The sequence below is a fragment of the Chelonoidis abingdonii genome, chromosome 2 (genome assembly GCF_003597395.2).
Source record: "Chelonoidis abingdonii isolate Lonesome George chromosome 2, CheloAbing_2.0, whole genome shotgun sequence".
Lineage (NCBI taxonomy): Eukaryota > Metazoa > Chordata > Testudines > Testudinidae > Chelonoidis > Chelonoidis abingdonii.
In genome coordinates, this window is record NC_133770.1 from 186,982,732 (window position 1) to 187,054,820 (window position 72,089).

Sequence of the window (72,089 nt, forward strand, 5' to 3'; positions counted from 1 at the left end):
CTGACACATACCGAGCTTCGTACACAGCAGACACTGCGGCAGTGGCTCAAGGCAGGCTTTGGTCTTGTCATGTCTACATTCCTTTGTGAATCTAGCCCATAGAGCTGTGAGTTCAAGACAAATCCTCAAAGGTGTGCCAAACCAGAGTAACGTTGATGGTAATGTTGCATGAACAGGCCAAAGGGTTGTTGCAGACAAATGGAACAGACATTTTTGTATTCTGAAATTGCTCATACCACCTTAGATATCTGTGCAACTCTCATCCTTTGGCCAGAATACTAGCATTGTGCCCCAACTCCTTTAAAAATGCCATTGGATGTTTACCTTTTACCTGGACCACCAATAGACGAGGGCAAAAAGGACATTTAGTTTTATATCAAAGAGACAGCCCATGTATCAGAGCAATGCTTCCTTAGACACCGTGGTTCCTTACATTACAGTATCAGCAATGTGTACATGCTCAGTCCTTGGAAGTTAAGCCCATTACTTTCTACTCCACAGGCGAGTGATACCTATTGACATATAGAGACACCTCTGCTACGTAGAAGCCTAGAAAAGTAGATAAACAATAACAGTGCCATTGAAATGTTTTGTAAGGCAACAACCCAGTTCCCGAGCATAGGAGCCATAAGACCAAGTAGTTTCTCCCAGTGTGGGACAACGATCATTGACTTATATACAGTGTGATGGCTCTTTTTGCATTGTTGCACTTCAAGTATTTTTTAAAAATATCCACTTAAAGACAAGTTTCTCACTCTGAGTGCAAGATGGCAGTACAAAACAAGACTGTACGGGTGCAATGGGCTCACCCTGTGTGACCTTGAGCAAGTCACTTTGGGGCAGATCCTCAAAGGGGGTTAGGTGCCTAACTCTCATTGAAATCAATGCCCTAAATACATTTGAGGCTCTGGACCTTTGTCCCCAGGCTCTTCAGTATAAAGTGCTTTTAGATCTATGCATGGACAAAGCTACATATGTGCAAAACATTTCCTTTATTAAACAGCGTGATAAAAGTATTTCAGAAACATGAAAACGAGTGTTTCAGTCCATGGACTCCTACTTCAAAGACATATTTGGCAACAAACAGAAATGCTATAGATCAGGAAAAGCTAGGAGAGATAGCTGTGATGTTGTCACTGCTGTATGAATCATCTGGCTAAGAGGTCAGTCCAATAGGCAGGGAATAGTCATGTTTGCTCTAAATTAGATTGTATTTATTGAGCTGGTTAATGATCTTCTCTTAGCAATGGACAAGGATTAAGTGTCCAGATTGATTTAGTTAGATCTGTCATCTGTCTTTGATGCCATTGACCACAAGATTTTTGTCACGATATATTTGTTCATTACTGGCTGAGGGCGGATGGCTCTCGAGTGGCTCTATTCATTCTTAGGTGAGAAGTCTCAAAAGGTGGTTTTGAGCAATTGTTCTTCCATCATGAAGTCAGTTATGCCACTCTTATGTTCAATATACATCTAAAGCCACCAGGAGAGTTAGTGAGCAGCAGCGTATTCAGCAGGCTGATGACATACAGATTCATGTGGTGCAGTAGAATGAATACAAGTAACGTGGTGTCATTATGAAGACATTAAGGAGACTAAATGACTGTGAATTGGCTGAGTCGTCATCAGAGAAGACTAAAGTAGTGAAGGGAAGTGGGCAGAAGCAACCAGAAGAATTGACAAGGGCAATTTCTGAATTTACATCTGGCTAGAAGAGTGTCACTTTTTCTCTCCTATATGGACCTTGCGACTGAAATCCATACATTTGTCACGTAGAAACTAGGCTACTGTCATGTGCTCTACGTCGGACTGGGCATGGGCGCTGCCCTGACGGCTTGGGAAACTGAAACTAATGCAGCTCCCTAGTTGCTGAGTGGTGCGTCCTGCAGAAAGTAACTAACACTAATGCTCAGACAGATGCTGGCTTCCAGTTTCCTGGCTGAGTCAAAGGTGCTAGTCTGAACCTTTGAAGCTCTAAATGGGGCTTACCTGAAAGACTGTCTCTCTCTCCCCATGTTCAGGGTCATCCTTAGGATTTATGGGGCCCTACGCAGTATTATTAAACTGATGCACCTATAATCCACTGAAGGCAGTCCTCAGCCAGCGCTGCTGACTCCAGTGTGTTGATGGGGCACAGCCACCACCCCCACTCGGGGAGCCCCAATACCTCCCCATTGCTGACACACACCGAGCTTCGTACACAGCAGACACTGCAGCAGTGGCTTAAGTCGGGCTTCACGCTGTCACATGGGGGCTGCATCTTGCCAGAGCCCACAGCCCTCCTGCAGCCCCTAGCCACTCTTGGCTCACCACGAGCATTTTGACAGGAAGTACCAAGCCGTAGTAACAACAATAATACAAGTATGCACGTGTGTGTGTGTGAGAGAGAGAGCGAGCCAGTGTGTGTGTGATTGTGTGTTGGGAGACTGTGTGACAGAGTATGCGTTGGGGAGTGTGAGACTGTGTGTGTGCGACAATCTGTACTGGGGGAATGTGACTTGTGAGAGGCAGAGTGTATGTGGGTATGAGAAACAATCTCTGTGTGTGAGAGAGAGAGAGAGAGAGAGCGTGTGTCTGTGTGTGTTAGGGAAGTGTGAGAGACAGTGAGCACACTGTCACTTTAAATCCCCCTCATTCCCTCCCTTGCTCAGCCTGGCTCCACACACACACACCCCAGCTGACACTGGAAGTTTCTCTCCTCCTGTCGTGGCCCTGGCCCGGCCCCCACCAGAGACCAAACAGTGCAGGCAGGCAGGTCCAGGGAGGGACTCCGCTCCGGGTGGCAGTGGGCCGGGCCACCAGTGACCGGCTGCACCGCTCTAGGCTCCCCAAGGCTGGGGCAGCAGAGCCGGAGGCTGGAGCCCTTGGTGGGCTGAGGAGCAAGTGAGTGGGTGGGGCCGGCCCAGCGCGGGGGAGGGGTCAGAGAAGAGAGGATTCCGGTCACGGCCAGCTAGGGGAATGGTGCCCGACATTTTTGGGTGCCCTACACAGCTGCGTATGCTGCATATGCCTGAGGACGGCCCTACCCATGCTGTAATGCCACTATTACAATCAGCAGAGGCACTTGAGCTGGAGCTCCCTTGCTAGAATGAGGGGTATTCCTTGACAGTGCTTCCAAAATCTTGATGTCTTAACCTTGCAGTCATTCTGTACCGCTCATCTTACCTTGAAAACCCTTAGGGAAGTTGGGGCTCATAATTGGAAGGGGATATGGCTGGGTAGATAGTCTTGAAATTTTCTTCTATGAGAGAGTATTTGTGTAATTGGAAATCTGAATGAAAACTTTGTGTTGATAAATTCTAGATTCACGCAAACACACACACACCAGGCATCTACATTTTTGGAGTTGGCCGGAGCTGTGGATAGAAGCTAGACAATTTGAAATAATCATAATTAAATATAACCATTACTGATTAGTCAAGATTTGCAATATAATAAATGCATGGATAATTCATCCATTGCAAAATATTCATCTTTTCCAGTAAAGGGTGGAAAGACTTCATGTCCACACAAATGAGGTGTAGACATACTACTACTAATAATGCCTAGATTTTAAATACCACTAAAGGTGCCACTACTTGCATGGATCCACGCAAACCCCACCACGCTCATTCTCTTGATGATTCTCTCAGGATTTCCATAATAACCCTAGAGAATCAGCTGCACTGTACACTCTGCTTTACACGCAAGTAATACCAACTGTAGTCAGCAAGAAGGGAGAATCATGAACCCTACTTGGCAACTAAGTAAAGGAGGAACTGATCGTCAAATATTTTGTTTTATAATGTATTTGTCTGTAACTCTTTAAACCTGCACACATACTCTGTTAACGACTAGGGATCTTGCATAGCTTATTGTATTTACTTTAAAAAAATGTACTTCCATGCATACTGGAATAAGTAGCAGCTCACAGCATCTGTAACATAGTGTAAAGGTGTAGTCTTCACGTACAGAGGTAAGGAAAATCAATTTCAACCCCCAAAGGACAGACTTATTGGTGCAGAAGGTCACTACATGCTAGTGATGGGCTTGGAACAAGATCCTGTCTCTACTTCACCACTGCTCTCCTGTAGGAGGGGATATAAGAGAATTTGTACACTAGTGAAAGAATGATGTTTCTCTCACTGTCCGTAGTGCTCATATATTGTAAAAGATAGGGGAAGGAAGACAGCCCATGTACGTATAGCAGCCAAATTCTTCTCCAGAATCAGCCGTAGTTACACCAGGGCTGAATTTGGTTCATGATATTGAATATAAGCACGCTTTTGGCTATTACTCAGGAGAAATTGGTCAAAAATAGTTCAGCCTTTACTGAAAATATTAATGTTGCAATACTGCCAAGGGTCATTGTCAGCCTGGGTTATCTGCTGTGTAAGTGCTGGTCACACAAATCAGGCTTAGCTAAGGGCTGTAATTCATGCACTCAGCATTTAAGAAATTATTTCTTGTAGCTTCTTCTACTTGCCATTTTGCATATTCGTTTAGTTTCATTGAGTGTATGACTATTGTAATCTCTTGCTGGAGCCATTTCTGTGTGTGGTACAGTGTTTCCCTGTACACCAGTTTTGATCACTTTGTATGTGAAATGGAAAAAAAATTAAAACTGCCATCTTTGGATGCATTCCGTTCACCCTCACATAACCCAGTGGCAAATACAGACCACCTTTTACAGAAAAAATATTAACAAGGATGTGCTTGTGGTTAAGGTAGACTTTGGAGAGGCAGGAAATATGGGTTATCTTCCTGGTTCTGACACAGATTCCTTAAGTAACCACGCGCAAGTTACTTAATCTCCATGTGCTTCAGTTTCCTATCTGTAGAGTGGGGACTATATCATTTCCCTACTTCACATGGGTGTTGAGATTAAATGCATTAATGTTTGTAAAACACTTTGAGATCTTCTGGTGGAAGGCATAATAAGTACAGTGTAGCTATATGCATACAGTACTCTACCTCCAGTGTTACTTCATAGGACTAAAGTCATCCATACCAGGAAGCGTGGTGGGCAAGGCGTTAAAAAAATATGCCCAACAGCTTAATTATTCCAACAAAACCTGAACAGCCTTGTGATTATGCAATGCACAAACACACTACCTTCAAGACTGTAAATATTAATCTTACATACACACACACACTGGATGGTTTGCTTTAGTGATCTAGTCACTGGGTTTGAAATAGTTGCCCCTCCTCAAACCATAGATGCAAATTGCAGCAGAGTGATCTCAGTCCTTTAACCTTCTGAAATTCATACACCGATACTATGCAGATTACTATGAAAGGGACTTTCAAATCGGACCTTAAAATCTCTTTCCTTTCTGAGTCTTATTACCATCTTTGGGCATACATTTTGGTTGTGATTCTGCCTGGCCCTCCGTTTTAATAGCTTAGCAAATTTTAGGCACCTAGACTGATCTTCTGCTTTATTGTTATTCTTTCAGATACATGTGCCCATGTATGAACATCTCAGATGCACAGGTACATTCATTCAGTTTCTAACTGTTACCAATGTGTTACTAGTTTTGTGGGTCAATCGGACAACCAAATATCTTAGCATAAGGCTTTCTCACCTCTTGCCTCTTCTAAACTCTGCAACACATGATAGTGCTTTCGGAAAATAATGTCTCCTAAACTCTAGCAGGGCCTGAACCAAAACTCCAGAATCAACCAGACTTGAACTTGTTTGAAATCTGACTCACATCAAATACTGTCTCAGACCCAAACTTTTCTATTCCAAACAAGCTGCTCCAGAAAATGAAGAAAATGGGCTAAGTTGTTTTTACAAATCATTTTGGGGTAGAAGCTGCAGTCATGGACCAGAACTCCATCATCCTTGGCACTGTACAAACACAGAACACAAAGACAGTCCCTGCCCCAAAGAGTTTTCAATCTAAATATAGGACAAGAGACAACAAGGAAACAGTTGGTCACCATGATGGGCAGTGGTCTCTGCACACCAACAGACTAACTGCTGTCAAGTTTTTGTAGGCATTATTGCAGTGGTCCCCGACCTTTTCATATGGCGGGCGCCAGACAAAGGACCATGGTGGCGGTCGAGCATCCACCGAAATGCCACCAAATTTCGGCGGCATTTCGGCGGCGCCGCATCTCAATGATGTCGCTTGTCGGCGGCAAGCGGCTTCATTGAGAGGCATCGCCACCGAAATTCAGCAGATGCTCGACCACTGGCCAGGACACAGGCGCATTTAGATGCCCCCACGGGCACCATGGCGCCCACAGGCACTGTGTTGGAGACCCCTGCATTATTGGAAAGGAGAGTTTTGAGGGATTTGAGGGTGGAGTATGAAGTAGCTTTGCAGATGTTTATGGAGCACACCTCCCAAGTATCAGGAGCAGCATGAGAGAAAGTACAAAGATGCTTGTTTGAAAATGTAATGAGTGGACAATGCAGGCTGGCATCACGGGCTGATTGGTGGCAGGAGTCGATAGTGAAGGAGAGATGAAGATCAGGTGGGGACTGACTGTGAAGGACCTTTGAAGTGAACATAAGCAGCTTATTTTGTTACAGTGGAGGGATTGATTCAAAGCTAGTGGAGGGTTCAAAGAGACAGGTGACATGGCCAGAGCAACAGCCTCAGAAAATGAGCTTTGCAGCGGCATTCTGAATGGCTATGAGCAGAACAAGATGACATTTGTCGAGGCCAGAGAGGATGTGGCAGTATCGAAAGGTGAGATGTTGAGAGCCCGAGAGTTTTAGCTCTGTGGATAGCTAGGAATGGCTGTTTCTTAGCAGTGTTATGTACAAAGAATCAGCATGATTAGCTATAACCTGGATGTGAGGATCAAGAGAGAGGTCTGGGTGGAAGATGATGTGCAGGTTACAAGCTGAGTGGCAGGCAGGATAGCAGCATAGTCAACAGTGCTCAAGAAAGGAAGTAGCGGAGAGGACTTGGCAGGGGAAAGATTAGAAGGTCTGTTTTAGCCATGTTTAGCTTGAACTGATGGAGGCAGAGGCAGAGAGATAAATCTGTGAGCCATCAGCATGGAGGTGGTAGGTATTATTAGTTCTTAAAGTACTGCTGAACTTGTGTTTGTGGATGAGATTACCCAGAAATAAAGTGTAAAGGGAGAAAAGGACGAGACCAAGCATATAGAGCCTTGTTGAACTCCTACAGAAAGTTGGAGGGTGAATGAGGAGGATCCTCCAAAAGACACTGAAGGAACAATTAGAGAGGTAGGAGGAGAACCAAGAGGGGACAGAGTCACGGAAGCCAAAGGTGGACAAGATTTCAGGAAGAAGAGCATGATCTACTTGGTTGGTTTATTATTGATTCTTGAAGAGGGATGGTGATCAGTTGTCCATACTGATTCTTTTAGATCTACCATATCCCTTTGATATATGGAGTTTTGTTGACGTGTGCTAGCCCTCACAGGGAGAGAGAGAGTAGCTTTTCCTTTCTTTCTCAGAGGTCCAGCGGGTCAGTTGCTGGTCCACCCTAAGGTCTATCTCATTGGGTCTCTTCCTGTCACCTTTCTTGTTCAACATGTATGGAACCTGAGGCCATTAGGAGGGTCAGTAAAGAGGCTTGGTGTTATTTGATATCATGGTGTGCATGCAACTAAACCTAATTAGAATGGTAACAGAGTGAAATTTTAAATACTTGCTTTTATCTGTATGTATTTATGTCCAATCCACTCTATCGTTTACTAAACATTCACATCACTTTTACTGGTGCCCTGTGTTTAAAAGTGGGCATTGATGGAATAAAATTAGGGGTGATGCATTTCTCTATTAGCAACAGAACAGGTTTATTTTACCTAAAATTGAATTCTAAGGAGTAAATAAATAATTGTAACCACTTGGAAATACACAAAATAATCAGTTACACGCACACACACACACACACGGTCAGGCATCTTAATCTGTTAACTGTATCAGATGTAAAATAAACCACAATTTCTATGGAGCAGTTTATTTACAATACATGGCACACAGGAATACAGGTAGGTAGGTTACCTCTGAATTTAATTTCACTTACAGGACATGTATTTATATGTAAAATTGATTACATAAAAGCAAATGCATGGCAGTAATCTAGCATGCACCAAATAAATAACATAGTCAGTCCTGCACCCCCACAGTCCTTCCAGCCAACAACTGGACAGAATTCCCCTGAAACTCAATTGGTGCAGAACTTTAATTGGCCAAAAGGGGCATTGTTGAGTGATGCAATGTGCTTTCCTCCCATCAAACCTTCAATACAGTCAAAGGAAAGTCTTTACACAATTTAGAATTACAATCCCTTTTTAAATTTTACTACATCAATTAGCTTTTATAATTATTTAATCCAATTTTTATACAATTATTTTAATGGTATTATTAAATGATTGCAAATCTACCCTGTTATGCTCCTCATTTCACAGATTCGAACCTCAAGCACAAACTTCTAGAATCCCTCTAAACTGTATTCTTACCTGAACGTGCATGCAGGCAAGCTAGTGAGGGAAGTTCTGACCTCTCAGATTCCATCAACTTAGGTCTGGAACATCCCTTGTTCTCTTTGGTTCAAGGTGACCGGTCTCCTTTCCGTAGAGATACCTGAACTTAGCTTTCCTCACATCCTCATTTTATATACTCAGTATACACCATGAGCAGCCAAAGTAGCTGCTCAGTTATTCCATCTCCTCTCCTATCTCTTGGCTTTCTCAGTATATTCCAAGGGCAGGTTAAACCCCTCCCACCCCCCACAAATGACTGCTTTTACAAGCCACAGGCCCTATTTGTGCTAGTGTAATTCCACTGATTTAAACCAGAGAGAAATTCAGTCTCGTGTATTTTATAAAACCAAAGAAGAATCCGTCTGTTTATAAGTCTTTTGAATAGCACATGCTTCTTCACTGATGTAGGTTTAAAAAGCATAATAAATTTGTAGCGGTGTATATATATAAATGTTCCCTGAAGTAAAGGTGCTCTTGGGAAATCATTGACGGGTCTCTTATTTATCTTCACTCCTTGCCCTAATGGAAGGGTCTGCATACTAGGGAAAGATTTCCAGGATGTTGTCTATCTCTCTTTCCATCAATCACTCTGAGATTAACCAATAAAATAAAAATAAATCTGGTTGGATTTAGTGAATCTCCAGGCTATTACGTGTCCATACTTCTCAATCATGGTAGTGAATGCCGTCAAAAACAAGAGCTCACCGTCTGGAGGAGAGTGAAGCCTATATGCTTAGCTTTCTGAAAAACTGTACTGCAGCAGCAGTAGTGCATGACTGTTAAAAGAGCTGAGATATTAGTTCAGTCGATAACTTAATCCCCTAAATCAGCACCATCAAATCCTCTCTGTAACCTACTTTTCAGATGGTAGAAATAGCCTCTCTCAGAACAAGATGGGTATAATGGATTGAAATGAAGCACGTGCTAACATTATTGTAGCCTTGTAACAAAGCTGTAGGGCAGCACTGGTATTTGTTAGTCACCTTAAATTCAACAGTTATTGTACTGTGTGAAGATACTCTTTGAAGACTTGTCCAGCAGAAGCAGGTATCTGACAGATTACCCAAACTATCAGGCTACCCTGAAGAGGCAGTATGTTAGCTTTTATTTCCTCTCTATGTTGCCCAACCATCCATCTTCATGACGTGTTTATTAATGAGCCCACAGTTTCTTAAACTATGTCAGCTTGGCCAGAACTCATAGGTCCATTTTTGCCAGTGCCATTGCTGCCTAAACACTGGATAATATTCTTTTCTTGCGCACTGACAAGGATAAGTGTGTGTTTCTGTTCTCTTCTGTGTTTATGATGACCTGGCAGCATGTTCTCTTTTTTTAGGCATGTCTAAAAAAGCAAAGAAAAGGATCATTTGATGTTAATTTGCTCTTTTTTAAATACATTTTCGAAGTAAGGAATATACATTAAAATTACTGTTAAGAGTTTGCTCAGTGCTACCACAATTAATTGGAAGACCTTTTCCATTAATTTCTCACCAAACTTGCTCTCCAATAAAAGGAAAATTTTCAACTGTCTTGCTTACCCACTCATCTGAAGTATCACATAGTAAGAAGACCTAGTTACCACAGGGAAACTGAGACCCTTATTGTAAACTTACAGGCTTTGGTTAAAATGGGCCTCAGTTTGGTAATCTTTTTGAAAAGTGACAATCAAGTGTTGGATCACAAATCTGTTTTCATCTGACTTGTATGCCCGTTAAAGTCTGAAATAACTTCATCAAATTGTGAAGTGTAAATCTTATTAAAGTCCCAATCCTGCCATTGAGTTCAATGGCTGTTAAGCGCTCAGGAATAATGAGGCTTATAAGAATTTAACAGGCGTATTAAATAGTAAAGTTCGTTGCTGAGGTTAAGGCAATATTAAACATTGATGAAAGCTGATTTAGTGTCACTGAGATTGGGCTCCCATACTTGTAGAATGTTGCAAGTAATTTTTTATCAGGATGGTCACCTCCAGCATAAAGTTCATTTTTTTTAAATCACAAAACTTCAACTGCAAATAAAATTTACAGTTGTTATATGTGGAAGGAGAGATTCTTTACAACCAGCATGAGCCCCATTAGCGACATTGAACAAAATGGGAGCATCTTTTTTTAATGAGTGATATACTTGCTTTCATACTTTCATCTTAGCAAATTTCTACAAGATTTAGCTTGTCAAACTTTATTCTGAACAGCACAAATTACTGGCAGAAATTGTCAATCTAAAAAACAGGCAGACATGAGTTTAATTGCTCCCTGAAGATATATGAAAAGCTACTTTTAGCTGCAGCTAATTCTCCAATCAGATAGCATTTATGATTTGTGGCACCGAACATGACGACAATACCAATAAAATTTAGCCAAGAAAACTTTAAAAGTGAATGGTGGAGGGCTTGGGGTTTTTAGTAAAACACACCAAACTCTCATGTAAGATTCCCAAAGGGGTAGGGGGAATAGAACCATTATTGAAAAATCTAATTAGCGCTTAAAACTTGAGGGACTTGCCACCTCAGGGTAATGAACTATAGACTTCCTGTTTTTTCTGCCATAGGGAATGGTTTCACTAATACCATAAATAATGTTTCATCCCATTCCTGTCTAGTCAGCTTCTAACATGCCTACCCTCTCCACATTCCCATAACCATCTGACAGTTAAGTGTGCAGAGAAAAATATATTTCACTCTCACTCTTTCCTCCTGATAGGAAGGACCAAAGTTTACACTGCATAGTACTCTTGTGCTTTTCAGGTTTGGGCTCTTTTTGGTGTGGTGTTTTTGTTTTTTGTCTGGGGTGGTACAACATGTAGTAGTGCTGTGTGCAGCCCGGTCAAGAAGTGGGTTTTCTATTTTGCTTTCAAAGAGCTGTAATTCACGGTCAATTGCAAACTACTGATTTCATTACCTTTGGTATATAATATTACTTTCTTCTATATTGCTTCACATCCAGTGATCTCAAAATGCTTTATAGACATATAATGGCAAATACTAAGATTCACAGCATCCCTCTGAAGTAATCATCCCCATTTTATAGATAAGGAAACTGAGGCCAAAATCTCAAGGATTTCAGTGATCTCAGGATCTCAGTGTGCAGGTTGGACAATATGCAGTCCATCATACTGGGGAACATAATAAATGGAGCAGATATCCTGTAGGTCTGTACCTCATTCTTGGACAAATTCTATTTCCAGTTGCCACATTGTGTTTTGTGAGAACATCCATTGAAGTTAATGGCCTATCTCTGAATGTATACGTGGCATAACTTGGAGCAGAAATGAATGCTTTGGTGCTCCAGAAGGACAGTATGTAGTAAGTCAAATGGGTGTATGGAGTGAATAAATACTTTAAGTTTTGAGGACTCAATCATCCATTCTTTGTGCACCCAAATCTCTGTGACTTTCATAGAAGTTTTGGGCGTACAAGGAATTCAGAATTTGGCCATAAACTAGATATGGAAACCAGCTTCCATTGGTAAACTAAATATTTTGAGACAGCAAAGGCAAACATGTAGAAAATATTACTTACACAGGTAAAAAAGATGAGCAGCAAGTAAAAAATCCCAAGGCAGGACAGCAATAAAAGTTCTGCTCTGTAGTTTTTAAATTTTTCATCTAATCGTTCACTACAACCTGAAATATAAAATAAATGAGGTGTTTTAGAGATGTATTGGTACCTCTGTTCACCTTGAAGTAAAGCATATCTTGAAATGGTCTTTAATGAGTTCACTATTTTGCCATATCAAACATGAAGAAGTCAAATGACTCTACCATACCTGTTACTTTTAATATGATTGTGCCACTTTGGTTGTGTTTTCCAGCTGGTGCCCACAAGATGCACCCATATGTCCCACTGCTGTGGCTAGTAGTGTTTGTGATTCTCAAGGAATATGAGGTGTCACTGGAGAGCTGCAAGGATCCATTAAGTTCTGTTGGATAGTAATATTCCACACCATTCTCAAGGTTCTTCTGTACCATCTCTGCCAGTTCTTCACCATTTCCAACAATCTGGAAAACACCAACATATTTTATTGATAAAGCTACAGTGAGCATAGTCTGCTGGCTTTCGTCAGTTTCAGGGGAATGATATTTTATACAAACACAAGCTTTGTTTAAAAAAGAAAATGCACAATATAGTTGAAGGGAAAAAATTCAAGGATGATGGTGTAATATTTTCTGCCTGCAAATGAAGTGATCCTGCCCATCATGAGTTTTATCTGCATTTCTAGTGGTTAAGAATATGTGTTCGTGCATACACACAAACAGGCAACATGGTTTCTTAATCTACCTAATATGGATATATATCTAGTGGAACTACAGTACAATAGAAGGCTGTGGGATAAATTCACTCCCTAGGAAGCTAAGAGAGACTCTAGTAGAGTTCCATAGAGGAGGAGGAGAGGGCTGTTGCAGCCAGTCTTCCTTGTGCTAGGGAGTTGTAAGAGCTCCATAATAGGGGTATGGCACTGAAGGAGGCATGGCCACTGCATAAAACTCCAAATCTCAGTCCTTTTAAGTCCCCTTCTTCAGGATTTATTATCCACAAAAGAAAGAGCAAATCAACTGAAAAACAGCATGCAATAATTCCCAGGGGCCTTCCCGATTTGAACCAGCAGAAGGGAAGAAGGCACTCCCTTCCCTTAATTCGCCTTCGACTCAACTTCCCCTTCCTGTTACACTCCACCCAAGCAGCTATGTGGCAAGGAGGGCCTGTTAACCTTTTACAGGTTGCAGGGCCTTGACCTTGTCACATGGGCTTAAGCACTTTAAGGCCTTTTATTACTACTAGAGCGATGTGTCTGGAAATCGGGATCTATACTTCTAGTACAGGAATAAATGCAGATCTTGTGGGACTGGATCAACTTCAGTGAAATGAATGGAATTGACATGCTTCCATCAAGTGTGCATTTAGTCCTAGCTCCCTAATGAAATGCAAAATTGCCCATAATGCAATACAGAAAGCCATTCTGGCTGTCAATCCCTTTGCCCTAAAATACAGGTCCTACTATCACAGTATCTCGGCTACCCAATCAGGACACTCCTTTTAAAATTTTACATATAAGTTTCAGATAATTATCTAAGTTCTTATATGTCATGTACAATTTCCCTGACAGCAAATAATGAGTGAAAAGATTGGATGGTCTTGTTATTAAGGCACAGGACTGGGAATCAGGAGATAGGATGCTTTATTCTTTTCTCATGCTGTTGTAAATTAGGAGTACCACCACTGAAGTCAATGGCATTACGCTAACTGAAAGCTGATGCAAATGAGAACTAAACAAGGCTCATGAGTTCTGGTCTTGGCCTGACACTAACTTCCTGTATGACTGTAGGCAAATGACTTTACCATTCCATGTCTCATTTCTTCCATCTGTAAAATGGAGACAATCATTTTTCCCTACTTCACAGGGGTGTTGTGAGGTGGGATTCTCTTTTAGTTCTAAAATTCTTTGAGATGGTCTGGTGTAAAGCATGACTATAAAACTCCAAAATAGTAGAAATATCACTCTAGAAAGACAGATGAGTAAGATGATTTCAGTTTACATTCACCAAAGCACCCTGAGTATGTCTACACTGCACACACTAAACCCAGACCCTGACTTAGATCTGAGCCCAAACCTCCCTTCTGTCCATGCACAAATCAGACTGACTTGGGTGAGCAAACATTCAGCAGGGTTCTAGGACCCATGTCCTAGCGGGGTGGATCAGTGTACATGTCCTGCTGAGACTTGCATCCAACCCTCGTTATTTTGCAGCATGGATGTAGGTCAAGCCACAAACCCGTGTCAGCAGGTCTGCATAATGCGGTATGTGAAACCTGGTCCAGCACCTGTAAGCTCAGATTTATGCCATATGGATGGTCAAGCGCAGGTTTGGAAATACTGAATCTACAAACCTGGTCTCACGGACGCAGGTTTAGTGTGAAGTGTAAATATACCCTCTGTGTGGTCTGTACATACATAATATACTTTTTTAAAAAAAACAGGTAGCTTCACCACCTACAGTTCCTCCCTCATTTATTGAAACTCTGATAGTGATTTGGATCCAGGTCTTGTTTTATCCAAATCTCGAAATGTTGGGAGAAAGGAATATTCATGTAAATGACTCCAGTCTTGGCCCATCTCTACTTTATAATTATTATTTTTGTACTTCCTTTATTTTCATGAGGTCTCCTTTTCAACACAGGAAAATACAGTTTTCAGCATCACTCACACTTGAGGGTACAGCATACCAGCCCTACCACGTGTTTTAGGCTACAGGGACATCTGGTGGTAGTTTTAGAACCTTTGCGTAAAAAGACATCACATTCATCAGTGGATTTCATCAGCGATTCTTTTTTTTCTTCAGCTGCTTTAACTAAATAATTTCTCTTTGCAGTCTTCATTTTATATATAGGGTAAAATCCTCTTTAATTGTAAAAAACATCTGAAGGAATTTAAGGATTTGAATAGTCTCTGCACAGCCCATAGTCATTAAAAATAAAATCAACAAAATATTCAGTCAGGCAGCACTCATGTTGTCTCTTAAACATGTCTACATGTTACCACTACCTTATTTTTCTCAAACCTAATTAAAGTCATCAAAATGCTATGTCATCATTTTGCCTCCTCCCATGATACTTAGCAAACTTTTGCTAGACAGAACATTTAACAGATCAGGTTCCCATGATAATCCAATGCAATTCATGCCAAATTTTATCCAGGTGATGCCACAACTGCACAGCATAAGGTGTATGACATGGGGTATATCTAATTAATTCTACACATGGTCAGTGGATGTTGATTCAGGACACTGTCAGTGGCTGCGATCCACACTCGTACAAACCATCCTGTCCTTTCCTCTTTAATCAGCACAAAATGTTTTTTGCCTAGATTTGTGTTTCAGTTCAACCCCATGTTGTAGAGCTCCCACCGTTGATAGAGCTACATAGTGTTGAATGTTCTTGATAAGCACTTAGGATCATGAAAGAGAGTTGGGTTTTACCTATACCACTTTTTCTTGTGATTCCTTTACCAGATTTCAGAACCAAAAGGCACGTTATGAATCATACTGGAACCCGTAGAAATATATAATGTTGAACTTATTTACATAAAAATTGACTCATTAGCAGCTGGCTGCTGAGAATTACTGAAGCAAGAATTTTGCTGGGAAACAGGGACCTGCAGGCAATGTTCTGCCTGTCTGCTTAAAATAACCCATTAAAAAATTAAACAACAAAATAATTTTAAGTTTATTTTTATTGTCATATTTACTTTGGCCTGGGGGCAACTTTTCTGACAGGCTTCCGACTTTTCAGACCCACTCAGGCAGCTTGCTCTTTGTTGTTGTTCATTACCTTGATGGCAATGAGGAAAAACACACTACTTTAAATGCTGGGGTAAGAGGCAATCAACACATGGGGATTCACCCATGAAGCTGTGTGCATTTTTTTCCAAATTCTAGTCCTAACAAAATATAATTTAATGCCCACTTTTCTTTTTTACAAATGGGGAAATAGTATGAAAGACAAAAACTGCTGAATCAACCCAATTACAACTTGAAACGAAACATGAATACAAATCAGTGGCTCATGAAAAGGAAAGGTGGTCTTTTTCTCCACATCAAACTTGATTGACTCTAGTTTTGTTTCTGCAAATCATTCTAAATCATTGGTTCCCCAGTACATTAGATCTGGACCTGATTTCTGTACTGGGTTTCTTAGGCTCTACCTACTCTCTTAAAACCATCTTTAGATGTTCTAGACTAGATCCATTTTTTTTTCCAAATGGTTTTTCATGCAGCTTGGCACCATTTATACCATGTTTAAGCACTGTTCAGTAAGAACTGTACTTAAACACTGTTCATAAACATGACTGGGGAGCCAGTGTAGACAGGGCCTAAGAGCTGCAAGACTTCTTACCACTTTAAAATAATTCTCTAGGGCAAATTTTTACTCTTTTACTGATGTAAATCCTTACTAATTCCATTATTTTGATGGAATTATTCAGGAGTTATACCAGTTTAACTGATAGCAAAATTTGAGGCCTCTTGTCTTCTCTGGAAATAGGCGAGAACAGAAACCACAATGTAAGGAGTACTTTGCTCCAAAAAATTAGTTCCTTACAGTAATTTGTAGTTAATAGAGCTGGGTAAGTAATTTGTAATGAATAATTTACTAAATAAATGTTGTATTTTTTCTGTCTGTGAATTATCCATACAGATTGCCATGTTCTCAAATGTATAAACTATTCAAATATATTTGATGAATAATTTGTACAAATAGCTCTTGATCTGTAGTTTGTTTACAAGGTGGTGTTTGTGAATATTTGATATCCAAAATTTGTCAGTCTTGATTGAACATATAGGGTACGTAATGTGTTTCTGTTCTCTGACTGAATGAATGTAATTCTTAGAATCAGGGAGAATAATTGTGATTCTAAATTTAAAATTCACTTTCAGCAAATTTTCTGTAATAGACTCTCTTTCAGCAAACCAAACAAGGTGCAGTATGGGACAAGAATTGTTCTCTAGATCACAGATAGAAAATGGGTTTTTTAGCTGTTCTTTAGAAAACAAACTATAACGTCATCTAACTTAGCGGACATTAACCATGAGTGAAATTCACCCCGTGCAGAAGGCCTACACACAACTCCCTGCGCTTTGACAAAAACAATCAACTAAACTTAATTTTATCAAATATGTTTGAAAGAAAATGGCTATTCAGTTAACATACACCTTCCAGTCTCATCAAATGGCTTTCTTTAGTAGTACTCTCCTTAAGCAAGATGGTACCTTGGCTCCTGGCTACATTAAATTGACAATATCATTTCTCTTCATCATAAAAACAGCTTTTTATTACATGCAAAATGGCATTGCTCCAAGACTGATGTCATAATGAAGGTGGGTGTATTACTATTAACGTATTGTTTTTCTGAGTGTAGGATCATTTGGGGAAATGGTTTCATTTAAAAATTCACTATGAATAATAAACTTGAATTTTTTGCTGTTAAATTGTTGATCTTAATATAAAAAAAATTATGAGGAGGAATTTAATTTCAAATGTCAAGTGTATAGTGTCCAGTGGCCACTGCAGAAGAAGCTGGAACTGAACTGAGACTACCTAGTGGATAAATGTTGGTGTGACAAAAACACCTTTGTGGTCAGTTGGCACTAACTGGGTTTCTTATGAACTTTTGCCGCAAAGACCAAGGACAGAATGAGGAAGGAATGTTTTTTCCCATTCAGTGCTTAGGCTTATTAGTGGAAGAGTAGCATATAAAATAAAATTGTTCTACTGCTACTATGCTTTACCTAATTGGAGCCAGAATCTACCCCACAAACCCCAGCTTATTGATGGTGAGTAGTCCCACTGATTTCAGAGTATTACTCAATGTATTGGTCACAGATTCTGGCCCATGTGTAGTCTGGCTCATGTAGTCTGGTGTCAATCTAGCAAAGTTCTTAAAAACCCATTGGAGAACTCTGCCCCTGGCAGAATCTAGCTCTTAGTGAAGAGAACTGTTATTTAGGGCTCTGAATGTATTACCCTTCCCTAACGCAACAGAAAATTCACTTCAAGAGAAGAGTTATGTAGGACAGTGCATTCTGCTCTCAGTTACACCCAGGCAAACTCACTCTGCCCTGGGCCTTACGACAGTGCATAGTGTATATGGGGAGGAAAGATGAAAGGACTGGATTCATCCCCCACACCCTTGTGAAACACAGGGACTTCTCCATCGCTAGGTTCTGAGGGTATGCAGCACACAAAGGGCACTGGGATGAGGAGGGGCCATTGTTCTGCCCCACCCATCACACATTGTCCAGATGTGGAGAAGGTCAGGTACTCTTTGCACATGTGCCAAGCTGCTCTCCTTAGAGTGTACCCTTCTCCTCAGGTCCAACAACAACAACCCAATGTTGTGCCCAGATGGCACAACTGAGTCCTAAACTCATCTAGAAAAGTTAAGTATATTTTGTGAAAGTTAACTCCCCTCAATTCTTTTTAAAATTTCTTGGTGTTTTAAAAGATTTCCTTTTATTGGGAAGAAAAAATCCATTTTCTCTTATCTTTTTTTTTCTCCTTTACCCGGTGTAAAATATTTTTAAAAATCAAGTGAAAGTGATTTTTTTTCTACTGCAATTATTTGAAAAAAATTGAAATTTTTCATTTAGAATTTTTCAGGGGGAAAAATTGTTTTTCAAGCAAAAAAAAAGTTTCTTGTAGTCAAAAACGCATTTTTCCAAGATTTTGATGGAAAGTTTTTGCTCAGCTCTAATTGGGTATAAATGGGGTTAGAAACTGACCCTCTGTATTTATGTAAAGGCCTCAGACAAAAACAAACTTAAATATGTTATCAGATATGTATTTTGGATACTTATCCAAAGCACTTTGCCTCATTTTTACATTTTACAGGAAAGAGCTAGAGTGTTAAGATTTTTTCCCCCCAGCTAAAAAAAGCTTTTCCCCCTCTTACCAAAATTTACTTTTAGATCAGGTTTTTCCTAGCTAAAGCGCAAATAAAACTGCCAAATGTCCACTAGAATTTAATTTGTATATCTTCATGTTCTGTTTAAAATTAACTGAAAGTAAAAGAATGGCTCTTAGCCCTTTCAAAATGCTTCACACATTCAAATTTCTATACAAACAAGTGCCCTAGGAGGTAGGTGAATAAAGTTTTATTATCCACACTTTTGTTTTATAGATGAGACATGGAGAGATCAAAGCCACAATTTCCATAGTTTGCTCCCTAAAGTTTTAGGCACTTAAATAAAAATATCTTGATTGTGCAGATGCTGAGTCCTCAGGAGGACTCGTCTGTACTTGTGGGTGGCTGAGCATCCCAGGAAGATCAGATCATCCTTATGCAAGTCCCAGTTATGAGAAGTGTAGTTTCAGTAACTTACCCAACACCAGCCAGCAAATCTGTGACAGAGCCAGGAATAACATCAAGGAGCTTGTGGCACTCTGCCTAGTGCTTGATCCACTAGGCCCCACCACTGTACGTATTTTTGAATAAAAACCCTTGCACTTGAGCTAACTGGCTTAGCCCTGAGCCTATGAACACCTACACACATGTCTAACTTTACACATGAGTAGCTCGATTGACTTCAGCTGCCTATTCGTGCATGCAAGTTAAACGTATGTGTACTTATGTGCAGGATTGAGACTTTAGCACATTGGACTTAGCTGTAGTACTTAGTACTCTCATATATTTATTTGGATTTTTGCACTAGAATATTATTAGATTGGCACACACCACTTTTTTAATAAGATTTTTTTGAGATAAAACTTGAAAACCCTGATATTCTAAAATATCTTCTTTAAAGCAGATTATAGAAAAAAACCTTAAAGTGCTCCAATAATTGTTAAGAAAAGGCAATAATGTCCCACAAGCTGTGTTATCTAAGCATTCATTCCACACAAACTGCAGAGGCACATCATCGTCTTCATTTTTAAATAGCAGCAGAAGCCAAAGATTAATTGCTTGCATTTACAGCACAGTTCAAAGTGACCTTGTACAAAAGATTTAGCCTAACAGCTGTTTGAACTCTACAGTCTGAAATTTCATACCGTTTGTTGGAATGACTTTTTAATTAGCCCTTTGGGGGCCATATGTGTTGTTCATTGATTAATCCTTTGGTAGCTGTTTTTTAAATAACTGATTAATTCTACATGTGGTTGCCTAGCTGCATTCTGTCATTTGTTTGTTCTCCTTAAAGTGGTGTGGATAGTGAGAGCAACACTCAGTTAACCAAAGGAGAGAGTATACAGTGGTATTCATCAAGGGCCGGATCCTCTTTCTTTGTGCCACCAGAAGTGTACAGTGAATCAGTCCTACAGTGTTTCCTCAGAATTCTTCTCTCACAATGATGGCTCTCAATTCTGTTTTGCTGTCTGGCCCCACCAGCTCCTGCTCTGGAAAGCACGGTTCCTGCAGGAGTTGTGCTTCCAGGTGCTCCACTGATCACAGCTAACCCCCTGATTCTCATCCCTATGTAGGAGGGTGCCTGCCCACAGCATGGGAAGCAGCACAAGTTAATAGAACCTCAGGTTGTTTTAACTTCTGATTTTCCTGTGCAGATTTGGGAGCCAGTTTGTCCACCCATTCTCTTCCACCCTTAGCCTGCCTGTGTCCATTTTCTTCAAGTCCACAGACCTAAACCAGACTGAGCCCTGCAGAGATATTTCCCCAGGGTGGGAATCAAGGGAAGCATGCCACATAGTTGGAATTTCCCATTTTACAGGCTCCCAGTGCACAGAGATGAAAAAATGGAGTATTAATTGATTAATAAATATTTATATGTAAAATATTTGCTTATTCAGTCTTTAAAAGCAGATCGCAAAAAAGGATCAGGTTGCCCCTATTTCCATACTGAAACTCTCCAAATCCAGCAAGTTGAGGGCCCTCCTTGCTAAGCACTCCCTTCCACTCAGCCCAACCCCTCAGGAAAAAAACTGAAAGTAGAAAGACTTTAGATTTATTGATGGACAAGCGGAGAAATTCTGAACAATTCTGATGAATTTAGATAGCTCTTTGTTATGTACTTGGGATCTAAATTAGAGGTAGAACATGTATTACAACCAGAGAACCAATATAATAATAGCACTTACATAATAACATAATTTATATAGCACTATGTTTTTCATGAGATGATCATCACCACGTGCTTAGCAGAACTGAGAAATTGGTAGCATTCCCTGTTTACATGATAAGGAAACTGGACCCAAAGAAACATCACACAGCTGCATGAGAAGCCACTGGACAATGTTGCCTCACTTTGTGTAACAATTTCACCTTCAAAGTGCTTTATGTACATTAGCTAATCATTCCTCATAGCACTTCCGAAAGTAGGCTGGTAAGGAGTAGTCCTATTTTACAGGTGGAAACACTGAAGCAGGGAGGCTAATATCTCCTTTTTACACGATTTACAGCACCACACTCTGTACTCCACCCTCTTTCAGAACAAAAATATTTAAAAGAACAGCAATAGCTAATTTAGATTTTAAAGAAAAAAATGTCAACCCCTTTTTTTAGAATCAGCCATTCTGAAGTCACAACATCACATTTCATCCTACAAAAGAGTACAGCAAATGGGGTAATAGGGGTCCCTGCATTCCTTAAAGCACCCCCATCTCCCCAAGACCCTGGAATGCCCCTCCCACCCCACATATACCCCAACAACCCTCCACCAGTCTCTACTAACCTCACAACCACCCTGAAATACCTCCTGCTCAGCGTCACTGGCCACAGCCCCCAATATCCCAGCCCTTTACCCCACAGCTCCAAAACACTCCCCACTCACCCCATAGCCCACCAACAACTTGTCCCCAGTCCCTCATCCATTGCCCCTGGGACCTCTTCCTGGCCATTCACCAGTGCCACCCACTCACTGCTCTGCTCCCATCTCAGGCTAGGGTGGCTCCTCCCAGTCCTGGTCACCCAACTCTGCTCAATCCCATCGTCCACCCTGCACTCACGTGGCTGCGCACCCCTCAGGTTTGGCCCAGCCACTCCTCCGTCATGGAAGAAGCAGCTGAGCCAAAAGTGAACAAGTGGTGTTGCGAGCTGGTGCTGGGGGTTGCTGCGCCACTCAGTTTGGGGGGTTGTTTTTTTCCAGGGGGGAGGAGAGGGGCTGAAATGGGGGCACACTGGTTAGACCAGGGCTGGAGCAACATTACAGAAGCAGCCTTGTGAAGGGCAGAATGTCTAGAATAGCGGCATGGGCATCCTCAGAACTCTGGCACAGTGCAGGCTGGTGACATCTGAGAGCAGGCAAAGGACACCTAAAGAGTCATGCTCAAGCATCTGTGTGTAAATATCCTATGGCATGTGACTCAAGTCATGGCAGGTGATGCCTATGCTACCTCCATGCTTCCACTGCTCTGACAGAAAGATTGTTCTCCATAAAACAGCCAAGCATTTCCTATGAGGAAAGTCAGAAGCCGGTGGGAAAGCAAAACAAAATGCAGAGTCTGCATGAATCACAGTAACATTTCCTTACTTTATGCCAGGACACTGCCTCATAGGTGACTTGTGGGTCCCGAGGAGCTTCACAGGGCAGCTGCACTTCTTCTGTACATGTCACTGCAACCTCTGGAATGGCCACAGCAGTCCCACGAATGAAACACCATACTGCAAGGCACAGGTACAAACAAATCATCTTTAAAAAGAGAGACCTAAATGTTCCAGTCTGGAGAAGAATTACTGCCAAAATACACCTGCAGAAATCAATGAGAAGTAAAATTAAAAATGAAAGCATCATGTTTACCATTGCTCAGGATGACAAGCTGGGTGTAGTATGCCGAAAGCATGGCTTGCTGCTGTCTTGGATTGCTGAGGAGTGTGATTTGTTCTTTGCAGGAGGAGCTGTGTGAACAGAGGTGAAGCAGCTGCTGTTTCCAGCCCTACGCAAACAGCTCTAGAGAACGTCAGCAAGGGTATGTCCTAGCCAAACAGTCTAAGTCTGAAGTCCCCACACATAGGGAAAATCCCTGAGTGGGAGTGTAAAGTCTCCTCCCCTTAACCCTGCTAGGGCTCCCCCACTTCCCCTTACTGTTTTTGCTGATGACGTTTCCTTTCCTGTCCCTCTCCTTAACAGGACTGAAACAGAAAAGTAAAATTACTCACTGATGACAATAGGTGTCAGCAACGAGTGCTGAATATGGTGTAATTGAAAGTGCAGCCAAGGATAAGCCACGTTCACTGCCTTTTCAGAAACCATAGTTAAACCCTCAGGTTACACCACCAGAGTGACTCCATAGCTCAGGCTTTAAGGACATGTCTACACAGGGAAATTTACTGTCATAATAAGACTGGTATAATTATGTTGATGTAGTTGTATTGGTAAAATTCACCATGTGGACACCCATATTGCAGTTTTTCTGGTTTAATTTATGTCACACTGAAAGCAACATAAACCAGAATATGGCACTCCTGTTCCAGAAAATGGGTATTCATATGGGAAATTACACCAGTACCAATACAGCAAGATAATTATACCAGTAAATTTCCCCACACAGAGAAGCTAAGATGGTTTCTATCAGAAGCCCAATTCGGACACTCCTCTCTAAGTTTCTGACCAAGTTATTTCCTTAGAAATTGTATAACCCCTTCTTGGGGCAGACTTTTTGGGGAAGTTTGAGATTAATCACAAAGCATTTATGAATCATAATGCTTTAAAAGATGCTGACATTTTTGAAAATGGTTCAGGTTCTTTTTGTCCACTCAGAACTCAAGGGATTTACCGTGAAAACTTCAAAATTGTTTTATGTGCTGATTTTCAAAAGCAGCTAGTGATTTTGCATGTTTAGCACCTCTAGAAATCCAGGCTCGCTTCCCCTGTGGAAGCTAGCCCTGCTAGTGCTATTTACCATGTTTTTACTTAGTTGAATATGATATATATTTTTTTTCATTTCTGTGCGTTATTGCTTCTGCGAGACATTTAGTAAATATTGCAAGCTTTTCTCTACCTAATCTGAGCTTTTATTTTTAAATGAATAATGGGGATATGATGCCTAATCACATTCGTATTGTACAGGGAGATACTTGGATGAAAAGCAATAGGTGTTGTTTAATTTAAATTATAATTTCTATTAACAGTGTTTGGCAGGGGAATATGTTATCCTTTCTTAACAAAATCAATTTTCATCTGGGAATTTATTTATACCTTTCTTTGAGATGTTTCTGTAAACAATCATAATGTTCTTGCTAAAGGGAGAAGAGATGGAATCAGGAATGAGAGCCTTCTTTGTTGCTACTGCTGGAAAAAACATTTTCCCACTTAGCTCATGTCTACGTAAGGAAAAGGTATTGAATTTTAAAACATGTTTTAAATTAACACATTTTAACTAACATGATGTTAGTTAGTCCTTAAAGCACATTAAGTACTCCCTTAGTACTTAAAAACACATTAGCTAAAATGTTTTAAAACATGACTTGGTCCTGTCTAGACTAGGGTGTTAATTTGTGTTTAATATCAAGTTAGTTAACACATTTCAAAAAATGATTTTTCCCCCCCTAGGATAGTTATGGCCTCAGACAAATCCTTCTCTCATTTCCCCCCACAAATATTTGTAAACTGTCATCCTCACAACAAAATATACAGACAGCCTGCAGGGGCCATGACAGCAACCAAGCAAGATATGGAAAAAGAAAGTGAAATTATTTGCTTTGACTGTGGGAGAGCATTCTGCTTCTAAAATTTCCCTTGCAGGGATTTTCCCTTGTGGAAACTTTGAGACTGACTGTACTTTCCAATCCTGAGCACTCTCTTATATGTACATGATTATTGATTCTGTTGCAAAAACCTACCCCTTATCTTAAGCATTCTGGTGGCTCTTGAGTTTCATTTCCACTTATGTACATAAGAAGCAATCAAAGCTTAGTAGGACTAGTTTAGGTGGCAGACTACTGAGAATATTACTTTTATCAGTCTGAGATAAATAAATCCACCTCTTTGCAGGGCTATAACTAATTGCAGGAGCTGCATGGTCATATCCAAGGCTGGAAATGACTACTAATTAAAATAGAAACAAGTGTGAAAATCCACTTTCCATGTCCTAGAGAATACTGAAAAGGCTGGGATTTATTGAACACTGTCAGTGTTCAATAAATATTAGTATCAGTCCTTTCCCTCCTAATCAGATACTGGCTTGCTAAGATAGTAGCATGATGCATATGCCTGATAATGTAGTATGTAGATTAGATTTCATCCCTATGTCTGCCTGATAGAGACATCTCAAATTCCTTTTCAACTCCATATGGTCCCCTGCAAGACAATGACCACCCGGAAGCATAGCACTTCTTAGGCTATGGCTGTGTCTACGTTGGCAATTGAACAACAAAACTTTTGTCTTTCAAAGGTGTCAATTTCCCTCCCCCCCCCCCGCACCCCACAAGAGACAAAAGTTTTGCTGACTGCAAGTGCCAGTGTGAATAGCATTTTGTCAGCAACGCACACACTGCTCGTTGGGGTGGAAGTTCTTTGTCGGCAGGAAAGCCGACAAACAACAGCTACACTGCGTGACTACCGTGACTACCATGTCACTAAAAGTTGTGTAGCGTAGACATAGCCTTAGAAGTCAGAGAATCTTCACTTTCTTCACTTCAAAGAAACAGTGCACACTGGGATGAAACAAGGGTTCCATCAGAGGAGTATGGCAGCACAGGTTATGTGAAATATCTGGCCAGGCAATGGTTTTCTTGTACAGAGTAGTGGTGACTAATCTGTCTACAATATTTTTGTTCCTATGTTGGCACCTTTCACATAGTATCTGAGTGCTTTTTATTCATATTTTAGGACCCTGCAGAAGCTCCAGTTTCTGTCCTTAGAAATAAGTCTTGGCAATGGATTTAGACACCATGTTGCTGGAAGAGGGCTCATGTTTACTCTTTGCTGGGGTTAGAAGGCAGTTTAGACAATAGTTTTGTCTGTAGTCTCTTTGTGTGCCAAATGAGACTCCGCAGAATTATAGAACCCTGAACAGGAAAGAGAAATTGTTTCTAAAGGAACAGCTCAGTGTTGTAACCCTTCCACTGATAAAAACAGGACGGCTTTTGTTTTATGTTGCAATAGGCGACTGATTCTTAAAAATGTATTATGTTAAATGTTAGAACACAGGCACTCTCAAGACTGTCAGTCAAATGAATGTTCCTAAGAAACTGTAGAAATCCACAACAGCTAAACTGAACAGTGTTGCTGTATTTTCTGGGGCTTTCCAGGCATGGAGTCACTGGGCTTCCACTTAATCACAGAAGGCCCTTAAGGCTAGCCATACCAATTAGTTATAGGTTAGTGAAGGTTGCAGGGCTATAACTAATGCAGTGCATGTAGATTATTCATAATTAGTCTTGAAAGAATTAAATGTTTATGGGTTAATATCGGTAAATGTTGATTTTACCATTCATACCCAAACTGATTAATATTTCCATCGATTATCATCAAAATTAACAGATAGGGAAAGTAAGAAAAATGCTTTAGATTTGATTTAAGGATATTAACACTGTACATTTTGACATGTCATGTTGACTTTTAATTGTTATAAAGCTTTAACTTTTTTTATCTCTTCTACTGTCATTAAATAATTGTCTGATCCCCTTTGTCTGACAAACTGAAAATTTAAATAGATAAAAATTGGAAAAAAGCTCTTAACCCATAATTTTGCACATCCGCAAACATTTAAATTGGGTTTTTTTCCTCAAAATTGTTAAAAATAAACGTTAACATTATCCTTTGAAACGATAAAACAATGAAAATTGAAATCTGCCAAGCCTAGTAATAACCTGCAGTCTGCATAAGTTTAAGGGCAAACTTCTCTTTACGCCTGTATTGCAGATGCTGATTTATATTCTGCTTTTCCACATGCGTGGATAGCCTATTAAATCAGTAGGAATCCATGCATGTTGAAAGAATTGAAATCTGATGTGTGGCTTGGAGAAAATTTTGCCATAATGATGAGCATCTACTACCAATGAAGTCAATGATACCAAAGTTTATTTTTTAAACGACCACTGATTTATGATGCCTAAATTTTTGGGTGCCCATCTTGAGAAACGTTGGGCCTGATTTTCAACAGTGTTGATTGACTTCAGCTGTACTTGTACAGCAACTTTGAAAATTTGACTCAAGGTATAATTCCAAAATTGGGGTACCCAAAATTGAAGACCACTTTTGAAAATGTTGCCCTAAGAGTTTAGCCACTGACTTCAACTGGAGCAGGAGCACAAGGAGGCCCTGTATTTACATCACCCTGCTTAGCTACACAGATGCATGTTTTTGGCCATTTGCACCTTCTGCTTTCATCCCAGTAATACTTTGTTTTTCTTTTTCCAACTCTGTTGAGAGGCTTACCCAAATTCAGAAAGAAAACCACAGCATGAATAATACTAATGGAAATTGTAATCTGGAGTCTACATTCTGCCAAGAAAGAACGAGAAAGTGTTGATTCCTTTTCATGGTTGTTTTGGATTATTCTTATCAAGGCAGAATAATATTTTAAGAAAATTTGCCTTTCTAGTACTCTGGATACCCATCACTTCCATGGAAGCTAAAGAACAGAATGATCTCATTTCAAAGGCTTAAATTTTTTTTTACCTTTATATTATTTTAATATACTGATAACTTTCCCCTCTTCTCACTGCCTCTCAAATCAAATGAGACAAAGCCCTGCAGCCTCTCCCCAGATTGGGAATGGAACAAGGTTCAAGCTACCATGAGGAGACAATGGCAGCACAGAGAGCTACAAGGACTCCCAAAGACTATGGGACACTTGACCCCTCAGTGACCTTCCCCAGACCACATGGGGCTGCAATCCCCACCTCCCCATAGATATCCTATAAGGGTGCTAAAATTCCCTGGGGAAACAGCAACAGCTGGAGTATCCAAAGGCAGAGGAAGAAAGCAGCTAGCTCCTCTAATGACTCAAGACCCTCTGGCCCAAGACTATGGGGTCCCTAGTCCCAAAGTGGATTTCTCCAGATCACATTAGGCTTTCCCTCCCCAAGGGCTGCTTATAACAAGGCCCTAACTTCACTGAGGAGGCAGCACCATTAGGAGCAACTGGACAGGAAAGAGAGCATCCTGCTGGGCTCCCCAATTCTCTGGAATGGTTATCCCAAGACTAAGGGGCACACACACCCCCACAGCCTCCTCCCTGCCTGGGACCACAGAATGAGAGTGCTCACTCTGTGGTAGCATCAGAAAAATTCTGTGATGCAAATGACAGCTGGAAAGGGGAAGCACTGATTTTTGAGTGGGAGGTGACGGAAATCAGTGGTGCGAAGCTCAGCAGTAAAAAATGGAGAAATGAAAAATGGAAAGCTTTGGCTAGAGTTGCTGATGCATTAATCTAAGTATAATGTTTCTAGACTGTATCATAGGCAGAAGCTACAGTACATTTTTTTAAAAAAAGAGAAAGTAACATTGACAATAAATAAGTAATGGTAATAAGTTGACGTGCTTGGTATCCTGGCTACTTTGCTTGGATGTTGTATTTTTCCCTCTGATTTGCTGGCCCCTTTAAATTGTAAACACTTTGGGGCAGGGTTGTATCATCTACTGTCGCCTTCTGATTGTATTAGATTCATAGACTTTAAGGTCAGAAGGGACCATTATGATCTTCTAGTCTGACCTCCTGCACAATGCAGGCCACATAATCTCACCCACCCACTCCTGTAACAAACCCTGACCTATGTCTGAGCTACTGAAGTCCTCAACTTGTGGTTTAAAGACTTCAAGGTGCAGAGAATCCTCCAGCAAGTGACCCATGTCCCATGCTGCAGAGGAAGGCAAAAAACACCCAGGATCTTTGCCAATCTGCCCTGGAGGAAAATTCCTTCCCAATCCCAAATATGGCAATCAGCTAAACCCTGAGCATGTGGGCAAGACTCACCAGCCAGACACCCAGGAAAATTATCTGTAGTAACTCAGATCCCACCCTGTCTAGTGTCGCATCAAAGGCCATTGGGCATATTGACCACAGGTTCTTCTATTCCCTAATGAAAAAAACAGACCTAGCATTTTTGAGCCATGGATCCAATAACATAGACGGGATGTAATCATGCTCGTGCCATGTTTCAGTGAAAGGCAGGGAAAATTGTAGCATGCTGTGGATCAAGGGTGATTACATACCTGCTGTTTCTGATGGATTATGGGGTAAAATTTTCTCCAGCAGTCAGATGAGTGGCACGACTTAGCTGAAGCCAGTGTCTTCACAGTTTATCATCACCACCTTGGCTGCATCCTTAGATAACCTTAGAGTAAGTTATCACAAACTCACCATCGGGAGCCATTCAACTAGCACAAGCTGCAGGTGGATGCCTAACTCAGAAACTCTTGTTTTGCTATATGCTCCTGTAACAGATATTTCAGCTGGTGCTGAGTGGAATTTATAATAAATAAAAGACCATTAAAGTTTGGAATGATATATCAGTGCTGGGGAGAAGCAAATTTAAAAACTCACCCTGGCAAATAGCTTTTGGATGGGGCCAGCTACAGGGATGGAGCAGCAGCTAGAGGAGCTAAGAGCTGCATAGTTGAAGGTGTCAAGTGCAGATTTTATTGCTGACGCCCCTTGATCTGTCCTGGGTGGGTCTGGTCAGTCCTCGTGGCTCAATAGCCAGAGCCAGGAAAAGAAGTAGCCAGTGCTTGGGAAAGCAGGTATTATGTCTCACTCCTTGATATTTTTCTCTGGGAGAGGGTGGCCACAGGGGTGGAGAAGTAGCCAAAGGAGAGATATACAGTAGTGACTGGTGATATATAAATACCTCAGGCAGACAGGATGAAGATCTTTCTTTGCTGGATCTCATTCCAAATCTCTCAACACCACCGCTACTGCCTGCTTTCTAAAAAGTAAAACCTCACTGACACTGTCCCTTTCCATTCCCAGCTGTCACTGCTTCCCTCCTACTCTTGCTTCTTATACTGTTATTGTGAGACTGGAAAGGGCTGGGGTTTCTGTGAGTCTGTGCGTTGTTAATGATTCTGGGCTTTTGATTGGCTATATTGTTTTGCCCTGGTTTTATTCATCTTTTAAGGCATTAGACTCCATGATAAATACTGAAGTTTATGTATCATGTAATAGATCCCACAGTACTCTCTCTTCAGTTGATCCTATTTAAAATACAATAGAATCTACATTTGATACTGATTTGGGTTTTGTTTGTCTCTTTTTGAAAAAGAACAGATGCTTCTTGCACATTTCATATGACATGGGTTAAGTATACTCTGGAGAGTATCTTGGTCAGTGTGATGTTATTGATGTAATCTGGGACCATATAGAACATGGTTGCAACCAAGGTCCTGTAGTGGCACCAAATCTTATGTAAAAGGGCGTCATATAAGGTGTCTAAGACCAGGTTATGGGTTGCTGATCATAATTATGCTGTCTATGTGTATGTATCATTTTGTAGTTGAAGTTATGAGTATTGGCTCTATACTGTCTGGATTTCTGGGAGACATCCCAGACCAGTTGGTGTTGGCTCTGCCTAGCCTGCTTGATGGCCCATTAAGGACCATCAGCTATACAATTAACTCATTGAGAGAAGGCAGATACGCCTTGTAACTCAGCAAAGTATACAGGAACTTGCCCATGTGATTCCAGACTCCATTTTGCTGTAATTTTCCACAGTAAGAACAAAGAGGTGTTCTTACACCTGGGAAAAGCCTATAAAAGGCTGATGCCTCATCTCCATCTTGTCTTTAATCCTGCTTCTTACCTCTAGAGGGACTTTGCTACAAACTGAATCTGAACAAAGGACTGATGACCCATCCCAGCTGGGGATGTACTCCAGAGACTTGATTTGAACCTGCCAGTTTACTCCATCACTGCTACAAGCCTGAACTAAGAACTTTGCCATTACTGTATGTAATTGGTTCCATTTAACCAATTCTAGCTCTCATCTATATCTGTTTCCTTTTATGAATAAACCTTTAGATTTTAGATTCTAAAGGACTGGCAACAGCGTGATTTGTGAGTAAGATCTGATTTGTATATTGACCTGGGTCTGGGGCTTGATTTTTTGGTATCGAGAGAAACTTTTTTCTTTTATTAGGGTGTTGGTTTTCATAACTGTTCATTCCCAGGACGAGTGGCACTGGTGGTGATACTGGAAAACTAGACTGTCTAAGGGAATTGCTTGTGTGACTTATGGTTAGCCAGTGGGGTGAGACCGAAGTCCTCTTTGTCTGGTTGGTTTGGTTTGCCTTAGAGGTGGAAAAACCCCAGCCTTGGCTGTAACTGCCCTGTTTAAGAGATTTGTCCTGAATTGGCACTCTCAATTGGGTCCCGTCAGAATCACATTGTCACAGTCAGACCAGTTAGAGAAACAATAAAGCAATTTATAACTATTTCTTCTAACATTGTAATAAAGGTCAAAGAGCCTGATGGTTAGGAAACTGTTTCTAATTTCTGATTAAACTTTTACAAAACATTTAAATAGCCATTTTGGAATGTTTTGCTTCCAGAGTGTGCAGAGGATAACTTCTAGATTCCTAGATACAGTAGTAATTGAAAATTTAATTTGGAAAATAGCCAAGTCTTTCCAATAAATTGTTCAGCAATCTTCACCAAACAGCTAATATTTGAGTGGTCTCCAATAACACGAACCTTGCCTTTTCTGAAAATTGTATTTCTTATGTGATTTTAAACTTTTTCTACATTAAATCCTGAAATGGCTGAACTTATCTGCTTCCCTTCTTCACACTGCACAGTACCTTACTTCACAAGTAGTAGTCCCACTGATCTAAGAATGATGGCACAGACCCTGGTACAAGCACTCCACTTCTTTGGCTGGGTGACCTCGAACACATATGGTATCTAAACTTAGGTTAGTTAAGTTGGGGGTATATCCCAAAGAATCTTCTCCCTAATTTCCCCCCATATCCTCAGTCTGGCCCTATGCACACTGGCGAGATCATGGTGGGCAGGAAAAAGCTGTGACCTTTCCTTTCTATTTGTGGCTAGTAAGCAAAGCTGTGGGATCCTCAGTGGTTTTTGTTGGATGAGAAATCCCCTGTAGAAATCTCCCTGAATATGGTATTATTAGCCATGTCATTTAGCCCACATATAACTAAAGCAGAAGAGAAACTAGAGTCACATGAATCTGAGCAAGACTTTTAAAATGTCAAAACCACCCAAAATGAGGTAGAACTTGACATTTGTTTCTTGTGTTTTGGTGTGATGCTTTCAGGTCTAAGGATTATCCTATGGCTTTTCAGGGAGCTAGCTACATCTCAGACTCTAAAATCTGTTTTTTGCTCATCTTGGGAAAAGGACTAAGATATATTTCAGAGATGAAGGGAGAAAGGTAATATTCTTCCAGGAATACTGGGTTCATTATGTGTCAGAAGGGTAGCCATGTTAGTTTGGATCTGTAAAAAGCAACAGAAAGTCCTGTGGCACCTTATAGACTAACAGACGTATTGGAGCATAAGCTTTCGTGGGTGAATACCCACATCATAAGACGCATGAGACGCATGCATCTGACGAAGTGGGTATTCACCCACGAAAGCTTATGCTCCAATACGTCTGTTAGTGTACAACAGGGATAGGCAACCTATGGCATGCGTGCCAAAGGCAGCATGCAGGCTGATTTTCAGTGGCACTCACACTGCCCGGTCCTGGCCACCGGTCCGGAGGGCTCTGCATTTTAATTTAATTTTAAATGAAGCTTCTTAAACATTTTAAAAACCTTATTTACTTACAGAAAGAGACCTTCTAAAACATTAAAATGTATTACCGGCATGCGAAACCTTAAATTGGAGAGAATAAATCAAGATTCGGCACAGCATTTCTGAAAGGTTGCCGATCCCTGGTCTATAAGGTGCCACAGGACTCTTTGTCACTTTTTACAGGTTCATCATGTTATTTTCCATATGCTGTCAGAGTGAATTACTTGTTTTAGGTGAAGGAAAACAACAAATCAAGGGGGAATAAAGTCAAATCTCCATGAGACAGTGTAGTGTGTGTCTTCTCTCTGTAACATGCTGCATCAACTCTGCCTTACTAAATGGCACTTGCCTTCACAGACAGCAGAGTCCTAGACATTTAAAAGTGCAGAACGCAGAAAACAAAACTATTATATAACCATTACAGTACAGAGCTACATACGCCACACATACGTATTTTTAGATTTTGCAGGAGCTTTAATTGCTGACTTTTAAAGCAGAATGTTTGTTTTAATACTGAGGTTGGTATACCTACTATCAATGATACTACATTATTTGAATGGTAAATCAACAGATGTCAAGAAGCAATGATATGGTAGGAAATTCTTTAGCAGAATCCTAAATCTAATACGGAAGGTATAATTAGCTACAGGAAATTCATAGCATCACAAGTTGCCTTTCCATACACGCACTCATATTTTTGGCAGGGATTTGGTTTTCTATTACATCTCTCCTGCTGTCTTGTATTCCACAATATTTTACAAATGCTGATTTAACTTTCTTCTACACACTGAGAATACCTGACTTTCTCCTCACATTACTGTCTGCTTTGTCGATCAGGACTGGACCCTAAATGACAAGAGTTTTTTTTGGGATAAGGAAGTTGAAGGGTTAGTATAGTCATTTGCATTTTAAAAATACAATCTGTTTCGGGAAACCAACTCTAGGTGGCAACAGCACACTGTCTGACTATAGTCTGGGTAGGGCACAGAAAAATGCTGTTTAATGTTGCATATACATAGGCAAAAAGAAATAGCATTTTGGGTAATGTTCCAAGCAAATTTTCCAGGTGATCTAACCAGCAACAAGCTGTCAAGAGCATTCAAGGCCAGATTCACTCCTAGATTGTTGGCTTCCTCTGATACCCTACATTGAAAAGATAATCCATAAAGTGCCTAACTGTCAAACAGTTTAGACATACCTTTTTGTGTTTCCTTTGCATGCACAACACAGAAGCTGTGCATACAAAACCAGTTATATGCTGTATTGATGATTTGCACACATGATTACCTAAGGTGCAATCATGGTAACTGCAGGAATAATGGTAATTGTGTGTTCAAATTAAGCCTGTGAATGTGTGCGGTTCCATGCCTACAATGTTTCTGAATCATTTTCTCAACGTTTAAGCCATTGCAGAACTTAGCCAATCAAAAAGATAGTTAATATAACCAAGAGTTCTGAAGGAACTCAAATATGAACTTGCAAAACTACTAATTGGTATATAACTTAGCCTTTAAATCAGCTTTTGTACCAGATGATTGGAGGATAGCTAATGTGACACCAATTTTTAAAAAAGGCTCCAGAAGCAATTCTGGCAATTACAAGCCAGTAAGCCTAACTTCAGTACTGAGCAAACTGATTGAAAGTCTGGTAAAGAACAGAAATATCAGACACATAGATGAACATGATTTGTTGAAGAGTCAACACGGATTTTTGTCAAGGGAAATCAGGCCTCACCAATCTATTGGAATTCTTTGAGGGGTCAACAAACATATGGATAAGAGTGATCCAGTGCATATAGTGTACTTGGACTTTCAGAAAGCCTTTGACAAGGTTCCCTCACCAAAAGCCCTTAAGCAAAGTAAGCAGTGTTGGAGGCATAAGAGGCCACGGGCCTTTCATGGATCAGTAACTGGAAACAGACAGAAAATAAAGGGTTGGAATAAATGGTAATCTGGTAATATATAATATGGTGTTTGATTTGCAATGAGTTTTCTAAGGTGATATGTTCCTTCTCTAGTGCATTCTTTTCTATCCAGCTCATTGGGTTTGGAAGTAGATTGCTGAACACTCACAAGGCATACAAAAGTCACTTTACATAGGGATTGTGACATTTTTTCATAAATCAATTGTACTAACTTTCAATAAAATATTTGAATCTTCAGTGATGTGTTCAAAACAAAGCCCTGGGAGATTAAAAGGGAAAAAATGTCCCTTTTGACTTTTCCTTGCAGTAAAGAAGCCCTCATACTCCAGTTATAGGACATAAAAAGTGACAAAGAGGTTGGGGGTTTTTTCTGTGTGTGCAAGCCTGATGATAGCACATATTTATAATCCATTGTTGCAGGATTCACTCACCACTAACAGAGTCTCCTGTTGGCTGTTCTGGGAATTAGCTCCCCCTGGCTTGCACTTTCCCTCTGGTGGTGTCTTCCCCCATCTTGTCTTGCTCTGCAGCCACGCTCACTTTCCGCTTCATGGCTTGATCCTCCAACCAGGTCACTAATGTCCTCCCCTTCCGGGGAATTCTAAGTCCTTCCAGACCTGCTGGCTGGCTGGCATTGCCAACACCTTTGCCACTTCCTGGTGTTTGGTAGGGGAACCCAGGCCCATCCTCTACACTGAATTCCAGCTTCTGCATTTAATAGTGAGCCAGGGCAGAGAATGGTATACCTGGCTCATGTGTTTGCTGCTATCTAGGTTGCTAAGTAGATGAGCTGTTACATATAAGGAGACTCTGGAAAAATTCCACCACGATTTCAACAGCTTCCACCCCACCATCAGCTTCAGCCTGGACCAATCAAGTCTCACATGGGAGGATCCACTTTTCTATAGCGACACCAAACAAGTGCAATAAGGTGATGGGTCAACATTAACACCACCTAAGTATTCTCCACAACCTACTCAACCAACTATGCGCCATACCTTCATGCCTCTCAGCGTTCATCCGGGAACCATCCACACAACCCTGGCTCTAGGCTGTGAAAGAAGCGTGTTGCACACCAACTACGATCAGTTGTCTAACACACCAAAGCAACACGAGATATAAGCAAGCCGAATTCATAGCTCTAAACCTCCTTCAGGACAGAGAGATTTAGATTTCGAACAATACATGTCAAAGATTTTCTGAACTATACAGGGGAAAAATGAGATCTTTTTTAATCCATCACCTAGGGGACAAAAGAATCAGCATACCTGATTCTGTGAATGGTGGCTCACCCTTCCTGAGGGTCTGAAGATGCGGATCGTTTGATGTAAGAGAGAAAGCGGCTTAAACAAAGATTGTAGCTTGCTGAAGTTAAGTTTTAGACACTAGAAAGTGTGTTATTTGTGTTTTGTGTGTAACCACACCTGTCTCCTTGTCTCTTGCTTAGTATCACTTAAATCTATGTTCTTTATTAATAAATGTATTCTTAGTTTTACTATAAACCATCTGCGTGTTGTATATAAAAGTAAAGTATGGGTCCTCAGCTAAACTAACAGGCTAGTGCGTGTATGTCTATTTGGAGGAAGCAGACTTGGTAATTTCTGCGTGTATCCAGTGAGAGGGACTGGACTCTGCAGAGAGATGTCTTTGGGGGTACTCAGTAAATGAGGGTAACTGAATGTTACCTGCAAGGCACTGTCAAGACTAGCAGAGTCTCACAGAGTTTGCTGGTGAGGCAGACAGACTGGTGTGGCAAGGAGCTGACATACGGAGTTTAAAGTCCAGCAAAGCTCCTTTGCTGAGGCAGAGGGGTAATACAGTGGCTTAAAGTTCTGGGCATGTCAGGAAGTGTCACACTGACATATATGGCCAGTTGGGATGGATGGGGTCTAACTCCCTTAGAAGCAGGAAGGTTTGGAAGGCAATTTATTGTATGTAGCCATCTCAGGGTGCAATGCGAAACCATCAAGATGTGCAGAATAACTTCTGCTGTTGTGGAACTCAAGTGGCCTGCCGAGGTCCTGAAAGTTATGTGCTATGGTTTTCACACCTCTACTGCTAGAACAGGGCCCCATCCTCCCTGATTGAACTAACCTCGTTATCTCTAGGTTGCTTGCTAGCATATATATACCTACCCCTGGAAATTTCCACTACATGCATCTGACGAAGTGGGTATTCACCCACAAAAGCTCATGCTCCAAAACGTCTGCTAGTCTATAAGGTGCCACAGGATTCTCTGCTGATATTGCACGAGTTGGCTCTTTTTGAGGCTGTGTGGACTATTTTGTAGATAAAATTTGTTGTAGTAATCAAGCCTGCAAGTCACAAATATGTGATCACTGGCCAACTGTATGTCCAAGAGAATAAGGTGCTGTACTAGTCATCTCAGACTGGCTATGTAGGTATCCAAAAGCTTTTGGGGAATCCAACAGTGTCCTTGAAAAATAGCTTGCAGTAACACTCCTGAGGCGAGCATGTTTTAAGGACAGGTAACAGAATTCAGTAACCCATAAGATTCCAACAGGGCCAAAATAAAAGCTATTTTGTTTAAAGTTATTTCAGATGCTTCCCTTATACCAGTGCCACCCATCCTACTCCTGCCAAGGGTTCTGTGTGAGTTCCCCCTTTCCTCCTCATGCTACAGTTCCCCATTCCTGAATCCCTCCTTCTTCCCATACCTCCTTTCCCACCACAATTCTTATTATCGGTTCCTTTCTTTTTATTCAGTCTATTAATATTTTAAACTCAATTGGGACATGGACAGGATTATGATGAAGAGTATTGTTATGCTGGAATGTGTTAATTTCTTCTGTCAGTCAGTTCTTTGATCTAAAGAGAGCTACAGATGTAGTTGAAACTGTTGGCTCTGTACGGGGTGCAGTAATGGAGGGGTCAGGGGGCCATGGTCCCATCACTTTTTTGCAGTTGTAAGGGCCAGCGATAGGGGCGAGGGGGCAGACAGGAGCAAGCGGGGGATGGGGTTTTGGAGGGGAAGAGGCAGTGCAGGAGTGGGGCCTTTAGGGAAGGGGCAGTGTGAGGATGGGGATTTGGGAAGAAGGGGTAGTGTGAGGGTGGGGCCTCAGCTAGAAGGGGCAGCACAAGGGCAGGACTTGGGTAGAAGGAACTGCCCAAAGGCAGGGCCTCGGGGGAAGGGATGGCACAGAGGGGAAGGCACAGTTCGGGCGCCAGTGGCCCCAGCCACTTTTCGGGAGCTTTTGCTGCTCCTGGGTTGTGTGTCCCCCATTTTTTTCCTAGTTTACATCAAATTTGATAAGACTCTGCCCACTGATGTCTAGAACATTCCCTGAAATTTTGGAATTGATCAGATGCATCATTCAGAAGTTATCATGTTACAGGCAAACAGAGAAATGCCATCAAGTTGCATTTAACTTGACCAGTTATTGAGACATGAAAATCATGGAGCCCATGATCTCACAAAAATGAAGTGCTAATTATCTCCCTATTCCTGTGCTCCTGGTGCTTTATATGGATACCGATCACTTCCCACTTTTATCTAAATAAGTTAACTCCCCATCAATTTCTTTTACTAAGGCCCGTCTACACTTGAAAGTTAGGTTGACATAGCCATGGAGTTCAGGGGTGTAGATGTAGCTAGGTCTATGGACACATTCTTCCTTCCGCCTAGCTACCAGCTCTTGGGGAGATGTTTTTCTGTTGCTCTGGGAACACCTCAGTCATCACTGTAGTCTATGTCTACACTATGAGGTTATGGCAGCATAGCTAAGGTACTGCAGCTAATGCCCCTGTAGCACCCATAGTGTACACATGGCCTAGAAAGAGCTCAATTGTTTTTTAAGTAATCTCCAAACTTTATAAAGATTCTGACTCCCACTAACTGCAGATGAATAGGCTGTGTCTTCCTCAGAGGAGAGAACAAAGAAAGAAAATCCTTCATGGACTATTGGGTATCAGTCCTTCAGTAGCCAAATCTTATTCTTTTCAGTTTGCAAAATTCCTATGACACAACTATCATCCGTTACAAACAACTAACTTCTATAACACCCCCTTTTGATTCAGTATCTAAGGATTCACAGGAATTCTGGAACTAGTAACAAAAAAAATTCTTCATCTTCTGATGCCAGCAACTTAAACAAAAACTGAGAGTGAGAGTACACACAGGTTGTCAATTTGATTAACTATCCTAAACCCAGTTCGGGCCCTTAAAGATGAGCCGAAAAGTAAAAGTCTAGTCATTGGTCTATCTACATACACTACCAATTAGTTGTGGGAAGAGAAGGAAACACCCACCTGAAACTTTTAATGGCTGCTTATTAGTCATGTGGAAAGGTGTGACTTTATGTTCTGTGCTTATCTCATAAATCATCATATGCGTCATACAAAAAATAAATCAAAGGTCAAAATTAAATCTAAAATGTACAGACATCAGCCTCATCTAAAACTCTCTTTCAGAGGAGCCTTTTCACTTTTCTGCTCCAGCTATCTGAAACTCTTTCTCCACTCCCCCAACTTCCCCTCAAGCCACTGAATCATTTCCTCTCTTTAAATCTTGTCTTAGTCCCCCTCCTTTTCATTTTAGCCCTCTGACAGACTCTTACTGTAAGGCATTCTGTGATGGTTTTGTAAGATATACAAATATATATTATTTTGCAACACTGTTCTTAGAACTGTAATTATTAACTACTGGAGTCATGGAGTGCCATCAGTTCAGCTAGGGAAATTACAGTCCAGTGTACTCTGATCACACCAAAGCAGAGACCCACACTCTGCATTGTTCTGTTGATAAAGGCTGTCTTCCTGTACGCAATGAGCTAATGCCTCGTGTACCTAAGCAATGGAAAAGCAATAAGAGGAAGCTGAACAATAAAAGAGGAAACCTCTGTTTAAATGCAAAAAAGAAAATAATAATAATGAATACTAACAACAACAGCGCTTGTTTAAAGAAAGAAAGTGTGATCAGGCAGTTTATAGCCATTACAGTTTCTTGTTATTCTTGAACAATGAGTAATTAATATTACCCTAGCAACACCTCTGCATCACATGGCACACATACCCCACTGGGAACCAGAGTACCTAAAGAAAAGCAATAGTATAAAGTATAATGTGAATTCTACCAATTTTTACATCACTGATAAATATCGAGTCAGATCCTGAGATGCTGGGCTACTCTTAGCTCTCTCTACATTTTTACAATTTTTCCCTGTTTTTAAATGATTCACACACATTTTTACTGAAATCAACCTGAGTTTGTGTTTTTAAGGAAAAAAACGAACCAAATATTATACCAGATGGTGGGCAGTGGTGACAAGAAGACTCCCAGAGTGGGCTTGTTACACCTTTTTTTTTTTGTCATTACTGTTGTTGCTGTGCCATCATTTTTTATTTTTTTTTTTGCTGTGGGAGGGGAACACAAAGGGAAACAGTGACTGCTGGTACTGAATTACTGCTCGAACCCCAGCTGTGAGCCAGAAATTGGTTTTTATATCAGTAAAGAAAAGACGGGCACGTTTGTATCTCTCAAAGGGCAGGACAGATTGGTTCAAGCTGCTCTAAAATCTCAGTTTAAAAAAAAAGTACAAATAACATGGAAAGATTGTCACCCCTCTGCACTGAACAGAGCTAACGGTACCAGGACTAGTTTGGATCATGTAGCCTGTACTATATTGCGAAAGTGATGTGTGCAATACTGTAAAGTGAAAGTACTGTTATCTGACATTAAATGTAAAGTATAACACAAGTTTATATATAGTAATGACTGTGGGAGGGTAATTTTTCAACTGTCAGATATGTGTAGTCTTGCTATATTATCATCTGTTTCCCAAGCTGTATTGAGTTCCTGCTTTCTTGTGCAACCTACAGTTACTTGTCTTCTGCTGAATCCCATCATATGAAAAATGTGTAAATAACATGGGCCAAATTTTAATTATTATGCAGAACACCTGCTGGCTTCAGTGAGGATTTTGCCTGAGTAAGGCTTACAGAATTTTGAGGGGAAATTTCAATGGGAGTTAGGCATAGGGTGATGAGATGTCCCATTTTTAAAGGGACAGTCCCAGTTTTCTGGTTGCCAAAGGTTGCTGATCCCTGGTCCAGACCCTCAAAGTTAGATGCCTAACTAGGGTTATATGCCTAACTAGGGTTACCAGATAGCAACTGTGAAAAAATGGGACAAGGTGTAATAGGCGCCTATATAAGAAAAAGTCCAAAAAACTGGGACTGTCCCTTTAAAAACGGGACATTTTGTCACCCTATGCCTAACTCCCATTGAAATTTCACCTCAAAATTCTGTAATCCTTACTCAGGCAAAATCCTCACTAAAGCCGGCAGGTGTTTTGCATAATAATTAAGATTTGGCCCATGCCAAAGGTTGCTGATCCCTGATCTGGACCTTAGGCCAGGTCTACACTAACAAGTTAAGTAGATCCAGCTATGTTGCTCAGGAGGTGCAAAAAGTCCACATCTCTGGGTGACATAGTTACACCGACCTAACCCCCAGTGTAGACAGCTCTAGCTATCACCTCTAGGAGAGGTGGATTGACTACAGTGACGAGAGAACATCTCCCATTGTTGAAGGGAGTGGCTACGCTAAGTGCTACAGCAGTACAGCTGCAGTGCTGTAGCTGTGCCGCTGTGGTGGGTCAGGTGTAAACATAGCCTAAGTGACTTAGGATCATTAGGTTCCTTAGGCACTTCTGAATATCCAACTCTTGGACAAATATTTTTGGTTTTGTTTTTATTTAAATCAATATTAAGTGTAATCTTTGGGATCTATGGTGTTAAAGAAATTTTATATATCCTACTTTGTATTTTCATATGTGTTTTCCCAGTAGTATATTAAAATTCAGTCCATATCTGGGGGTTTTAAAGTGGCATTTGGAACAGCAATAACTCCTGATGGGATATGCTGATGGGATATGCTTATTCTCAGATACCTGAGTTGGCACCTTTGGTTGTTGTCAGACATGAGGCCAAAGACTGAGTGCTACAATTACCCAGAAAACTCGGTCTGTCAGCCATGTCACATTCTGAAATGTTCATCACACTTACAGCCAGATTTTACAGCCAAGTTGTAATTCACCTCAAGTATTTACATGAGTGGAGGATAGGGGTCCAGAAAACTCCAAGGGTGGAGGCGGGGGGGGGCTTTGAGAGATTTCTCTGCATCATAGGGAAGTGCATTGGGGATCCATACAAGGGAATGAAGGGAGGGCCTGCTGTTCTTGGGGCTCTATGGGAAACAGTCTGGTGAAGAGTTGGCACCTTTGTTCTGTTGCCCTTGTCCCCAACCCCTCAACTATTAGTCAAGCACCCTGTCTTGCACAAAAAATGTTCTCCAAGGTGTTACTGGTGTGGAGTGTGAGTTAATGCTGCTTCAGACATCAGTCACCGATATCCATGTGTGTATTCACATCTCTGGGGAAGGTAGAAATTTCCATACCAGATCAGACCAGTGGCCATCCAGTCCTATATCTTTTCTATAAGAGTGAATCAATATTAAATGCTTCAATGGAATAACCTGCTGTGATGGAAGGACTAGAAGGGGTTAAGGTGGCGAGGTAGGCCTTCTAACTCCACCTGGAGGGAGAGCCAGGGAGCAGGGAATTGATTGCAAGTAGGTTCAGCTGTGCAGGAATAGGTGGGGCCCATAAAGCCAGGAAGCTGGCAACAGACAGAGACTGCAGGGAAAGGGCTGTCACTCTCTGGGAAGAAAGAGGAGGGTTTGGATCTGGTGAGGGCCGGTGCAACCATTTAGGCTAACTAGGTGGCCGCCTAGGGTGCCTAGTGGTTGAGGGCGCCTAAAAGCCTGCTCAGGTGAGGAAGTGGAGTGGAGGTCAGCTGGGGCTGGGGTGGAGTGAGGGGACACGATGATGATAATAATAATAATAACAAATCATTTTGCCAGGGCAGTACCAGATTTTTATATGGTGTCCTGAGAACTTCTTTCAGACATCATTTTTCATTTCCTCAGTCGAAATGTTTTGTGGTTTGGTTATTTTTTTTAATGTATTGCTGTACTGAGTAGGATTTGTTCTTTGTTTACCAGGAACAAACAATCCAGTTGAATAAGTGTTTGGTGTGATTAATAGTATTTGGAGCAAGGACAAAAGTCAGAAGAGTGTGGACACCTTTCAAAGCTGTTTTTTTGAGCAAAGTGAATGTTAACAACACTTGTTCAGTGTTTTATAATGAAGTCACTCAGAACACTGAGTTTCTGGAAAAAATCCTTCACATCAAGAAATAAGCACATGTTGATGATGAGTCAGAAGCTGGCAATGGTAACCCCAGCACACTTTTATTTTATTTTTTAACTGTTTATTTTTTTTCTGAGGACTTTGTTACCCTAATAAAAAGCTGCTATAAGTGAGCCAGCTTTTGATTTTAAAAGTATGGTCACCTTACCCTGGAAAGGCTTCTGCAGCGTTAGGAGAAGGGGAGAATGTTGTAGAGCAAAAGCGTAAGATAACCAAGACCTTAAAATGCTGCAAAATGTGATGCTGGTGTTAAAAATGACATCACTGAATTGGCAGCATTTCAATTATGGCAACTTCAAACAGTTTGCATCAACTTGGCATATTTTGGATTAAGGTGAACTGCCTCCTAACACTATTATAGATGATAGGATCCAAAAGACTCTTAGCTAGCTAAAATTAAATTTTAAAATAAAAGCTTAAAAATGGAAAACATGTACAGGAACCAGAAGAGCCAAATGGCTAAGGCTAAGATCCAGGTGATGTATATCCACATGGTTTGAACCTCATTTCTGATCAAACAACATCCTAACTTTGAGAGAACTGTGCAAAGTACTGGGAATGAGAAGCACCTGAGTTTTAATCCTGATTCTGATGACTCCTGTGCTGCTTGACAAGTCACCTAAATGTCATGCCTCCGTTTCCCTATCTGAAAACTTACTTAACTCACAGCTTGACAACAAATTAAATAGTTAACACTTAGAACATAAGAATGGCTACACTGGATGCAACATTACCCATATTCTGTAAAAGTTGTGACCATAATAGTATAGACTGTCACACTGGGTCAGACCAGTGGTCCATCTAGCCCAGTATTCTGTCTTCTGGCTGTGGCCATTGCCAGATACTTCAAAAGGACTGAACAGGACAATCATCAACTGATACATTCCTAGCACCTGGCACTCAGAAGCTTAGGAACCCCCAGAGCATGGGGTTGCATCCCTGACATCTTGGCTAATAGATCCACCAATAGCTACCTTTCATGAACCTATCTAATTCTTTTTTTAATCCAGTTATAGTTTTGGCCTTCACAACATCCCCTGGCAACTAGTTCCACAGGTTGACTGTACATTGTATGAAGTACTTTCTTTAGTTCGTTTTAACCCTGCTCCCTGTTAATTTCATTGCATGACCCCGAGTGCTTGTGTTATGAGAAGGGATAAATGGCACTTCCTTATTCACTTTCACCTCACCATTTATGACTTTATAGACCAGTGGTTTTCAAACTTTTTTCTGGTGACCCAGTTGAAGAAAATTGATGCTTGCAACCCAACAGAGCTGGGGATGGGGGGGTTGGGGTGTGGGAGGGGCTCAGGGCTGGGGCAGAGGGTTGGGGTGCAGGGATGAGGGCTGTGGGATGGGGCCAGGAATGAGGAGTTCAGGGTGTGGGAGGGGACTTTGGGCTGGGGCAGGAGGTTGGGGTACAGGAGGGGGTCAGTGCTCTGGGCTGGGGGGTGCAGGCTCTGGGGTGGGGCCATGGATGAGGAGTTTGGTGCAGGAAGGGGCTCTGGGTTTGGGGGGTCTCAGGGCTGGGGCAAGGGATTGGTGCACGGGCTTACCAGGCCCGGTGTTTCCATTTAGGCGACCTAGGCAATCGCCTAGGGCACCAGGATTATTGGGGGGCAGCATTTTGCTGGGGGGGCAGCAGGCGACTCTGGTTGACCTGCCACAGGCGTGCCTGCGGAGGGTCCGCTGCTTCTGTGGCTCCGGTGGACCTCCCGCAGGCACGCCTGCGGCAGCTCCACCAGAGCCGCGGGAACAGAGAACAAACCGCAGGCACGCCTGCGGCAGCTCCACCAGAGCCGCGGGAGCAGCGCACAGGGCAGCGAAATGGCCGTGCGCCTAGGGTGCCAAAAACACTGGTGCCAGTCCTGGGGCTTACCTTGGGTGGCTCCTGGTCAGGGATGCAGGGGGAGTGCTAAGGCAGGCTTCCTGCCTGTCCTGGTACCACAGAATGCACTGTATCCCAGAGGCGGCCAGCAGCAGGTCCAGCTTCTAGGCAGAGAAACACAAGTGGTTCCGCACAGCTCTCACCTGCAGGCATCACCCCCTAGCTCCCATTGGCCTGTTCCCAGCCAGTGGGAGTGTGGAGCTGGTGCTTGGTGCAGAGGCAGTGCGTACAGCCCCATAGCCCCCCTGCCTAGGAGCCAGACCTGCTGATGGCCACTTCCAGGCCGTAGCATGGTGTCAGAACAGGTAAGAACTAGACTGCCTTAGCTGGGCAGCACCACCAATGAGACTTTTAACAACCCGGTCAGCGGTGCTGACCAGAGCTGCCGGAACCAGTGCTTTACATTCTGTGACTCAGTACTGGATCATGACCCGCAGTTTGAAAACCACTGTTATAGACCTCTATCATATCCCCCCTTAGTCATCTCTTTTTCAAGCTGAATAGTCTCAGTCTTTTTAAAGTAAATCTAACTGAAGATTGAAAATGCTACTTTTGAGTTTAGTGTTATCAGTGCCCAGATACTGCACTGCATTCAAGGGTGTCCTCTTTTCTATAATTTTTCTAGCCCTTCCTTTGCACATGTAAAGGAGGGAAATGTGGCAAAGGTTTGCAAATTCTAATTCCTGTGGGCATGTGGAGAAAACCATATAGGTTAAAATCATCGGATAGAATCATCTTCATGATAGACTATCTGGCAAATTCTTTTATAACTGAAATGAATAGGTATTATATTGTTGACGTGCTTCTTCCTTTAGACTAACTGACCAATTTATTACAAACTAATGTTCACATTCTTAAATTTTTACAGTCTTAATTTGAAAGGCGTCTTTACTGTAAAATCTCAAATTAATCATATTTTAACTTTCTAATTTTTAAACAATTTTTTATAGAGTATAGTTAAATTCCAGATGACCAAAGTGTATGTAAAAATACTGCTGCAAATGGGAAATTAATAAGCAAAATATCACCTATGCTGTGAGGGTCAACATGTCCCATTCTCTAAACCTACACTTTGTACTTCAGATCAGATGAATTTGTCTCACTCTAGGTTTGGTATTCAGCAGGCATCCTAGTAGGTAGGTGGTAGATAGATGGTGACCTCAATCCTTCATAGCAACTCTGCCCTGTTCTCCCTTCTCCCCCTTTCCTCGTGCTGCTGTTCACTGTTTTATAATCTGTCAAAAGTTCTGCTTTAACCCATGTTTTGTGAGGAAGTCACGAGGGGAGAGGAAGGGCTTTCTTATCCTTGCCAAACTCTTCCTGAGGAGTATAGTCTGAAATGTGTAGGCAGCTCTTGGCACAGTTTCATCAACTTACAGTGACTTGCAATACTGATACTTAATAGTCATCACCAGTAGTTTAGCACTGGCAGCAGCTAAGATTGATAATGTAGCTTGAGAGTTGTATCTTGTATGTTAGGTTTCTTATATTTGGCAAATTTAGGAGAACAGCTAATCAATATAAACTAAGGAAGGAGAAGAGAGAGAGAAGTCCATCTTTCATTCAAGAAGGATAATTATCAACTTTCATTTGCTTGGGAGAGAAAAAAGATCTTTTCAAAGAGGAAAATAAAATGAGAGCATGCTGCATAAATTGGAGTAGGGGTTGGGTTGGACTGAACAGCCTGTGGAGGAAGAGGAGAAGGATGCACAGGAGGAAGAATAGGAATGCCTTTGGCTCTCATTGCACTGATCTGTGGTGGTGATGAGCGACACCCTACATGGGCAGTAGGCTCCCATGGAAAAGCACCCCGCTCAGCATACACCAGACCAAGTCTGCTGGCCCCATGCTGCCCAGGATCCCAACTCTGTCTGCCATTAGGGAATTTTTTCCAGAGAACCCCCTGTAACATTTCATGAACCCCCAGGCGTTCACGAACCCCAGTTTGGGAATCACTACTGTAGCTTCACTCCACACCTGCCCCTTTACCCTCACCTCCCTGTCCTGTCCGCCTCACCCCCTTTCCCTTCTTTTCTATTTAGCGTATCTTCTCCTAACTAACCCCCCCACACCCCAAATTTAAAAATAGTGGTGCTAACATGACATTTGCTACCATCACACAGTTCAGTCTGCATGTGGTCTGTCCTTTCCCTACATGGTGTCTGCCTGAGCTATTTAAATTGAAAGCACTTTGAGGCAGGGAGCATCTACTAATCTGTGTTTGTTCAGCACCCCGCACAATGGGGCCCAATTCTTGGTCCCTAGCCATTATCCCAGGAGTAGGCAACCTAAGGCACGCATGCTGAAGGCAGCTCACGAGCTGATTTTCAGTGGCACTCACACTGCCCAGATCCTGGCCACTGGTCTGGGGGACTCTGCATTTTAATTTAATTGAAGCTTCTTAAACATTTTAAAAACCTATTTACTTTACATACAACAATAGCTTAATTATATATTATAGACTTATAGAAAGAGACCTTCTAAAAACGTTAAAATGTATTACTGGCACATGAAACCTTAAATTAGAGTGAATAAATGAAGACTCAGCACAGCACTGCTGAAAGGTTGCCGACCCCTGCATTATCCTAATAAACATGATTATTATTAAGAATAACAAATGAGTGATACCTTCCATTAGGCTCCCCTTAGAGAATAATGAACTACTCCCACAAAAAAATTCCTCATAATGTGTCATAAAACCCATGTATTGTGTGTGTCCATCCTTATCTGTTCACACTTGCCTCCAGGAGGGATGAAGCACTGCGGGGGCTGATTCATTAGGATACCCATTTAAACAAAAATATACCTATTTTTTCTCTTGTGAGAAACATCACTTCTATTAAGTGCTGCTGCTGGAAATCAGAGTCAGTTCTAGGCATACACAGATTAAGCACTTGCTTAGGGCCCTGAGCAGCTCAAGCGGGCCCTAAGCTTTATATTGTGTTGTGTGGGAGGGGCCCATCATATTCCTGTTTGGGGGCCCCCAGTGAGCTAGCAGAGCCTCTGCTGGAAATGTTCATACTGCGGTTCTGAAAATTCTCCGTAACCCATGGATAGTATGGCCCCTTGTTCACCATGAATAATGTGAAGTGGTAGGAGTTTAAAACACATAGCTGGATTTTAAGGGCGTTTCTCCCCTGGGAAGTGTTTGCAAATACCCACCATTTGGTGCAGTCTAGTCCTTCTACAAGTCTATTTTCTCTTTTGTGAGCCCCAGGGATAAGCTGTCTCTGGCAGCATGCAGAAAGGAGTGAGCCATCTGCAGCAGAGAGAGCATCCCAACATTCCCTTCAATTTGATGGCAAAATGTGAACAAGGGGCTCTCCCCTCAAACTGTGCCCTCCAGCACATCATACTCCAGGAAGAGATCAGGGAGGGAAGTAATGCTCTGTGCTTGATTGCCCCCTAGAAGAGGAGGGAGAATGGGGTGAAACATCCTTGGGTTGGGCCCCCTAAAAGCAGAATATAACCAGGACAAAGGGGGTCAGACCCTTTCTCTCTCTGGGCTGGGCTACTTGTGGGGTTGGCTGCAATAGGAGGAGGCCAGGATATTCCTGAATGAACAGCTCAGGCCCCCTGCCACTTGTCAGTGTCACCTCAGACTGCAGCCAGTTTCTATAGCGACAGCACTGATCCAGGGCTCCAGAGTAGTAACAAAGCCTGTTCCCTGCTCACATACACTTGCTGCCGCTGAGGCTGAGGGAGGACGCGGGCACCGTCTCCTGAAGAAACCCTGTCTGCAGTACTCAAAACAGGTACAGAGAGGCACTCGGTTCTGTCTGCAGCCACCTCACCTTTCACCACATCCCCATCCCCTGCACAGGGGGCCAACTATGTCTCTGGGTGGCATTGTGGGGCTGGGGCTCACAAAGCATCAATGGGATTTAATGACTTGCTGACAGTTTATTACTGCACCAGTGTCTCCCGTTGAAGGAGCGAGCGGCAGCCCCGCCTGAAACAGCTCATTCACCAAAGAGCCTGATGCAAACCCCCCTGCACACCCCTGCCTGCTCTCAGGATTATTTTGGGAGGAGGTGAGGAAATGGGTGTGATGGAGGGAGTGAGGGGGCTAAACTCTGCCTGGCTTTGCCATTGTGGAGCAAAACACATGAAAGAATAAAAGGAAGAAGGGAAAGGGAAGATTAATACACACAAATATCAATGTAGTTTGAGAAGAGGACAAGCAGATACATAAATATTGTGGCAAAAGAAGGAAAGTTGAGATTTTGTCAAATCTCTTATTTTTGTGTCTTTGTTTTTCTGAAGTGCACTAGACACTCAGTGCCAGTGATGAAGACTCATCTGAAAGGAAGAGGGACAAAAGGCTTAGAGAGAAATAGACAGTTTTATGACTTTGCCTTAAGTGTGGGAGGAATAAAAATGATTCAATTTAATTGTGCACCTCCAGGGTTCATAGTGCTTGTTGAGGTCACTTTCTTCTCTTAGTCTGACAGGTTGACTTACTGTCCTGGCAACAACTTGAAAGATAAGCTTACAGAAAAATGATACTTTCAGGTTTCATTCCATTTTAGTTCCCTAATCTGCAACTGGTGAGCTTGGCTTTTCATTTCCAGTGGGGTTGATATTTATATATTTAAAATAACATGCATGTTCATCAATTAAATTTATATTTTGTTGCAAATGAAAAGAAAGTTTTCCCTTGGGAGTTCTGTGTTATATCTCATTATATTCTGATTCTTGTTTTTAGGAAAAGACTGAGTCTCATTTTGAAATGTATTGTCTGAGAAAAACAGGAAATGCTAAAGCATTGGGTTTAGGATTAATGAATCAAGAAATTGCTGCACGCTCTTGGAAGTAAACATACAATAAGTTACAGCTTGGTTTTATGTGAAATGTGTTTGTTGCTCTCAAATTTAACCTTCACTAGAAAGTGATTTTTTTTTTTAACCTCTATCAGAAATGTGGTTAACTGTGGCAACCAAGGATAGTCTGGACTGAGTTGCTAGGAAGGTTGGAATAGTAGGAAGGTGAATTTGTTCTTAGTGTCAAACAGGATCAATAGGAAGGCCATTGACAAGGCAGTCTGTAGAAGTTTGCAATACAGTTAAATGCCTGTATTGTATTTGTACTGGGCTCATAAATAGTATTATGTTTTCATCACAGCTACTTAATTGCTTTGCAAGTAAATGTGTTTAATAGACATTGAAAGAGCTCTCTGAATGAAAACAACTCCCAATGATGACAAATTGACCTTGCAGGATCAGGTCCTAAGTAAGTAGCTAGCAGTGTTCTATTGTGGGAAGTGGAGTGAAATTATAGCAGTACATGTGTGCAGCCTGTCAGGTACTTGAAACATGTCTGGTCTTTGATGTAAACAGGAAGAGATGGGAGATTGTATATGAAAGAACCATGTACAGAGGAAAATGTGGCAGCAGAGATGCTGACTGGCAATTAAGGATTGGAACTTGAAGTGGTACGAGGTATTCTGAGTACAATCATAGTATCAAGATTTAAGACACAGGAAATAATGTAATATTCATCTTTCAGGATTTCAATATCCTATTAGCTAATTGTACTCTAGGCACTGATGAGTCTATGAGATGAATATAGAAATTGTTACTCTTAAATGAAATAATTAATCTACCAATTTCGCTTCACTGCGAGAGACTTGAGAATATTGAGCTAAGAAATATAAAGAAGAAATGGTGACATGAAAGCACAACTTTCTTTAGCAGCTGTGAGCAAAAGCAGCAGATGCTTTGTATAAAGCTGAAATTGTCTTTTTTACAAGAAACAAATTACCTGTTATTTAAAATTAATACATATTGAACTCTCTTAAGTAATTCTAAGATATATATCACTGTAGTATCCCTCATTTAAACCTTCTGTGAAAAGACTTCAGAAGTATTGAGTGAAAAAACCCAAAAGTCCCAGTAGGCTGGTTTATATATTCCGTGTGCAAAGGTTTACTCAATATCTTAAAAAAAAAAAAAAAAAAAGAGTTTGCCTTTCTTGCCAAAGTGTCAAAACAGTTGCTTTGTTGAAAAAGTCATATCCTTCCAAATGCCCTCTGTTTGAATGTAACACCAAGGAGCAAATCTGAATGTATTAAATGCATAGGAATAGCAACCTGAGGTTAGTTAGCACAATGGAAAATGGCATTTCTAGACCTTCCTCCAGGCTATGTGAAATTGAATGCATCTATCAAGTAGAAAAAGGTCAGTTGTGTACATTAAAGACAAGGGGACTTCTGCTCCCTTTGCTTGCATGGCACCAGGTGAGAAAAACATAGGATTTGTGTTAAGTTCCGATTGTAAACTCCCAAGTGAAAGCCCAAAATCTCTTATTGGCTATGTTGCATATCAAATTACATTACAGAAATGGTTCCATGTAGAATATCTGCAAACTCCAAAAATGGGAGTGACGTTAGATGAAATGTGAGAGGAGACAAAAGAGAAAAGCCAAAGTACTACTCTGGTACCTTGAAAGAACAAGGTAATTTACCAAGGAGAATATAGCTATATCATAACCTGCCATGTAAATAGGTGCAGAAATAGAAGTTTTGACCACATCAGGACCGTGCAGAGTAAGCCATTTCATACCTCCCTGAGGTCCCTCATTCCACATACTATCTCAGGAAGCAGGAGACAGGGCCTAAGAAGTCATATGGGAAGCCATTACAAGGAACTGCTAGTTGTGATACAGGGTCACCATAGGCATTGGTACACACCAGAAACAATTTCGTACATACACAGAGATACATAGCACCAGCACCCTGGAGACTGTGACTTCAACCCTTCCTGAATCGTTGCTATGGAGTGCTGTGGGACCTAACTGTACAGGGTTCAGGAAATTCTCATGTGGCCTTTACACATTTTCTGAAGTGTTGCTGTACCTACCCATTGTAAATTAATGTTCCAGCTGTAACATGCTATTGGCAGATATCTGCAGTTTAGTGTGGCATAATATACATACAGTAATCATGACAGTGGATTTCCAAGGGCAGGAAAGCAACCTGCAAATGGTAGATATGTATAGGCTACATATTAGACTACTGCAAAGAAGTCAAATGGTCCATGTGTACATATGCCTTGTGTTTCAGCTCCATTTGCAGGCACATATAAAGATGTATAATGCTTTGCATCTTCCCCTGCATATGAACTGTGACATTTAAACTACTACATTGGATTTTCAGAGCCATATCCTGTACGGTACCTTATAACTTGTTTTTCTTGCAGATTGGATGGCATGATACACAGCAACTTAGGCACAATAAAAATGTGGTGATGTGCATATGTACCTTTCCACTATTTTTTTTTCTGGCCAAAAAAAGGAACATGTAGCTGTTATTTATTATAGGGAGACTGGGACAGTTTTCTACCTTCTGTTAATTCCCAGGCAAAAACTATGCCAAAATGGAGTTAAAGTTTGGGAGTACATGTCAATAGTTTAAAGCAGAGGTCAACAACCTTTCAGAAGTGCTGTGCTGAGTCTTCATTTATTCACTCTAATTTAAGGTTTCACATGCCAGTAATACATGTTAACGTTTTTAGAAGACCTCTTTCTGTAAGTCTATAATATATAACTAAATTATTGTTGTAAAGTAAATAAGGTTTTTAAAATGTTTAAGAAGCTTCATTTAAAATTAAATTAAAATACAAAGCTCCCCGCACTGGTGGCCAGGACCCAGGCAGTGTAAGTGCCACTGAATCAGCTCGCCTGACACCTTTGGCACACATGCCTGGTTTAGAGTAATTTTGAAGCAATCCCTAAAATTAAGGTTGCTCAACATTTTCCATTATAAGATCCTGTTTTCAGTTGCTTATATCTTTGCCAAATTCAAATGTCTGCCTCAGGCTGACTTTTGTTGAAATTTTCAACAAAAACAATCCAGCCATTTCTCAGAACAAGGTTGGCGGGAAATAGAAAGGTTTTTTTTCCATGCTAAAAATGGCTTACAGCCATTTTGTTGACATGCTCTGGTGCTTCTATGCAGGGACTTGAAATTTAGCAGGTGGCCATCTGTATCAGGGATGTGCATTTTGCCAATGTCGTGAAATTCTGCCCAATTTTGGCCAGGTTATGAGCTCTGAAAATCTCAGTTCACATTCAAGCTCAGTAGAGACTTATTAGTTTTGAAGCTAAATTCTCTGAAGATTCCATCTCTGCTGAACATGCTCTGTCTCAGGGCTGCAAGGCTGAGCATGACTTTCCCTGCAATTGGTCCTCATGTCAGTCAGGAGCAGCTGTGGTGCCATGAACAGGAGCCAAGAGCAGGGAGATGGTATCTCCATTTTCTCAGTCCCCTCACACCCTACTAGTGCCCAGGCAGTCAGGAGAAGGAGGAGGCAGAGGAGTGAAATGCAACGGTGAGGAGCTGGTCCTAGAGGGTAGAGAGAAGGAAGACTGGGACAAGCGGGGAGAAGAAGACACTGAGATGGGGAGCTGAAGAGAGAAGGGGCTGGGACAAGGAGAGAAAGGGGTGGTGGAGGGGAGACTGGGACAAGAACGGGCTGGAGGAGCCAGAGACAGAAGGGTCTGTAACCACTAGATACACTCCCCCAAGAATCTAGAACAGAACCCAGGGTTCCTGAGTTTCAACATGCATTCGACGAAGTGAGTATTCACCCACGAAAACTCATGCTGTAAGTCTATAAGGTACCATAGGACTCTTTGCTGCTTTTACAGATCCAGACTAACACTGCTACCCCTCTGATACTTAACATTTGTGCTGTTGCTCAGCAGATATCTATGAAACCCATATGGAAAGTGTGCGCTTTGTCTCCCTTTACTGGTTGGCCCATGTTAACTACTCTGTTAGTTCAAGTGGCAGAGGTCTGTGTTGTAGATATAATTAAATGTCCTAATCTTGCTGATAAACCAACCAAGTGGGAGTCAGTATGGTTCCACATGGTGGAATGTCTGAGTTTTTTTTCTAGTTTCCTGTTTTAAAAACCTAGGAAATTACCTACACAAAAAAAACTGCATTAAAAATGTTTAGGTTGAAAAGTCAAGCTCTCAAAAGATAGGAATTGCCAAAATTAAGATTGACTAGGCAACATGGGGATTATGATACTAACTTCCCTTTGTAATGCACTTTGAGACTACTAATGAAAAGTGCTCTATAAGAGCTAGGTATTATTTTTTATTTCCAACCATCACGTCTGTCTAGGAGTTGATATGACTCCAATAAGATCAAATAACCCATCTTGATGCCCTAGATTTCCCTCAGTATAAAACATAAAGACAATAACCGCTGGTACAAATTATCCTCACTACCACAGGACAAAGAGAGGGAAAGAGACCATACCAGCAATGAATCATCTGTTTATTTTCATATCCGTCACTCAGATGCTATTGGGATGGATGGATGGATGGATGGATAGAGCCCAACACTTTAAGCCAATTTGGCAACTGGCAGATAGGTGTGCAAAATTAAGGATGCAACTATGGTCCCTGGAAGATCTCAGGAATGCTTTTACAAGCATCAAATCCATGTTTTCTGGACTAAACGTAAACCAAATAGTTTATATACAGTATCTATCTTCAGACAACATAACAGTAGTTAAGCATATGCTTAATTTCAGTGGGACTTAAGCATGTGCTTAAAGTTAAGAATGTGCTTATTTGATGTCTGGAAGGGGATCGTGGAAACAACTCTCTCCAGACTGTAAGAGAGAGACATAACTGAGAATCGTCAGCATATTGATGACACAGTAGTCTATAATATTTCACAATCTTCTCCCTGTGGCTTTACAAAATGTACACATGGAAAAAGAGAGCTGACAAGATTAACCCCTGTGAGACTCCATAAGTGAGAATTCTCAGATAGGAAAAACAATTGCTTGTTGAATCCTCTGAGATCTCTCCAAAAAGAATGAGTGAACCCATCTTAAAGTAACTGTCCACCCCTCCTAGGTCCTGCTGGCAAATTAAAGCATGTTATGAGCAATTGTATGGAAGTCCACCAATGGTATGTAAACTGCAAACAGAATTTATCCCACTATGTTTTGCTGTGGTTAAGGATCTGACCACATTTCCATCTAAAGTTTCTTTTTAAGCGGATTATAGTAATACAACCAAACACACTTGCTTCAAGCTGAAATGTGTGTTTGGGAACTGAGGGTAATTTGTCAGAATTAAAATTGTGGTTTCCATTAACATGAATTAATATTGTACTCCTTTAAAATTTAAAATTCTATTCAACTTTTTTAGTGTTACAATAGTGCACATGAAAAGACTTGCTGATTTGCTTTTTCCATTCTTGTTGTTTTAAAAGCTGGTGCGTGTTCTTGAGGGGGGTCTTTAAGTCTTCAGACTGTATTGCAAATTGGGCCTTTGTGTGCATTTTTCTTTTCAACTGCAATATATTTTAATTATTCATAATGGGCATTGACAATAGTACATGCCCTATAACCTGTTAAATACAAATAACCATATTAATATAATGATGCTGTGAATCATTACATTATATAAAGCGAGAGATTTTAACTTGCAGAAAGCCTACAAGACTTTCTCAAGACAGTTATGGTATTTTGAATCAAAATATACCTATTTACCAGATAGACTAGAGATATAGTTTACAATCTGAAATGTGTACACATAACTACTAACTCTTTTCACCCATTATATGCCTATAATCACTCAGGCTGACAGCTAACTTCAGACAATATAACAAAGTAGGTATATTTAGATTTAAAATAAGTCAGTGGCTCTCAACTTGTGACCCAAGCAGCACACAGCTGCAGCCCATGTGGCATCCTCGGGGCCATAAAGGTAGTATACATTGTGACGTTCTGTAACTTGGAGGAACACCCTGTAACCCCCCATATTCTTCATCTGTATATAATTGTGATAAAAGGGCTTTACTACACTGGCACTTTACAGCGCTGCAACTTTCCTGCTCAGGGGTGTGAAAATACATACTATCTAGCTAGTAGCCTTGGCCTGGAAGACATGCATGTAAACCCAAAGTGAATCCACACACCCCAGGATCATATTGTTTAGAGGCAGAAGAATTACAAGTCTTAGAAAAGCAATTTCTGTAGCATTCATAGCACTAGGCAATGTCACAGCCCCACCACTGTACAGTCCTCATCAGATATCACATCACTCATCCACACTGACATGTTAGGCCATGTAGACAGGGACATGTACATTAAGCAACTGCCCAGAACATTCCTGACACACCTCTCCAACAATATGAATATGAATAGTTCAAAACATGTCTGGCTCTACGCCCATATGTAAAAGGAAACAGGATGAACCAGGTAGCAAACAGTAACCATCATAGCATCATTGCCTTGCAATCTGGGAAACATTTCTCCAGTAACTGAATTTATAAGGAAATGAGCAGGGATCAGTGACCTGTTCCGCTAAATCCTGTGTTGCCTCCTGGATACTATTCCAGGTGTCTGTATTAATGGTTTTTGCCAACCCTGCTTTCACATAAGCAACAGGTTTGGAATCCTGTTGGCATGGCTGATTTCCGCAGTAGAGGAATCCTCAGGTGGCATAGAGCCACTGTACAGCTCTTATCCTGGCCTCCAGTAGAGGGCAAGTTTCCAAGAGTAAAAGGGTGTTGCTGGGGCATTCTGATGCCTGGCTGCTGGACTCTTGGAGCAGGCTGGTATAGGTTAGGGCTGCTCTAACGTACACAGGGACCAGACTCATGCCCAACTGAATTCCTCAAAGATTAGGGGACCATACAGACAATTTAAAGTCACCTTTGCTCTCCCTTTGCACCAAGCACAACATAACCAAACTGTGGGAGATCTAACCCCGTGTCATCACCATTTATTATTGTGACAGCTTTTAAGGAGAAGACATTACATTAAATGAGACTTTTTTCTGACTTTTAGCATCATGTGTCCTAGCCTTAATGTTTAAACATAACTTCTCTTTTATTTAAATAAATCCCTGGGAATTCCTCCCATCCATCTTGTTTGAAGTCTTAAATCAACATTTATGTGAAGACATCCAGTCTCCTCTGAAGGCAATGGCTTTCGTTGCAGGGGGCATGGGGAGTTTCTCTCCTTTTGGATATTGATTGTGGAATGGAGATAAGAAAGAATAGTTCCCAAAGTACCAGGTGAAATTCAGTAGCTAATACTGTATGCACACTCTACTCATAGACCAAAACCTAGCTACACTTATCAATGTGGTATTCAGAAAAATACATCATAGCTCTCTCTAGCTTCTCTAATATGCTTTCAGGAGAGCGGCATCAAGTATATTATATGCTCCATCTTGGTTGGACAACAGTAACTGAGGCCAAGATTTTTTTTTCCCTTTCCTTTATGGGATTTACCTAATGAGGAAAATCCTTCTTTCCCAGTGCCCTCTTTCAATGGACCCCAGACCCTGCTGCATGGGGCTGTGTGGGCTTTAGCGCACAGCTGGGCTGCAGCTGTGTGCTAACTGGGCCGCACCCAGCCTGCAGGTTGAGAACCACTGGTATATACAAACACAGCACAGTGGCTTGTTAAAAAATGTAGAGCTCGACTGTGTCTTGTAAATACAGTGTCATGATGGGGATACTGCAGAGCTGTGCCATTCCTGAGGGAGCATCAGGAGACATTTTGCCTCAGATCCAGGAGTCTGGATTCTGAGCTGTGACCAAGGTGTTCTCAGTACAGCTGAGGAGGTGGCATAAAGCCATCTTTGCTTCCCCCGAGTCTGCAGTGTAAATCAGAGCAGCTTCCTCTTAAGCCAGCTATCTTTGGGTCTGAGGAGCTCCTGGAAGTGAGGAATTGTTGGCCTTTCACGATGCTACAGTTACATTGCTCCACCAGAGCTGCACAAACTAGCATTAGCTGACCACAGGATGTGGTCCAAAATGCATCCTAGGGTTCTCAGAAGCTATGCCCCATGATGAGATGCAACTTACAGCCCCTTGTGCAGCAACCTAAGGGTCAGCTCTGTTCCTTTTCATCACCATTCTTCCTGCCCCCTGTCAGGAAGCAGTTCCTGTGTTATGAGGGTCACACAGGGAGAGTGGGAAAAGTTCCTTGCACCCTCCCCAGACAGTGCACTTCTGAAAGGCCCAGTCAGGATGTTGCTTGATGCAAGAATCACTGGGTGACATTCTATGGCCTGTCTTACATAATATTAGATAGTCACAATGGTTCCTTCCCACCTCAAATACACATGTCCTCATTGAGAACTAAGAATAAGAAGTTCAGAGTTTTAAAAGTTTATTGGTTTTGAGTTATCTGAGTACAAAAAAGAACCTGATGTGTTTAACACTTAAAATCCCATTTGGCAATTTTTGATTTACTAAATTTTTTACATAAATAATCTTAAGACTGAAAAGAAACATGAGAAATTTCAGTCCAAGGATATACTTTATTCAGATTATAAGTATTTGAAATCAAGTGCTTAGAATGTAAATGCTTCCCCAGCCATAGCCAGAGCCCTGCTAACTTAGAGCCATAAATGGTACAGGGCACATGTACCATACACTTTTATAAAATGTTGGCAGCACCATACTTCCTTATCCTCGATTCACAATCCTGTCCTGTTGGAAGCCCAGCTGTATTAGACTAATCCTGTGGGCTTGGAGTCACAAACAATATATTTTATTCAGGAGTGTAGTAATCCAGTTGTGTATAGAATCAAATCATGTCTCAGAATCATGCATGTTTGTCAATTCCACTACAAACTCAATGAGTTTTGTGTGAGGAAATATGATTTCCTCACAAATGTTAAAGGAGTTGCCATAAATCACATCTGCCCCTCCATGGCTATCCGTTTTTATTTAAGGTATTTTCTCTGAGAGGAACCAAACCATTTGTCAGCTTGGTGGCCTAAAACCTAAGGGAGTGACCTCACCTGCTTAAAACATCTCATTTGTTTCCATAGATGTCATTAAGTATGGTTGGAAATTGAACCTTCTTGCTCGTGAGAGAGTCTTGTGAGGCTAGTGACAGAGGAAATAGATTTGCCTGCTTTCTCCGCATTCACTAACATTTCATCTAGGATGGTTTGCTGACAGCTCCAACTCAGGATTACCAAAGCCGTCTTGGAATTTTCCCTCCTAAATCCTTTTCTGCTCAACCATTCTCCATTACTGTCAGCAAAAAGGCCATTCCCAGGTTTGCAACGCAAAGATAAATTTCAGCGCTTCCTTCTCCTTTTTCTCTTTACATCCAGGCTAGGATAAAATCCTGCCATTGCTCACTCCACAACATATTTAAAATTCCCCCACCTTCCTATCTGTCCAATGTTTCAATCTCTCATCTATGCCTTCATACTCTCTTCCACCTTGTCTCCTGCAACCCGCTTCTAACCAGCTGACTTGATATCCACATTGCTTTCCTCCAGCCTATCCAAAACCCTGACATCTTCCTTAGCCATCTTACAAACCATGTTATTACCTCCCCCATCTTTGACTCACTCAATGAAATGGCTTGCATATCAAGGTCAAACTAGTTTTCATCATATTCAAGGCCCTACATCTGGCCCTGCGTACATCACTGACACTGTCCTACTGAATTCATCCTGCCTCCCTCCACTCTGCAAATAATGCCAGCCTTGAAACTGCCTTCCCTTAATTTCCTTTTCCCACACTCTCGTCTATACCTTCTTCCATACCACTCCCCACCCCACACGTGTTTGTAACCTCATCTCATCCACCAAACTCTCATCCTTTTTCTCACTCCTTCAAATTCACTTTTGTGAGAGCACCTTCAAGAAGTGAGTGAGTTCATTAAAAAAACAAGTTCTCAATATTCATTAAACAATCCCAAAATGTGCATATGCCCAAACTGAACCACCACATAATTGTAACCCTTGTCCTCCTTCCTCCATGTCCTCTACTGTTTGTCCTCTTTTCATCACATCATCTCTAATATTAGACTGTAAGACCTTTGTTGCAGGGGCCTTGTCTTTTTACATATTTCTGTAAATCCCTAAGTATATTTTGGGCAAATATTCTGTAAATCCCTAAGTATATTTTGGGCAAATATATAGTATATGATAAAGCAAATCATCATAAGAATTAATAATAATTGTGTACAAATATATAGCTGTGGTCTGTGGCCACACTGATATTGTTTACCAAGTCTGTTGAAGTATTCTGATCCAAACTGAGGTAGAGTTATCCAGCATTTTTATGCTGACCCAAAAAACAGTAAGAAATACAAAAATATGCTAAAATAATACTAGTGTGCTAACTAAAGCTGACAAACACCAAGAAACTTATATTTAAGGCTCTTATATTTCAGTTTGAGATACCGCTACTAGCTCAGGTATCATAGGGGGTCTCAGAAGGAAACCGTGCAAAATGTCTTCAGTTACACTCATGCAGCCCATTTAACTCGATGGGGCTGAGTTCAGTAGGCTTGAATGGGCGCCATTGAGGGTAGAATTTGCCCCAGGAGTCAGGACATTGAGAATGGATTGGAAACCTTCACTTTGAATTCCCTTCCTTTTTTCCAGTAAAAATGCAAATCTTATTGATGTTGTTTTAGTCAGTTTTGTATTAAATTTCATTTTTTGAATAGCTGAATTAAAAGATTACCAAATAATATGCTTATTGCTATTGCCAGTGAATTGTACTTAGGTCTCTGTCAGACCCAACAGAGCAATTATATTATTGTGGATTTCACATGGTACATTAACAGAATATATGAGACACTTCTGCTGATACCATAATGGCTCTTTTGGACAGGATACAATGTCAATGCAAGAGTATCAGATGCTTCATTCACATATTGGATCAGTAAGTCCTTTAGATTTGATACTTTGCCAATAGAGCTGCCACAATTCATGCATTCATAAACACTTTCACAGAGATCCTGTCTGCCCCCTTTGCTCACCCTCTGATATTAAAACAAGTGTATCATTTTGGGCATGCAAATACATGCAGAGTTGTATGATGACAGTGTAATGACTAAGATGCCGTTTCTTAATGATAATGTTCTCATAGTGGATATATAGATACAAGCACACCTGCTGCCAAGTTTTAATAACTTGATTTAAAAATGGTTTTCAATAACGGCATCACTCCCTACAGATTGCAAAAATGTCAGGTGTTTAAAATTTTGGGGGTTTTTTTTAGTTTGTTTTTCTTATTTCCTCCCATTTAATCCATTAGGACTTTTGCCTGAGTGAGAACTACAGGTTTGGCTACTGCATTTTTGAAGACATGAGCCAAAAAGAGTTTTAAAACTACAAACCAAAGTATTTCTTAAAGTTTGAGCCTGAAGGCTTTACAGGCACTGACCCCTCTCACCCAGGAAGTGAAGGTGGAGTTTTGCTTCCCTATGGTTTGCAGCTAGGTCCCTTTGAAAAAATGTACATACATTAAATTTCTCATGCCATATTCAAAGCAAATGTACATGAAATTAAGTTATGAATCGCTAAAAATAAGATTTGTTAACATACCTTTAGAACTATATAATAATGTAATGAAAGCAACAGAATCAAACAGTAGACCTTGTTTCAATGCAACCTATCTATGAGACTGGCAAGAAAAAAACATTAATGTGATATTCCACCATAGTTATAACATGTATTTACTTTAACAGCACTACTGGTGTTCCATTTTTTAAAGACAAAAATAGGCAAGATTTGCTAACAGGACATTTGCTAAAGTTATGTTGGTTTCAACTGATTTACTCTAGATTTACACTGGTCTAACTGAGATCAGAGTCTGGCTTGCAATATCTAGAGATTCTGTGGACATAGCATTATACCCCAGTTCCATTTTTGTAGTCTAAGTGCTTTTAACCACTTCACCCTTTTACTCTGTGACATAAGAATTATTTACAGATGTATTATACCGTAAGTTGCATCACTAAAAGTGGTGTTCAGTACTGTTTCTATTTTGTGCAGTTTGGCAGGGATAATTGGAAGCTAGAGGTTTGGTCACAGGTGGCATGATACCCTCTGGCTAAAACATAATCACTTCTTGATATAGAGAAGGAATGCCTCATTAACAGGTGAACCTTCCTCTTGGACAGGTTGAAATGAATCAGAAAATTCAATCTGTATCATTTTGGGGAAGGAATTTCACCAGGTGGGATTATCTTGTAGACCTTGCGCAGACCACTTTCTATTCAATTCAATGGGACTTTTGCCTGAGTGAGGACTACAGGATTAGCCATTGCACATCTGGATACATGAGCTAAAGTTCTATTTGGTGCATAGTTCAATCTCAGAAATGTGTCAGTAGGATAGTTTTTACATAAAGATAGCACTATTAGCATTTGCAGCAAGAGTCTTTTCTTCAGAAAAATCTGTTCAATTTCACCCTTACAATGGAAATCTTTTCTTCAATAAGGTTATCTTTTTAAAACAGTCATTCCCTTTAGCAGGTGTCATAAAAGTAACCTGTCTGATCTAGGGTGACCAGATAGCAAGAGTGAAAAACTGGGACAGGAGGTGGGGGATAATAGGTGCCTATATAAGAAAAAGCTCCAAATATCGGGACTGTCCCTATAAAATTGGGACATCTGGTCACCCTAGTCTGATCATAGGTATTTTGGTTTAGTATGTAGAAACTGTGGCCGCTGCTCTCTGAATGCCCCTCTGGAGGGGGCAATGGCTGGTAGATCTATATAGCATAAGATCCACTAGCACTGCATTTGCTTGCTCTTCTCCCTGGCTCATCTGTGTCCCATCCCCCTCCCATTTATGCAGTAGTGTACAAGAGATCCTGCAGAATTGGGTTCTGTTAGAAACTCATAGAAGTTAATGTTACTGAAAGTTTCCACAAAGTTTATTACCTCTACTAGAGGGTTCATTATAGAGGGACACACTGTTGCATGGCTGGAGGTATGGGTCTAAGAGAATTACAAAAACATTTGGGGAAAGATCTGCAGTATCTTGTGTTGTGAAGCCATATCTATTGTGTGGTGTCACTGCCTCCCCTTTTTAAGGGAAGAATATGGCTGAGCAGCACAGTTCACAAATCTACATGAGGGGGAAATATATGTACCATGGAGATGAGTCTCAATTTTATGTCTTTACTCATCCTCTTACCCAGACATGTCTCAAACAGACCTGCATGGCTATAGAAACTTGTAGAGTGAAAGATAAAACTTCTGCTGTCTTCTCAGATACCTTCTATCGCCTTTCAAAAAGCACTCTTTTGTAGCTCTCCATGGCTCATGTAACACCATAGACTGCTTACAGATCTGGGGCTAAACAAGTGCAACTCATTGGCAGCGGTTGTAGCAAAACCTCAACTTGTTAGCAAGTGATGATCTGATGGAAAATGTTAAATAACTTTTGTTGAATCTATCTCTGTTGGAAGTGACTCATAATTCCACCCAAATAGAAGAGAGGTGGGAGTGGCTCTACTGAAGGAGAGAAAAGCGGGGTGAGGGGTGCTGAGAAATCCTGCATTAGTCTTGTTGTAAGTAGTCACATCTAGAGAGAGAGCTTGGGCTGGATTTTATGTTGTTTCATTGTGAGCTCATTTTGTCAATAAAACCAAACCCCAGGAAAAGGATATATTTTAATACACTACAACTTGTGTGCATAGTGTTTGGAGATGGATTCACAATGGATGAAATGCATGGATTCACAATGGATGAAATGCAGCCCTATGTATTAACCCCCTGGCACTCTGCAGAGGTGAATTTTACCTTATAAATGTATGCAATTGCCAGCATTCAGCACATTGAAAGAGAGTGCATTATGAAATATACAAATCATTCTGGAATGTTTGGTCAGTCAAGTCAGTTAGCTGGCTGATCATTCACATATCACTTTTTGGAAAAGATATCATATGCAGTGTGTTTAGCAGACCATTCCATTAACAGGTCACAGCAGTGAGGGTAGAGGTGGTTTTGTTTTATTAAAACCATTGTATTCTTTAATTATTTTAAAGAAACATTAATTCTACTTTTTAATGTAATCTTAATCTTAATGTTTCTTTCCCTGTCAAAGTGTCTTCTCATTCTTAATTTGGACCAGGTAAGAATTATCCTTCATAATCCTGCTTCATTCTTTTCTTTTCCACCAAACTGTTCTTTTGTGACACTCTAAAAGGAAAAGTGACATTGCTGGGAGTACTTATTAAGAAAATAATACGTTGCTAAGGAGATTTATGTCCATATTAGAGTGAAATCTAGAATTTTTGATGGTTCCAATTCATATTCTTCTTGCATTGTATAGCATCTAACCACCAATGCAATTAACCAGGCACTTAACTAAAACACAGTGTACTGTGTGACAAATAATATATCGGGACTCAAACAATACCTGGTAGAACAGCTAAGTAAGCAAGTATTAGAACTCCGATATGATCCTGCTTTCTAAACTTTATATTACTTTTCATGTTGCCTTTATTTAAACTTTCTAGTTAGACTGCTGGGAAGGCCATATGGAGAAATTTCTGAGACAATAATATGCCTTAATGATTTTTGTATTTCAAGTATGTTTCAGTGGTAAAACACACTTAAAATATTTGAAAATAGTTCACCATTTCAAGTGTAGTAGTATGCAAATGACAGAAAAAGGCAGGGTCGCCCACAGGGGGCAATTTGCCCCGGGCCCCGCAGGGGCCCCCACAAGAGTTTTTCGGGGCCACTGGAGCAGGGTCGGAAAACTCTAGCGGGGCCCGGGCCTCTGGAGCTTCTTCTGCTCTGGGTCTTCGGCAGCGGGGTCCTTCCACCCTGGGGCGGAAGGACCCCCTGCCTACAAATTACCGCCAGAGCGGGACCTGCTGCCGAAGTGCCAGGTCTTCAGCGGTAATTCGGCGGTGGGGGGCCCCCGCCGTGGGTCTTCGGGGCATTTCGGCGGCGGGTCCCAGAGCGAAGGACCCCCCGCCACTGAATTACTGCCGAAGCGGGAGCCCCCCATTGTCGAAGACCCCAGACCCCCTAAATCCTCTGGGCGGCCCTGGAAAAAGGCCATGACTGTGGTGAAGGCAAAGACAGCTTTCATACCTACTCCATAGAGTCCACAAAGTCCTGACTAGTAGAACTGTTCTGGTAGAGGACAAAATAGGGAACCTAGGTTGTCCTTGCCCCAAAACAGAACAAGGTGATTCTCACTGCAAGACATTTTCTATCTGCTTTGCAGGCAAGAATGATCAGATTTTATTGGATTGGCTGTCTCTGTGGTAGCAAATCCTTTTTGGGGAGGGTGGGCAGGAAGTACATCATTTCTGAGTTTTGATAGGTTACGCATGCTGAGGGATAAATCTTCAGATACACTGGAGCACTTGCCACCTTTCTGCTCCTCTTACCTAATCCTGGGAGGATATTCAGGCCTGAATATGCTCCCAGCATTACTAAGGCCATGTCTACACTACAAGGACATTATGCTGGCATAATCCTACAGGGTAGGTGCAGCACAGCCAACAGTGATAGAAGGGGGTTTTCTGTCACTGTAGGAACACCACTTCTGCAAGCAACAGTAACTAGGTCAATGGAATCATTCTTCTGTCGAACTACCCTGCACCTACACCAGGATTTAGGTAGTTATAGTGCTCAGGGATGTGGATTTTTCACCTTTCTGAGCACCATAGCTGTCAGCTTATGGTTTAAGTGTAGACCAGGCCTAAGAGTAGCCTCAGGGCTGCTCCATGTTCTGGCTAGTAAAAGGTTCCCTAGAGGCCATTATGCCCTCAAAGACTGCTAGAGCACTGCATATCTCAACCACAAACCCCTTGCGTATCCCCAATATACTCCTTATGCTAGGGGGTCTTTGGAATGACATAGAGCTAGCATACCCAGCCTCCTCAGCTGCCCGCTTAGGGGCAGAGAAAGGCTGAAAATCTGATTCTTGGTGCTAGATGTGCTGGCAGAGCTTTGGCCTGAAACCTATGAGCTAGTAGACTCAGGCTCATTATGGCTTCCTCTGAAGGAGTTATTGGGTATACTACTGGTTAAGATTTCCTGAAAGATATGATTGCCAAGGATTCACTTTTTCACTAATGAGTGTTAGGTTCAACTTTAAGAAGTCGTCACATTATAACAATTTTGCCAACTACTGCCATATTTCTAATCTTCCTCATTTGAGCCAGGGTACTGAGAAGATTGTAGTGGAACAATTTTGATACCTTTTAAACTATTTTTAATCTCAATCTGACACATAGGCTGCACTAGTTTAACCATTTGATTGTCTCCTCTTAGCTATTTTAGATCACTAAGCAACCTTCAGTACCACTGACCATTAGGTTTTGCTGAACTTGGCAGTAGTGGACTTGATTACCACCAAGTGGGTCCACTCTTTCCTCTCAGACTAGAGGATCCTGAAGCTTGTGCTAGGCAATTGTTTTTTCTGCCCTGACAATGCTCTTATGAGAGATTCTGCAAAGGTCCTTTTTGTCACTCTTCCTGCTCATCATATGTGAGACGCAGTAGGTCTCCAACACCATGAGTATATGATGATATGAGGTTCTTCGTCACTTTTTCACTTCTCTCATGCAGTGTCCCGTTGCCTGCCAAAACAGGAGTACAAACAAGACTAAACTTGTTAGAACACTGTCAGACCAAATTAAAATGGAGCTGATGAGTAGTTGGAAGCATCTTGAGAGTGTAGTGAGGGGGGTATCTGCACTCATTGTCAAAGGGGTATGCATGCCCTTTGTCCAAAAACGTCTCAGTTTGTGTTTGCTTCTGGACCCCTAATTTTTAACAAATTCCTATGTAGTGTCAATAGTTAGAAGTACCCTTTTTCGTCTGCATTGGCTAAATAATTTCAACCACTTCTCTGTATTGCAGGCATGGCCATAATTATCCAGGCTTTTATGACCTCTATATTCTTTTGTTGCAATATGCACTTCTTGGGGTTACCTTTTGAAAACCTGTTGGAAGCTACGGCTAGTACAGAGTGTGGTGGGTTCCTGCTTGCTCAGTGATGTCAGTGCAGTTTAACTGGGAATATATGGCACCTGTTTTCTGAAGTCTGGGTATCAGTTCCCTTTGGAGTGCAATAAAGGTCTGGATTTTGCTCTATATATGCTCTGTCATTGGATCACTTTTGTTAACCATATCTTTGGTAATAGATTTGCAAGTCTGGAAACTGGAGTCAGACAACTTCCAATAGTGGGCCTTTGCCTCTTGAAGTCCCTTCCTCTTGTATGACATAGATTCTGGAAGACTAACTTTTTCAGTTTTTTCCTGATGGAGTAAGAGTGAGAAGTGTGCTTAGCTGTTTTCCAGGTGGATTCTACTTCAGGCTGATGCTTGTCAGATGCATTTTATTTTTTCAGTTGCACGTGTGTTTTCAGATTGTCTGATGGACACAGTTGAGAAATCACAGATGGCCAAATTGTGATACAACCACTCAGCAGATGCAGTGCAGAGGGAGCTCTGCAGCTCACCATGCTCACTGCCCAAGGAGTGGTACTGACATCCAGGGCATGGGAGGAATGTTTGAGAGCATCCACAGACACAATGCATGGAATCCTTAAGGGCTGTAAATGTAATCTGAGATGCCTCTCTACTGCCATATTAGCCGTGGCTTCATTAGAAATTACTTTGGGGGAGGTATTGTCTCTCACAGTGAAGAGAAGAGTTTCCTTGGCTGACAGAAGGGGAGACAATTCCTTCCTTCTTCCCACTTTCCACCAGAGTCAATCAGCACTCTGAAATACCTACTCTCCCATCTATGACTGCAATCAGTAAAGTGGAGAGCAGCAAAGTTGCCCCCAAGAACCCAATCCCTTCCCATCCACAAGCACTTTGGGGAGACATTCTGAGCTCACTCCATCTAGTGAGTGTTCCCCTGTCTCTTCCACAGTCAACTGTCTGGCCAGCCTCCTCAGTGTACTGGAACTGCTCATGTCTCTAGGACCTATCCAGGTGAGTAAGGGTTTGCAGGATTGAGCCATAATATGACTGTCCCTCATCCAGTTCCAGGGAAGCCCTAGAATTAAATACGCCACCAGGAACATCACATCGTGATTCTGGGATGCATTAACAGGTGTATTGTAAACAAGACACGAGAAGTCAGTCTTCCGCTCCACTCTGCGCTGGTTAGGCCTCAGCTGGAGTATTGTGTCCAGTTCTGGGCACCGCATTTCAAGAAAGATATGGAGAAATTGGAGAGGGTCCAGAGAAGAGCAACAAGAATGATTAAAGGTCTTGAGAACATGACCTATGAAGGAAGGCTGAAAGAATTGGGTTTATTTAGTTTGGAAAAGAGAAGACTGAGAGGGGACATGATAGCAGTTTTCAGGTATCTAAAAGGGTGTCATCAGGAGGAGGGAGAAAACTTGTTCACCTTAGCCTCTAATGATAGAACAAGAAGCAATGGGCTTAAACTGCAGCAAGGGAGATTTAGGTTGGACATTATGAAAAAGTTCCTAACTGTCAGGGTAGTTAAACACTGGAATAAATTGCCTAGGGAGGTTGTGGAATCTCCATGTCTGGAGATATTTAAGAGTAGGTTAGATAGATGTCTATCAGGGATGGTGTAGACAGTATTTGGTCCTGCCATGAGGGCAGGGGACTGGACTCAATGACCTCTCGAGGTCCCTTCCAGTCCTAGAGTCTATGAATCTATGAATCATCAGTCCTAATCTAAACAACAGCAGCATCACTAAAGTGTTGGTTCCAGTTGTAATAAAGTGCAAGGGGACTGCATATCTGCATGTTCTGGCCTGGCATGAAAGTCTTTTAACAGCCCACCATCAGTTTTGTTGCTGAACATTCGTGGTCCATGTATTAACATTATATATACAAGATCCATCTGTGAAGATTCTGCCCTTCACTTGAACTAGAGAGCATTGTATCCAATAGCAATAACTTTATTGCTTAAGTTAAAGGATTGTCTCCAGTTGCTGTTAGTACAATATTCGCTTTCATTGACAACCCACGACTGGGACAAGACCAGCACATTTCACTGCTAAGTACCATATTAAGTCTCAATAATGCAATTTCAGTCCTCTTGAAGACTGAGAAGTCTTATTCCGTCAATAATTTGATTTAAGCAAGTCACAGCAATGCTCCAGCAGCCGTGGGGCTGATGAGGCAGCAATTTTATAGCACTTGGATAGCTTCATACTAATTTATAGCAGTTACAAGGAAGTCCCAAAACTGCCTTCCTAATACTTGCATTCCTTTTGTTTAAAAGGAATCTACATTCAGTTCCCAATTGCATTATAGCATAAAAGTCCATTGCTATAAATTCTATTGCACATTTGAGGTAAACACAGACTGCAGCTGGGAAAATCATTTGTACCAAGTGATTTATTCAACCAGTTTCACCTCTTTTTCTGTTTAAATTTCTGCAAACAGATTGAAGTTTTGTCTCATTTATCTGTTATTCCAAATTATTCATAGAATAATTTCTGCAAATATTTTTTATTTTGTAGCTTGTTTGCGAGTGGTTTATTTGGTATCTGAAATACAAGTGGTTTTAATTGAAAACATAGAACATATGACATATTTCTGTTCCAGGACTGGATTAGCCTAACTCTTAGAAACAGGTTTCTAGTATGAAAGTTGGCATTTCCCTTTCTGTGAATACCCTGCAATGTTCACCTAAAATCTGCCATTTTTGTGATCATTCCTGCCAATAAACTCATACACTAGAGCATTCACATAAAACAAATAAAGGGGCATGAGCTCCACTGAAGTAAATTCATTTAAAAAATTAAATTTCTATACTGCACAGCAATGGAAATCGGAATAGGTCCCTACAGGACCGGAGTGGACTTCAGAAGTTTCACCAGTGGAAAAGTTAGCTTATAGACTGAGAAATGATCACACAACTTTGTGTGGAATCCTTGGCTAGCTATAATGGTATTTTTGTTTGTGTTGCAGTAATGCCTAGGAGCCCTAGTTATGGACCAAGACCCCATTGCGCTACGTGCTGTACAAACACAGAGCAAAATGTCCCTGCATTGTACTTCCTTTGGGCCTGTTTGGAAAGCCATGGGAGGGGATTTTTTTATGTGAAAATCCTCCACAGAAATTATCCCCTATTGCCGTGCTGTGGGGAAGTGGGTGGGTCTTCCTATTTTGGAAAAGCCGATCCCATTCATGTGAAAGCCCAGTGTTCATGCTGTTACTCTGGTTCCTAACGGCCACTGCCCCCAGCCCAGCTCCCATTGGAACTGCACTGACAGGGATTCCCTCTGGCAATGGTTCCCTCCAAGCTCCCTGTTGGAGACTGTGGAAATATTAACCCAGCCTACAGCTTTGTTAATTTTGCTGTATAAGTTCCATAGGGCTACAGGAGCTTCCTACCCCAAGCCCTTTATTTTCCCAGCTCACCACCCCACTCCCACTTTTCTTGTGTGGATCCCCAACTGTGCAGAGAGTCCAGCAAGGTCTGGGATGAGGTGGGGGAAGGTGAGTGTAGGAAACAGTGCTCCTGAAGGGCTATAGTGCCCCTTCCATGCAGAGGAAGAGAGTTCTGCATATGGAGGGCTTTTCTATGTGCAGATGCTGGGGAAACAATCTGGGCCTCTGTTTATTAAACTGAAATTCTGCTGTACAGAGCAGGAATTGTTATGATACTTCTTGTAGACTATTTTCAATCATGAACGGCTCAAATAAACATTCAAATGAATGTTCACAGATACTTCTTTGCAGCATTCACCTTGTTCAAGGGAGGACTCAGGTTCTAATTAGCTCATCCTTTATGTAAAAATACCGCCAGAATTTTTCCATTTAATTATTCGTGAAAACTGTCAAGGCAAAGGAAATATGCCTTTGAAAATCAGATGAAAATGAAGCGTGCTGGTGCTGCATAATTGCCAGCAAGGGCTCTCACAAATTAAGTGACGATCAAGAAAATTTGAAGCATAAAGCAAATTTACTGGATTGTTGTTATAGTTGCTTTTTTTCCCCTTGTGTACAAATCATGTCCAATGGATCATTCCCATATGAATACAAACATCTATATGGTGACTAATGTAGTCATGGGCCAACTTAGTGCCTCTTCACTATTTTTTTCATTTGCGTGATCACTCAAACACCAAGAAGACCACAATGGAGGCATGCATCCTAGCTTTATTCTATGATCAGTAAGTAGCAGAATTTAATGATATTTTATTTTCTCTCAACATCTGGATTTTTAATTTATTAGGGTTCTTTTTAGCATATTTGAGAGTTATAACCCCGATCCCCTTCTCGGTTCCATCAATACCATTCCATTTGTAGTAAAGTTAACTGAGAAGGGAATGTCAAATTTTTGGCAAACCAAATATTGGCATATTGCACAAAATGTATTTATTTTATCTCAACACTTATTTTTAAATATGCTTTCCAAGTAAACCTAAGTTTGGGTCTTACATGTTAATATACGTAGAGAGTTTGATGATATGTTCCTCAGGTGACCCCTGAAGCGATGGAGATTGCATAGCACATCAATCAGGACAGAGTTTGGTTCAGATTTTCTCCAGAAAATGGAGGTAAGGTAAAGACTGAAAGGGTTGCTTCATGTGTGAAAGTTCGTATCTAAAGTAGATTGTTCTGCCACTTATGAATTGTAAGCATTCTGTAACTAAAGTAAAAACAGTTGTTTTTCACATTTTCTATTTGGCAAAGGAAAATCATACCAATTCTGAATAAAACATAAAACCTACATAGCAAAATATATATAAGCTTCAGTATCAACACTGCATCAAATATAATTCCTTTGTTTTTTTCCTTTTATATTGTGGCTGTGCTAGCTTGTTCAGATAAAGTAAGAATATGAGAGAATTTTTACACAGATCTTTGCTTAAAATTTGAACCAATTAAAATGGAATATTTTCTGAGATCAATACAATCATAGTTCATTGGTTTTGTATTTAACTTTCATAGGACTCTGAACTTCCTGGTTTCACCCAGGACACATCCAGGCTGTTTTTATGGACTTGCCAGCCTGGCTATCAGGGAGTACTGGAAGTTTCACAGGAGGATTGGAAATTTCTTGGGTGAAATCCTGTGTCAATTGAAGTCAGTGACGGAACTCTCATTGACTTTATTGGGATCAAGATTTCACTTCATGTGCACAGACTGAATCACAATTCAGAGAGCTAGAGATAAACATCCAAATGTCCAAACTTTCTGATTTGCACCCATCACTGATTTACATATTAGAGACAGGCACAGACTATAGAGTTCAAATCTAGAACCAGATCTGAATTTCCTGAAATTTCAGGGTTTCCGGATCTAGGGGGTTGCTTCAGAACCATCTCTTTTCCACATATAGATGTTCAGTGGCTAATTAGCAAGGTGCACCAAGTAAAACAGTGCACTGTTCGGGAAGCTGTTGTAAAAGCAATAGTAGAAGGAAGAATTACACCTTCTCTTGCACTCCGTGCTGGAAGTATTTATAGCCCCGACCAGAAGACCTGTGCAAGGCCTATGCACTGCTTAATTTCTATTTAAACTCTATTTTGAAGGTTTAAGTGGGATTTACAGTATATAGGCCTTTTTTGTTCCCTTGGCGCAGATAGTAATTTCACCTGACTGAAGAAATCATGACTGAATAACTAATTTGTTCTCATCTGTTCCCACACTCAAAGGTCCCTCCCAAATGATAGAAAGTACAAAATATGTCCTAAGGGAAACAATTCTGTAGTATTTTA

At 41.2% G+C, this 72,089-nt stretch overlaps 1 protein-coding gene across 1 annotated transcript; it reads right to left on the reverse strand.

Moving 5' to 3' along the window:
• Positions 1 to 7,933: 7,933 nt before the first annotated feature.
• On the reverse strand, positions 7,934 to 22,969 carry CD83 (CD83 molecule). The gene is made up of 5 exons (XM_032783535.2): positions 22,696 to 22,969; positions 22,429 to 22,559; positions 12,222 to 12,453; positions 11,975 to 12,078; positions 7,934 to 9,799 (listed from the first exon to the last, which is right to left on the reverse strand). Exons 1-5 carry the CDS (start codon positions 22,736 to 22,738, stop codon positions 9,629 to 9,631), a joined length of 681 nt encoding a protein of 226 aa, XP_032639426.1. The 5' UTR covers positions 22,739 to 22,969; the 3' UTR covers positions 7,934 to 9,628.
• Between the last annotated feature and the right edge of the window lie 49,120 nt (positions 22,970 to 72,089).

What these genes read in the sequence shown, in the direction of transcription:
- CD83 (XM_032783535.2), bottom strand. Translation starts at nt 22,738, where the DNA reads ATGCTTTCGGCATACTACACCCAGCTTGTCATCCTGAGCAATG. An exon ending in AGGCAGTGTCCTGGCATAAA is followed by an intron (nt 12,454 to 22,428) that starts GTAAGGAAATGT and finishes GGTGTTTTCCAG; the next exon opens with ATTGTTGGAAATGGTGAAGA. An exon ending in AATCATATTAAAAGTAACAG is followed by an intron (nt 12,079 to 12,221) that starts GTATGGTAGAGT and finishes TTTATATTTCAG; the next exon opens with GTTGTAGTGAACGATTAGAT.